The sequence below is a fragment of the Pinus tabuliformis genome, chromosome 2_1, assembly GCF_031772625.1.
Source record: "Pinus tabuliformis cultivar Carrire ecotype Pingquan chromosome 2_1, CPIR1, whole genome shotgun sequence".
NCBI classification, from domain to species: Eukaryota; Viridiplantae; Streptophyta; class Pinopsida; order Pinales; family Pinaceae; genus Pinus; species Pinus tabuliformis.
Window position 1 is genome coordinate 151,978,871 of NC_142299.1, and position 72,089 is coordinate 152,050,959.

The 72,089-nt window shown below is 37.4% G+C and overlaps 1 pseudogene; it reads left to right on the forward strand.

The window, feature by feature from the left end:
- The first annotated feature begins 20,253 nt into the window (after positions 1 to 20,253).
- On the forward strand, positions 20,254 to 54,844 carry LOC149199192 (small ribosomal subunit protein uS5-like; annotated as a pseudogene).
- Positions 54,845 to 72,089: the final 17,245 nt, after the last annotated feature.

Genomic DNA, 72,089 nt, shown 5'->3' on the forward strand with positions numbered 1-72,089 from the left:
AATAATGGACTCCATAGCCCAATGTATGAAGGCACTGTCTGCTCTCCCAAAGATCTGCAGTTCCTGGCACCTCCACGGAGAGGCAGCTGCCATCCCAATTGGAGCCAATGTTAGACTCAGTCTTGTCAGTCTTCTGTCAGAGTCTAATTCACCAAGGTTCATTTCTCGTCGTTTGCAATCATCAAATGCCATTTTGGTCAAAAAGAGTCATTTTAATTCTTGAGTCCAGGGTTTTGTCTCCATAAGTGTGAAATAACGCTTGCAGGCCAGAGGGAGGTTGAATAAGTCTCTTACTTCAAGAGTTTCATCATCAGTAATGCTCGAAAATGATCCTTCTCCAAAACTCTGTTTTGGAGAAGAAATCGACAAATTTGTTTTTGTAATAAATTTGCATTTTAAAGTCTTCCATCATGGAGTACTTCGAATACAGGCCCTGGTCATCTTGCTAGGTTCAATAGCTCCATCAGTATATGTAAACAGGATGAACATCAGTGAAATTATGATTCAGGCCCTGTAAAGTAAACATCCTACTGCGATTTGTGCCCTGTAAACTAATTTGGGATTTTGCCATGGAGCACAATGGGGCAGATCATCTTGTGGACCCATTGACTCAACATGAGGCTATCAAAAGTCAGCAGAAGTCTAAGGAGGAGTTGGCCTTCATAGAATCAGTGTTATCTCAAGAACATATTTCCTAGTCCAAAGTTGCTCAAGCTGCCATTATTGAATCCAAGAAACTATGGATTCTCTCTGCCCCTTCTATAATAGTTAGTGTTTTTAATTTTATGCCCTCTGCCATATCTCAAATGTTTTCTGATCATCTTGGACAGTTGCAGCTTGCAGGAGCATCCATAGCTAGTGTGGCCATTCAAGGATTTGCCTATGGAATTTTGCTTGGAATGGCAACAACAGTCCAGACTGTGTGTGGGCAAGCTTACGGTGCTAAACAGTACAACATGCTCGGAGTCATCTGCCAGAGGTCCATGATAATAATGACTGGAACTGCAATACTCCTGGGCATCCTCTACTATTTTGTAGATCCCGTATTGATTGCCATAGGGCAGAGTAAAGAAATCTCTGCTGCTGGAGGTTGCATTCGTGTGTCCTCAGATACAAAAATGTTGCTTAACAAAGAGTTTGACCTTCTATCAAGGGAGCTCAAAGTTGTATCCATGATTCCAGAGCATTCTTATGCTGGTTCTATTCTAAAGAATGTTGTGTTTGGAATCTTTGACGACGAAGGGAATCTTGATTCCAAAATGGATGGTTTCCAGCATACGTTGACAGTTGATTTGTATAATCTGAGTTCTGTTCAATACAAATTCAGTCAGGGAAAGTGTACGGTGCCCAAAATTATGCTTCCAGAAGACATTAGACTGTTGCAATTTAAAGCTTTCCATTCCTGGCATACCGAGCTCTTTGTGCATATTAAGGTTGATATTCTTCCAAATCCACGGCTGGAGATTGTTAGTGTTCTGGATCAAACTTTCAATGATGGAGCAATCTGTCATGCTTACGATGAGAGCACAACAAGTCAATCACAAATAAGTAATCAAACTATGGTGAATGAAGTTAGATTGTACATTGAGACTTTTATGAGTGAGATGACGAAATGGGAGAATGATTTGAAGCAAATTGGGACCAAAGTTAAAATGCGTGAGGATGAATTGAGGAAATTAGAAACCAATTTAAGTGAAGTGAATAGTTCTCTGAGTGACTTGGAAAGAGAGCTCAACAAATGTACCTTTTCTTCAAAAAGTGATGGGAAGGAAAATTCAAATCCATATTCACACAGTGTTGAAGATACTTTAGAAGAAATCAATAGACAGGGAATCACTGCAGCTTCCCTCTGGCTTCACTTAAGTAGGGTGAATGTTCAATCAAGAAAACTCCCTATCATACAAGACGTGGTTGGAGTTGTTGCCTTGTTAGGGAAAGTAGAGGATGATGCCATCAGTCGGGCACTATCTGAGTATGTGGGAAAGGAGAATATGCTCGCAATTGTCTGCAAGTCTCATGGAGGGGTTGAAGCACTTGAACTGTATGATTGCTGTGGTAGCATAAGGATAGAAAGAGGTCTTCATGGGCTAGCAAGTGCCCAAAAAGCAAAAATTAATGGAAGGTTCCGTGTGATTTGCCTTGAGGACTTAAGGTCTTATGAGGGGGGATTCAATGTTGGTGATCCACAAAAGAAACTGATTATGGAGGATCCAAAATCATCAGATGGAATCCTCCCTGAAGGATATATGGGATATGCTGTAAATATGATAAAGTTGGATCACGAGGATCTATACCCTTCAACTTCGTCAAGGATTGAATTGAGAGGAACATTATTTTTTAATCTGTTCTCATATCTGCAAGTCTACAAAACAAGAAAGCACATGAATCAATCCATATCTTATATAAGAGATGGGGCTATCTCATTGGATGGAGGCATGCTGAGGAGAAAAGGTGTTATTGGATGTGGAAATAGGGACGAAGTTACTATGAGCTTTTCGACTACTTCAGCGAAAACATCGCTCTTTACCTCAGCAAAAGAAATGCTGTCGCGCTTTTAGCTGCGAGTTGATATTGAACAAAAAATTGCAAATGAAGAATCACTAGAGTTAAGTCTCTAAGGAAGTGGTGAAGGAGAAGATAGCCAGACGCTATTTTGCGGAGCAAATTTTAAAAAGGATAAATACTGGAAGAAGCAGAGAAAGAAGCGCATGTCGTCAGTTGTTAAAATCCATGACTAAAGACTTTATTGACGTTTATAAAGGAGATATTTTAAATGAACTTCCCAGTTTAGGAACCTACATCATGATGTTAAGGCCAACACCCCTGCAAGAGGCCAAGTAAATCATGAAGCAGATCGTGGAGAAGTGAAAACAGAGTTTTAAAGGCCGAAATTATGTGAAGATCAGTCGCGCGACGCATAGAAGGCAGGCGCGGCGCATAGGAGCAGCACGACGCACTGCGAGTGCGCGCGACACACAGAACCTCCAGGCCCGCAACTCATCACCTCTCCTCAATTTTTTGAACTCGATCAACTCTTTCGCTCCAAAATTGAATCATAGCACGTTTCCTGGGTGTAATCAAATTTGAGGGTCGTTGTTTTAATTGTATGGAAGATAACCCTCAGCCTATTGTAATGTCCGAGAGTTATGGAAAGCGCGTTTTCAACTCTACATAGTTGTACAAGATCAGCATCCTCGTTAGGAAAGCCACCAAGGTGTTGTGTGAGGTCAATAAGGATTTTTCCTTGGTTAGTTTTGCAACATTGAAATCCAGTTGCGAATCTGGTTGAATACGTGTTCACTGGGGACTATAGCTGGAATTGGCGGAAACGAGTTGGTTCTTATGCCAAACTATGGGAATATTCAAAATGGTCAATATTTGTCTCCTCAATTAAACCATGCGATGAATCGGGGAAACAGGCAAGCAGGATCTCTTCCAAATGCACCATTGAATCAGGAATATTTTGTTGAAGGCAAGGTTGAAAATGAGTTTAGAATCGAGAAACCTTATGTAGGGTGTGACAGGTGAGGCCAAGGACTCTCGTATCACTATCATTTCATCTGCCTTCTGAAATGCAACTGCAACAGTTTGAAGCAATGACTGGCCGCACAAATGTCTTGCAAATAGCTCCAAACACCAAGAATCTTTATTTCCCAGTTGCCTATGCGCAGTATGCTTGGAAACAATTCACAACGGGAAACAGTTTTGGGCGTATTAATGGAACTCTATTTCACATCATTAAAGGTGTTGTTTCTGTGCGAGGTGTTGCGACATCCTGCTGACACCGAGTGAAACAAGCGGCAATTCTCAGAAAAGTGCAGAGAGGCCAAATACGGGATGAGATTTGAAACTTAAACATGATGATCACCAGCTTTGGTGCGTGACCTTGAAGCTCTGGATCATATACATGATACAGCAGGACAGGTTGATTGGGGTTATTATACCGAACTTGCACATTTTATGTGGTATTTCGCCGAATTATAGCAACTCTCTTCCGTGAGACTATAGAGGATGTTAAATTCAATGGCCATGTTATTCCCAAAAGCTGGCGTGTAGCACCATATCTACATGCAGTTCATGTTAATGAAGAATTTCACAAGGATGCTCTGAGTTTCAATCCATGGCGTTGGCTGGAGCCCGACGCAGAAAACAAAAACTGGAGAAACAGTGAAGTTTTTCTTCCATTTGGAGCATGAGGTCGATTCTGTGCGGGAGCAGAACTTGCTATACTTGAGATCTCTCTCTTTCTTTATTATTTTGTCAGTAAATACAGTTGGGATCAGCTGAAAGAAAACATGCCCCCTCACTTTCCGATGGCCAGAATGGTCAATCGATTTCCAATACACGTGAAAGAGAGGAGACAACGACAAAAGGTTCGATGCATCCTATGTCAACTATTCCCATGGAATTGATGCTTATAGTCAGCAAGAACCTTCCTTGGATGTTCTTCCCAAACTTTCATTTCAACTTTCAAATATCGCAGGGTTGGCAGATGAATTCTATCATAATGGTTCATCACCTGATAAACGAGATAGCCCGGGAGTTGAACGGTCCTTCTATGGCGAACAACTCAGATTAGTTTCATGGCAATCGATTCATTCTTAACGCGTGTAACTTCTTCTCTGTGTCCTACATTGCCAACGCCTAAGTTTAAAACGTGTAACATCAACCACAGCAGAGAAATAAGCCACGGGGCCTATTTTTGTCTTCAGTGACAATTTCAAGGGATTCACACCTACAGATGTCACTTTTTCAAATCCGAGTAAACATGTAACGCTGCTCCTTTTAGCAATGGATGGCTTTTTATCTTCAGTTAGTAATGATTAAATCATCCCATATTCTGAGTCGATTCATTTTTTGATAGAGTGAGTCTATTTATTGTATGAAAAATCATTTGTACAGGGGCTTGTGTTTTTCTGAGGAAAGCGTAGGAGGAAAAACCCAGCGCTTCATTGTATAGATTTGACAGAGAAATAATTGAATGGTACAACTCTGTTTCATGAGATGCTTGCGGTATGAATTTAGCATGTGTTTCTTCTCCTATTTCATATGTCTCTTGTTTCTGTTTCATAGTTCATTCATAATCGTTTTCAGCTGAATGCTTTTAAAGTGAGAAAGGCAGAATCCAATTCATTGCTCTACCTTGGGAAAGTGTTCATATTTAATGTTTTCTTCTGTTTGACAAGGATTCATCTTCTATGCCCTTGTCAACCTCTCAACGGTCCACCCATTCCACAATATTTCAAATTTGATGTTAAATCTCTTGCCTATCTTGCCTCAGGAGATAATCTGTGTCTTTGATTTAACTTCTCTGTTCATGCTATTCTTTCATCCCATACAGCCCAGAAAACCCAACCTAAAAATCAAATATTTCTTTCAAATTCATTTACTAGCCTAAAATCATTTCCCATTTTAAGTCATCTCGCACCCTATTTCTCATTTTATCGAGATTGACTGGAGAGAGCCCTCTCCTGTCCTCGTAGGGCTAGCTATGAGGTTGAGCTTGGTTTGATGTTGCCTCGAGTATTGACTTCTTCAGCCTGAGGCAAATTCAAGCGCTAACATAGTGGCGACCATACTGGGGACTGAAGTTTACTTGTAGATTGTCTTGCCCCAGTTCATATCTCAAGTTCCGATCTGATTGTTGATGGTGGACGACGATCAGACACTGGACGGCTGAAATCATTCACCTGGCGACTCCTTTCACTGAAGAATCCAACAACTGGTGCTTCATGGTGACTCCACTGCAGAGAGATCAGTAGCGGTAAGATTTTCAAAATGGATCGGATTGCAAGAAGATACGCTCCCATGAGCTGAGATCACATCCCAGGTTTTCCAAATAAAATGCCCAAGGTAGATTGGTCAAAGAATTTGCCTGTGTTCAGAAATGTGGAAGGTAATGACACTGCTCTTCATCTGGTGAAATTTCACATTCATGTGCATAGATTAAAGATCAATTTTCCTGAAGATTGTTTGATGAAAATGTTTATGGCTACCCTGGAAGATGAAGCCCGATCTTGGTATGAAAGTTTGCCACCTGCTTCTATTTATTGTCTAAAGGATTTTCATGCAGTATTCTTTGAAAGGTACAAAGAATCATATCCATCCTTGACTTTAGTTCAGAACTGTTGTAGCCATGTTCATAGTTTTATTGAAAGCCTTGAGAAATATTATGAAGATGATAATTTCATGGATGAAGAGATCATGGAAGCACTGTATGAAAATCCGTTTCAATAGCACATAGAAATCTTAGAGGATACTTATCAGTAGGTTGAAGAGTTCCATATGGCTGAAGGTGATGAAAGAAAAAGTGTCGGTTCAGATCTGTCAATAGAAGAAGACGGCATGCAAGTAAGTTCAGTTCTAATTTCAGAATGTGATAATGTCAGGACAACTATTTCAGTTCCAGATTCAGATTGTGATGACCAAGAAGGCCTAGTACGGAATCCTATGAAAGAGAACTTTGTTGTTGAAATCATCTGGGATGCACAAGACACAGTTATGGATCCAAATGTTCTCAGTTCATTAGAATACAACCTTCATGAGGAGGTAATTCAGTCAGTGTATGAAAAACAAGATCAGACCTTCATGCAATACATTCACACCACAGAAGATCAAAACATTCAGGATTTCCATTCAGATTCCTCCGCATATGTTTCATGTGTTGAAATGTTTTTCCAAGAAAATATCTGCTCATCTACCGGTTCAGAGTTTTTTGAAGCCCAGGAGCATACTTTTACTGAAGTACATTATGAAGGAAGATCAAAATAAAAAGAAAAGGACATGTTGTTTTCTCAGCAGGAGGTGGAAATGGCAAATCTTCATGTTTTTCAAGATCCTCTGGCAAGTTTGTTGCAGCCAGCAGTGAAGGTGATTATTGTGGTGTTTAGTGATGAAGGAGATCATGGTAAATTAGCTTTTTGGAGACCCAGTTACAAGCATCTACTGTTGACCAGAAGATCTGATAGGAAGAATCAATCAAGAAGCCATCTTCTTGATTGGTTGCATTGGAATTTTGATGTAGTTTGAGGATATGTGGTCTTGTAAGAAACAAAGGTGGCCATGTAATGTCACCAAGCTTTAATTTTTCAGTTCGGGTCTTGGTATTTTGAGTTAGTTTGCTAGAGTTAAGTTTTTCAGTCATTCCAGTTTGCATTGAGTCAGTTTGAGTCAAGTTTCAGTCAATAGATTGAGTCATGTTGGTTTGTCGGAATAATGGACTCCATAGCCCAATGTATGAAGGCACTGTCTGCTCTCCCAAAGATCTGCAGTTCCTGGCACCTCCACGGAGAGGCATCTGCCATCCCAATTGGAGCCAATGTTAGACTCAGTCTTGTCAGTCTTCTGTTAGAGTCTAATTCACCAAGGTTCATTTCTCGTCGTTTGCAATCATCAAATGCCATTTTGGTCAAAAAGAGTCATTTTAATTCTTGAGTCTAGGGTTTTGTCTCCATAAGTGTGAAATAACGCTTGCAGGCCAGAGGGAGGTTGAATAAGTCTCTTACTTCAAGAGTTTCATCATCAGTAATGATCGAAAATGATCCTTCTCCAAAACTCTGTTTTGGAGAAGAAATCGACAAATTTGTTTTTGTAATAAATTTGCATCTTAAAGTCTTCCATCATGGAGTACTTCGAATACAGGCCCTGGTCATCTTGCTAGGTTCAATAGCTCCATCAGTATATGTAAACAGGAGGAACATCAGTGAAATTATGATTCAGGCCCTGTAAAGTAAACATCCTACTGCGATTTGTGCCCTGTAAACTAATTTGGGATTTTGCCATGGAGCACAATGGGGCAGATCATCTTGTGGACCCATTGACTCAACATGAGGATATCAAAAGTCAGCAGAAGTCTGAGGAGGAGTTGGCCTTCATAGAATCAGTGTTATCTCTAGAACATATTTCCTAGTCCAGAGTTGCTCAAGCTGCCATTATTGAATCCAAGAAACTATGGATTCTCTCTGCCCCTTCTATAATAGTTAGTGTTTTTAATTTTATGCCCTCTGCCATATCTCAAATGTTTGCTGATCATCTTGGAGAGTTGCAGCTTGCAGGAGCATCCATAGCTAGTGTGGCCATTCAAGGATTGGCCTATGGAATTATGCTTGGAATGGCAACAACAGTCCAGACTGTGTGTGGGCAAGCTTACGGTGCTAAACAGTACAACATGCTCGGAGTCATCTGCCAGAGGTCCATGATAATAATGACTGGAACTGCAATACTCCTGGGCATCCTCTACTATTTTGCAGATCCAGTATTGATTGCCATAGGGCAGAGTAAAGAAATCTCTGCTGCTGGAGGTTGCATTCGTGTGTCCTCAGATACAAAAATGTTGCTTAACAAAGAGTTTGACCTTCTATCAAGGGAGCTCAAAGTTGTATCCATGATTCCAGAGCATTCTTATGCTGGTTCTATTCTAAAGAATGTTGTGTTTGGAATCTTTGACGATGAAGGGAATCTTGATTCCAAAATGGATGGTTTCCAGCATACGTTGACAGTTGATTTGTATACTCTGAGTTCTGTTCAATACAAATTCAGTCAGGGAAAGTGTACGGTGCCCAAAATTATGCTTCCAGAAGACATTAGACTGTTGCAATTTAAAGCTTTCCATTCCTGGCATACCGAGATCTTTGTGCATATTAAGGTTGATATTCTTCCAAATCCACGGCTGGAGATTGTTAGTGTTTCGGATCAAACTTTCAATGATGGAGCAATCTGTCATGCTTACGATGAGAGCACAGCAAGTCAATCACAAATAATTAATCAAACTATGGTGAATGAAGTTAGATTGTACATTGAGACTTTTATGAGCGAGATGACGAAATGGGAGAATGATTTGAAGCAAATTGGGACCAAAGTTAAAATGCGTGAGGATGAATTGAGGAAATTAGAAACCAATTTAAGTGAAGTGAATAGTTCTCTGAGTGACTTGGAAAGAGAGCTCAACAAATGTACCTTTTCTTCAAAAAGTGATGGGAAGGAAAATTCAAATCCATATTCACACAGTGTTGAAGATACTTTAGAAGAAATCAATAGACAGGGAATCACTGCAGCTTCCCTCTGGCTTCACTTAAGTAGGGTGAATGTTCAATCAAGAAAACTCCCTATCATACAGGATGTGGTTGGAGTTGTTGCCTTGTTAGGGAAAGTAGAGGATGACGCCATCAGTCAGGCACTATCTGAGTATGTGGGAAAGGAGAATATGCTCGCAATTGTCTACAAGTCTCATGGAGGGGTTGAAGCACTTGAACTGTATGATTGTTGTGGTAGCATAAGGACAGAAAGAGGTCTTCATGGGCTAGCAAGTGCCCAAAAAGCAAAAATTAATGGAAGGTTCTGTGTGATTTGCCTTGAGGACTTAAGGTCTTATGAGGGAGGATTCAATGTTGGTGATCCACAAAAGAAACTGATTATGGAGGATCCAAAATCATCAGATGGAATCCTCCCTGAAGGATATATGGGATATGTTGTAAATATGATAAAGTTGGATCACGAGGATCTATACCCTTCAACTTCGTCAGGGATTGAATTGAGAGGAACATTATTTTTTAATTTTTTCTCATATCTGCAAGTCTACAAAATAAGAAAGCACATGAATCAATCCATATCTTATATAAGAGACGGGGCTATCTCATTGGATGGAGGCATGCTGAGGAGAAAAGGTGTTATTGAATGTGGAAATAGGGACGAAGTTGCTGTGAGCTTTCCGACTACTTCAGCGAAAACATCGCTCTTTACCTCAGCAAAAGCAATGCCGTCGCGCTTTTAGCTGCGAGTTGATATTGAAGAAAAAATTGCAAATGAAGAATCACTAGAGTGAAGTCTCTGAGGAAGTGGTGAAGGAGAAGATAGCCAGACGTTATTTTGCGGAGCAAATTTTAAAAAGGATAAATACTGGAAAAAGCAGAGAAAGAAGCACATGTCGTCAGCTGTTAAAATCCATGACTGAAGACTTTATTGACGTTTATAAAGGAGATATTTTAAATGAACTTCCCTGTTTAGGAACCTACACCGTGATGTTAAGGCCAGCACCCCTGCAAGAGGCCAAGTAAATCGTGAAGCAGATCGTGGAGAAGTGAAAATAGAGTTTTAAAGGCCGAAATTATGTGAAGATCAGTCGCGCGACGCATAGAAGGCAGGTGCGGCGCATTGGGAGTGCGCGCGGTGCACAGAACCTCCAAGCCCGCAACTCATCACCTCTCCTCAATTTTTCGAACTCGATCAACTCTTTCGCTCCAAAATTGAATCATAGCACGTTTCCTGGGGGTAATCAAATTTCAGGGTCGTTGTTTTAATTGTATGGAAGATAACCCTCAGCCTATTGTAATGTCCGAGAGTTATGGAAAGCGCGTTTTCAACTCCACACAGTTGTACAAGATCAGCATCCTCATTACGAAAGCCACCAATGCGTTGTGTGAGGTCAATAAGGATTTTTCCTTGGCTAGTTTTGCAACATTGAAAATCCAGTTGCGAATCTGGTTGAATATGTGTTCACTGGGGACTATAGCTGGAATTGGCGGAAACGAGTTGGTTCTTATGCCAAACTATGGGAATATTCAAAATGGTCAATATTTGTCTCCTCAATTAAACCATGCGATGAATTGGGGAAACAGGCAAGCAGGATCTCTTCCAAATGCACGATTGCATCAGGAATCTTTTGTTGAAGGCAAGGTCGAAAATGAGTTTAGAATCGAGAAACCTTATGTGGGGCGTGACAGGTCAGGCCAAGGACTCTCGTATCACTATCATTTCATCATCCTTCTGAAATGCAACTGCAACAGTTTGAAGCAATGACTGGCCACAAAAATGTCATGCAAATAGCTCCAAATGCCAAGAATCTTTATTTCCCAGTTGACTATGCGCAGTATGCTTGGAAACAATTCACAACCAGAAACAATTTTGGGCGTATTAATGGAACTCTGTTTCACTTCATTAAAGGTGTTGTTTTTGTGCGAGGTGCTGCGACATCCTACTGACACCGAGTGAAACAAGCGGCAATACTCAGAAAAGTGCAGAGAGGCCAAATACGGGATGAGATTTGAAACTTAAACATGATGATCACCGGCTTTGGTGCGCGACCTCGAAGCTCTGGATCATATACATGATACAGCAGGACGGGTTGATTGGGGTTATTATACCGAACTCGCACATTTTATGCGGTATTTCGTCAAATTATAGCAGCTCTCTTCTGTGAGACTATAGAGGATGTTAAATTCAACGGCCATGTTATTCCCAAAAGCTAGCATGTAGCGCCATATCTACATGCAGTTCATGTTAATGAAGAATTTCACAAGGATGCTCTGAGTTTCAATCCATGGCGTTGGCTGGAGCCCGACGCAGAAAACAAAAACTGGAGAAACAGTGAAGTTTTTCTTCCATTTGGAGCATGAGGTCGATTCTGTGCGGGAGCAGAACTTACTATACTTGAGATCTATCTCTTTCTTTATTATTTTGTCAGTAAATACAGTTGGGATCAGCTGAAAGAAAACAGGCCCCCTCACTTTCCAATGGCCAGAATGGTCAATCGATTTCCAATACACGTGAAAGAGAGGAGACAGCGACAAAAGGTTCGATGCATCCTCTGTCAACTATTCCCATGGAATTGATGCTTACAGTTAGCAAGAACCTTCCTTGGATGTTCTTCCCAGACTTTCATTTCAGCTTTCAAATATCGCAGGGTTGGCAGATGAATTCTATCATAATGGTTCATCACCTGATAAATGAGATAGCCCGGGAGTTGAACAGTCCTTCTATGGCGAACAACTCAGATTAGTTTCATGGCAATCGATTCATTCTGAACGCGTGTAACTTCTTCTCTGTGTCCTACATTGCCAACGCCTAAGTTTAAAATGTGTAACATCAACCACAGCAGAGAAATAAGCCACGGGGCCTATTTTTGTCTTCAGTGACAATTTCAAGGTATTCACACCTACAGATGTCACTTTTTCAGATCCGAGTAAACATGTAATGCTGCTCCTTTTAGCGATGGATGGGTTTTTATCTTCAGTTAGTAATGATTAAATCATCCCATATTCTGAGTCGATTCATTTTTTGATAGAGTGAGTCTATTTATTGTATGAAAAATCATTTGTATAGGGGCTTGTATTTTTCTGAGGAAAGTGTGGGAGGAAAAAACCCAGCGCTTCATTGTATAGATTTGACAGAGAAATAATTGAATGGTACAACTCTGTTTCATGAGATGCTTGCGGTATGAATTTAGCATGTGTTTCTTCTCCTGTTTCATATGTCTCTTGTTTCTGTTTCATAGTTCATTCATAATCGTTTTCAGCTGAATGCTTTTAAAGTGAGAAAGGCAGAATCCAATTCATTGCTCTGCCTTGGGAAAGTGTTCATATTTAATGTTTTCTTCTGTTTGACAATGATTCATCTTCTATGCCCTTGTCAACCTCTCAACAGCCCACCCATTCCACAGTATTTCAAATTTGATGTTAAATCTCTTGCCTATCTTACCTCAGGAGATAATTTGTGTCTTTGATTTAACTTCTCTGTTCATGCTGTTCCTTGGTCCCATACAGCCCAGAAAACCTAGCCTAAAAATCAAATATTTCTTTCAAATTCATTTACTAGCCTAAAATCATTTCCCATTTTAAGTCATTTCGCACCCTATTGCTCATTTTATCGAGATTGACTGGAGATAGCCCTCTCCTGTCCTCGTAGGGCTAGCTACGAGGCTGAGCTTGGTTTGATGTTGCCTCGAGTATTTCCTTCTTCAGCCTGAGGCAGATTCGAGCGCTAACAGGAACTACGGTTATATTCTAATCTAGGGTTAATGGATTGGGTGTTATGGATGCTTCAACATGTATATATATGTATTGTAAAATTGAAAGGAATATAATGAAAATCAATCTGGTAGTCCTGGTTTTGGGATCCAGTGGAAAATCTTTGTGTATTTTTTTTTTATGTTTTATGCTCTCGCCATTGTTTATTTTTTGTTTTTAGAATTCGTATGCAGGTAATTTTTGTATGGGGTTACAACCTACAAAATATTTAGTGAAGGATTTGACTTTCCTACTTGTGTTATTTGGCACAAATTTTCCCACTTTATATGTATGTTCATAGGCAACTCTATTTTCCTTCAGAGGTAAATTTGTACACACCATGAGAGTAATATTTGGCATGCAAATTAGTATTTGAGATGAAATTATTAAAATAATAGGGGACTTTATGTTGTCAAAGGGGATCCTTGACATAAGGGTTTTGGAGCAATTCTAATCATTTAGCTTATGTAGATGAGAAAAATCCCTTGCATGTATACAAGATTAAATGTATTTTTAGTAGATCACATCATGGTCCACTCCCTATTTGTAGGGTTTGTAAACTCTGGTTGAACATGCAATAGCCAGTTCTGAAAGAATGCCATTGTATTACTAATGGGGATTTTATTGTAAACTACCTTTATAAAATGAAATCACACATCAAAAGAAAATGTTGCAGGTTGTTTGTTGAAACTAGTAATAAGTTTAGAAACTATATCCATAATGAAATTAAATAATTGAAATTGAAGATGATAGATAAGGATTGGATTGGCAATCAACTCTTTCTTTGGCATCTCTTAAATTCAGGTTTTCAACTTTGGTAGTTGTTGCATGGAAGTATATATATTTGATTCCAGTGACATTACCATTCAAGTTCCAGCACAGGGAAAAGATGGTGAAATTTATGTCAGCCTTCACCAGGAGGCTTTGTAAATATATTGCAACATACCATATGATAATGCAGATCAAAGGTGTTAATGTTGCCATTTTTTAAGAAAGAAAAGTGGCATCTTGTGTGCATAATATATCTTAGAGTAAATACCTTCTTCATAGTAATCCTCTTGACATTATATATATGCACTCTCTCTTTTCAAAGTGGTGAGAAGGCAATGACTTCTTTAGTTTGTGATAGCACCCTAGTCATTAAAATAATTGGATGCATAGAGAACCATCTCAAATTGGCTTCAAATACACATATACCCCATAACAATATCCATTGAAAGTAATTGCAGTGACCATACTCCTACATCTATTGGATGGCATCATGGAAGCATTGTTTTCTAGATGTGACATCTTGACAAGGAAAAAAATATGTTTGTAAATTGTTTTGCAAAATCTAAATTCATTAATATTCACTATGAAGGAAAGAGAATGAAGAGGCAGTCATTGTAAATGTGCAAGATTGGAATACTTTCAAATAGTGGCTCCCATCAGAAGGTATAGCATATATAATAAAATATATTTTGGGAATACATATTGTTTATGTTGTACCGAACTTCCAGGCTTGCTGGTGCATCATTTCAATGAATGAAATAACAATGGTGTTGAATGCATCCTCATTGGATACAAAATTTCATTACAGAATTATATAATAGTTGGAAAATATTTCACAACAATGCTTACATCCTATGTTAAATTGAGGAAAAACTCTGATGATGTTGATGTATAGCAAGAAACGAAGAATTCATTTTAAATCTATGTAAGTACTTTGTCAGGCTGCATCTAGGAAAAAATGTTTTTCTTGTCAAGGATAATTTTGCACATGTTAAAATTTGTTACTACAGAAAGGTATTGCATAGCCTTGAGATAGTGATTTGAAAGACTGCTACTTATTCTACATAATTGTATCGAAACTTTTCTTGCAAAGAAAGGGAACTACATAGGCGTGGCATACTGAAGGTGGACATAATACTGACAAATATGTTAAAGAATACTTCAACAAAGACACGAGAGAAAATATTTCCACATCGATAGAAACTATGAGAGGTGAATGGATTATGCAGTATTTACATGAAAAAGTTTTGTTCATACAAAATTGGGTTTGGGAGTGCAAGTTCTAAATGTGATGTGAAAGCATCCTCTGACACTTTGGCATCACTTAAAGAGAATATGTGCTTTGTGGGTTCATTTTCTTGTGTTTGTCTTTGTGATTCCTTTTTGAATGAAAGCTTGGTGCATCTTGAATGTCATTTTGGTTGGTGCATGTTAAATGTTAGTTTGGTGCATCTTTGTTCAGGGTTTTATAATGAGTTGACTATCAATTTGTGATGAAGGCTTGTGTTTTTTATTTAGATTCAATAATGTTTTTGTTTTTTTTTTAATATGGAAAATACATATGTACTTATTACTCCATTATTATCAGGAGAGAGGTCTCGTAATAACTTATTTTCAAATGAAACGTATTAGCTAGCCTTAGAGCCCAAGTGTTGATTGGAATATCTTGAATTTATTTTTTATTTCTTTGTTGGAATGGAGCTATGTTTGTTTGTGTAAATTATAATTTACATCTTTCTTTTTATGAGTTAAGTATATATTGCTGATTTGTATCACTCTAGATGGGTTTTAATGAACTTGCATAATGGAAGAAGGTTGATTTCTTTGGCTTTCTAGCCTACTCTTTCAAAAAGCTTAAATCATGGTGAATTTCCTAGTATCTTAACATCATCTGACACGTGGAAGAGCACTAACAATGTTAATTATCTGGAGAAAATTGGTGTTAAATATCAAACCATAGCCTTGTTTCCAAGAGTCATCACTATATGACCAATATATTTAAATACCCAAGTGTAAAAAACCAAGAGACATTACATATTGATTTGTATTATAACATTTTAAGCACAAAGCCTTATGAAAGTTATGAAATTGATTTCAGTACTAGTTTTCCTTAAATGTGGATGGAATGGCCACTCTAAAGCTTACCCAATTGGAAGAACATGTGCTACCACAATGTGATAGATGTAACTCTGACCACATGAAGAAAGAATGAAGCTCTGTGATGCATTAAAGTTGGCTGTGAGATATACGTTTCTTAGTTAATGCAATATATTTAACTTTGAGGACATTCACAAAGTTTATTTTCCATCAAGCAAGAGAGTTCATAATTCTCTTTGTGATGCTTGAAAATTTACAAAATCACATTGAAAGTTAATATTTATTTCACAAATCAATTGCTTGTTTTCAAAAAACTGTAACTACATCCAATTGTATTTTGATGCCTTGAAGTTTAATGGTGTTCATTGTTCCCTTTTTTAAATGCTTGTAAGAAACTTATATGATAGCACTAGCTAACCTTAAGATATTATATATGTTGTTGATGTCACTAGAAGGTGTTGTATGCTTCAATTAATTTTAAATATTGTTAGAAAATGATAAAAAATTTGACACTTTGATTGGTGGCTAGACATTGACTAATGCAGTTGCATGTTATCTTCCTTCTAGCATTTCCAAAAAACTATGAATATGTCTCTCCTCTTCGTACCCTACAAGAGATATATATCACTAATAATGACTCAGATATATCTCACTAGTTATGACCTTGATTTGTTGCCGGAAGTCCTAAAAACCATTTTTTTCCTAATAAACATCAATGTAGTTGTTTGTTTGTTCCATCCACATGATGAGTAAAGAATAAAACATTTTTTCACTACTTTGAGATTAAAATTATTTTTGGTTGCTAGGTTTTGTAATGTCAGAAAAATGGAGATCACTTGAGGTAATTTCTGGTTTCTCTGGTTAATTTTCGAAAATATCAATGTAAAAGCGTCCATTAGAAAGGTCTTTAAAACCACTAATGGTTTTGTTGTTGGACCTGTTAGCTTTGCTGTGCAAAAACATCAAAAAATGGATTCAAACACTCTTAAAGGCTGCAATCACACTTATAATCATGCCAAAGGATCCATTGATGCTGTCCAAATCCTCAAATCATGGCTAAAAGTCTTCCTCCGATTGAAAAATTGCAAGAGGAAAGCCCTTTGGAGGGCAGAAATACACTATCGGGAGGCGAAAATACCCCAAAACCCATGTAGAAGATCAAAATCTCAGGCCTAAGGATCCGCTTTAATCTCAGCCGTTGGATCTGGCCGATCAGCGGTCCAGATCACGTCGGCATATCGCAAGTCGGGGGAGGCAGTGGCAGCGATAAGGGAGACCTTGCCGATGAGCGGTCGCCGATATCGTATCGGCGTATCATATCGACACTTTCAAAAAGAGGCAGTGGAGATGGTGATCAGCGATTTTGTGAGGGCCGTCGATCGCGTATCCGGATCAACGGCCGAGATCTCGTCGGCATTTCGCTATCGGCAATTACAAAGGGACAGGGCCTTTTGCATATATATGAGTGATCGCCCATGGGCCGGACCCGATGGCGCTATAAGTTGTTTGTGATAAAATATCGGGTCCGCAGCGATCGCCGATATCGCATCGGCGCTTTCAAAGAGGGCAGGGCCTTTCGCGCATACATATACCTCCGACCCGATGGGACGGACCAGACGGCCACACAGCACTCCATTGCATAATATTTCAAATCCGTGCCCGCCGCTTTTTCATGTATTTTATTTATATAAAGAAAATACAAAGGAGGCCTTTTCAATGGTTATGTTTACGATGCGATAAGCCCGAACCCGATGGAACTATAAGTTATCTTTGATGAATTACCGGGTCCGGAGTGATTTCGCTATCGGCATTTTCTAATGGTCGGGGCCTTTACATATGACATGCCTCCGATCCGATAATCCGGACCCGATGGGACTATAAATGATTTTTATTAAAATTTCAGGTCCGCGATGGGCCATTTTCATTGGTTTTAGGCGCATTTTCTTTGTTAAAGGAAATATAAGGAAATACTAAAGGATGCCTGGCAAGCATCGATTGCGATGGGTTTTCGGATCCGAAAGGGTTCTAAAGAAAATATATATATATATATATATTTCAAATCTGCCAAAGCCATTTTTCGTGGTTTTGTGGTAGTTTTCCATATATTTGGCAACTATTAAAAAAAAAAAAGCAAAGGAGGAGCCCATTTTAATGTGAATTGCGAACCAAAGGCAGACCCGATAGTGAATAAACCATGCCTGAGCCTTTTAAAAGTCAACATGGAAGCAGTGATGGGCGGGAATGAATAGTTTGGGCAGTGTTTCACTGTTTTAAAAGTCAAAACGGTCATGATAGAGCCGTTTAATAATTCAGCAATAGCATTTAATCAGCACTATGGCCGAGGAGGGAATAGGACAACACAATCCAGACAGAGCATTCAATGGTTATGGGTTTCACCCATATTTCATTCCACTTGCCCAAGGAGGACCGCAGAGAGCCAGAGAGGGTCAAATCTATTTAAAACTCAAACAGATTTGTATCAGCGGCCCATTCCTAAATGTAAATGTGGTTGGTGACCATTTATGGGCTCCTCCATGCATAGCTGGCAGAGATATTTTGTAATGTAACACCATATATATCCAGAACAGAGATGTAATCAGATTGATAAGTGTTTTGATGAATGAAAGCTTTGTTGTTGCCTTTAACTTCTGGAGACTGTAAATACTATGAGACCTTCAGCTTCTGGTCTTGATTTTCAACTAATACAAGCTTCTTTTGTTGTCACTTGCTCACTTTCCACTTATTTTTCTTGTTCTAGGATGTGCCTGCTTGCATTTATTTGATGTGCTGTGAATGTTGATATCAGAGGGGTTGTCATCCCACCTCTGTGTTATAATTTAGTGGCTCATTGAAATTGTTTGCAGATTGTTGTTGTTTAATATCAGGGAGCTGTCATCCTGTCTGTATATTAAACGATAGTTCTATAGATCTTCTAACTGGTTTCAACTGGCCATCACAGGGTCCTGTGCATCTGCTGGTGCAATTAGTCTTCTCCATCATCACTTTTACCTTAAACTGTGAGTAGTTGGTGGTTGAAAGCCTTGTAGTTTGGGGGTCTTCACCCATGTCTGGGCTAAATCATAGTAGGAGTGGTTATCTGGCTTAAAGGTGCTGCACATCTTCCATTTATCCATCATTTTATCCAACCATAATAGTTGAATTTTTAATTTTCCCGAGCATCACTGATATACAACCTAGGTGAGTTTCTTGGGGTGATAACAGGACCCATGTGTCCTTCCACTTGAAGCACTATGATTTTCATTATTGGGCCCCACATATCATTCCACCACTATTTCAAATGTTATTGTATATATATTTAAAAGGTTAAAACCACCAAAACCTTATCGGCATGCTCTTTGCACCTTTTGGTACAAATGCTAGTTTGTGTTTTCAATGAACGGATTAGGCGATCAGTTGGTGGAATTGTTAGGTCCCTATACTACTAGTGTAGCCCCTTATTGTTATTAGTGAAACACCCTTATTTTATTGGTGTGTCCATGTAGTCCCCATGTTGTTATTATTGTGCACCATTGAAGCCCACTATTGTCATTGTTGTGCCCATACAATATTATTGTTATGTAGGCTCTAATTATATTGGGACCTCTTAGACTCCTATATATAGAAAGGAGTTGTTGTCAATTTTATCATCTAAGAATTATTCATTTTTGTAATTTAAAGGAGGATTCCCCCTCGAAGAGGCTAATTTTGAAGTCATTGATCTATCTTTTCTTCTATTTTGTGAGCTAGTTACATAACATTTGGTTTCAGAGCTTTGGATTATAGGGTTTCGCTGCTTCAACAGGTCATCATTTCATTTTCTCTATAAAAACAAATTCTACGAATTTTAGAAGCTGAAATTAAAACCAATTTGAGCCGCAATCATTGTAAACCTCTTGTTCAAATTCCAGATCTTGCATCGCTACCTTTTCAGAGATATAATCTAAGGAAGTTAGCATCTTTTCAGACTCCTGAATTCCATCGCAAACAGGTGATCATGGGAAACACGTTATAACATTCTCTCTGAGCATCGGATTCCAATTTCGTAAAAAATTTCAGAAAGAGGAGGAAATGTACTTTGTTGGGTATTGTTTTCAGGGCCTAAGGTCGAAACAGTGACACGTGGAACTTCGTACAAGTTCGCTCTACTGAACCAGTATATAATCAGGGCATCGTGGGAGATTGGGCATAAATATTTCTTGTGGAATCCAATATCAATGGGACTTGTGGGGTTGGAAAGAGGACTCATAGGGATACAACATGAAGAAATTTCAGACCTTGGATATCTGAAATTACAGATATAGGACAGATTCAATATTGTCCTCCTATAAGGCAAGAAAAAGGTGTGTATTTTTTAAAATTTGCTTAAGTTTTGTTTGAAAAAATAGTTTGAAGTGATTCAAAGGGAATAGGGAAGCATAAATATCATTAATTTATGACCCGAAGAAAGAAAATGGAAACACCTAGTAATAAACCCAAAATATCTACTATGACGCATGAAGAAGAGGAAGAAATGCAACATGATATATCAAAATTATGCGGCCAAGTGCAAAAAATTTCGCTGTCACAAAAAGTAACAGAAGCTAAGATGGATGGTTTGAAGAATGGAATGGAAGCTAAGATAGAAGGTATAAAAAGGGATGTGGCAGTTTTGAATGATGGTTTAAAAGCAGACATGGAAGCAATGATGAATGTGAAGATAGGGGAGTTGAAGGAAGGATTGGAAAAGTTGCTAGAAGAAAGGCGTCCTAGTGGTGGCAAGGAAATCCATGAAAATCATGATGAAGACAAAAAGAATATCAATTTTGATTTTAAAGAATCCAATGTGAGGTTTAAGAACCAACACATTCCAAAGTTGGATATGAGGAATTTTGATGGAAAATATCAGGCAACTTGGATACTACATATGTTGAAATATTTTGATCTACATGATGTGAAACCCTCACAAAAGGTATGCATTGCATCTTTATATTTAGAACCCAATCAATTTGTATGGTATAGATGAATTTGTTCTCATAAACCACTTGCCACTTGGTCAATCTTTATGGAGGAAATGATATCACATTATGAAGATACGAAGAGCAACACCTTCTTTAGCCAATTGATCAATCTCAAACAAAACAGTTGAATGGCGGATCACATTGAAGACTTCCAGAATTTGAATATTAGGGTAATCGATATTCCAGAGGGGCATAGGATTGATGTATTCATAGGAAATTTAAATTATAGCATCCAACATGAGGTTTGCCTTTGGGAACCTGATTCATTGGAGAAGGCATTTAGGTGGAAAGAAAAGTTGAAAGAAAAATTATGGCAATAAGGAAGTCTACCACTCACAACTATAAAGATGGAAGTGTTGTTGCTCCTAGTCTTCCACAACCTACAAGGTTGACACCATAAAAATTGTTGGAAAAAAGAGCAAAAGGGCTTTGTTATAGTTATGATAGAGAATACACTAAAGGTCATAAGTGTGCTGAGAAGAAATTATTCTACACTGATTATGAGGAGGAGGAAGAAAAGGAACAAGAGACATCAAAAAAGGAGGATATACACCACTAAACCATCCTAGAGAAAGAAGAAATGAATCCGACCATATATTGTAATGCATTGGCAAGAATTACCACTCCTCAAACTCTCAAGATAGAAGATATATCAAGAAGAAAAAGCTAATAGTGATGATTGGTTCTGGTAGTACCCATAATTTTATTCATTGTAAGATAGCCAAGGAATTGAATTTCTTCCTATATCCAACACTAGAGTGTCAAGTGATGGATGTAAATGGAGGAACTATAAATTTCTTCGGAAAGTGCCATAATATCAAGCTAACCATGGGGGAATATGTCTTGAATAGTCCAATTCTTTCCATTCCCATGGGTGGTGTTGTTATCATACTAGGAGTCCAATGGTTACAGTCTTTGGGGGCGATAGCTTTCAATTTTCAAGAACTTTTATTAAAATTGTTTTGGGAAGCAAAGTAAGTTGAATTAAGGGGTATCACAGGGAAACTAGGAAAGATAATTAGCTCTAATGACATGAAAATATTATGAAGAAAGAAAAATGGATCATAATTGCACAATTATGCTCACTAGGGGTTCAAACATCAAAATCATTTATCTCTCCATATCTCCAAAAAGTCTTGGACACTCATTCCAAGGTGTTTTAGACTCCAAGAGGCAAATACCATGTGATTCACTTGATTCCAGGAAGTGTTCCTCCAAACATCGGGCCTTACAGATATATGTATGCCCAAAAGAGTGAAATTGAACATATGGTTTCAAAAATGCTAGAGGCTGGTATAATTCAACCTAGTCAAAGTTCTTTCTCTGCTTCAGTAATATTGGTGCACAAGAAAGATGGATCATGGCGCATGTGTCCAAATTATGGGGAGCTCAACAAGATTAAAGATAAATTTCCTATTCCTGTTATTGATGAATTGTTGGATGAATTATTTAGATCAATTTACTTCACCAAGTTGGATCTTCGTTCATGATATCATCAAATTAGAATGAATAATGAATACATTCTAAAAAAAACATTCAGAACTCATGAGGGTCATTACAAATTTTTGGTCATGCGTTTTGGCCTTCCTATTGCAACTTCAACATTTCAAGGCTTGATAAATTCCATTTTCAAACCCAGCCTTAGAAAATTTGTGTTAGTGTTTTTTGATGATATACTAATCTACAATATGTCTTGGAAGGATCATGTTCAACATGTTGATAGGGTGCTCAAACTGTTGGAGGAAAAACAATTATATGCAAAAACATCCAAATGTTTCTTTGGAGTACAAGAGGTGAAATATTTGGGTCATATTGTATCTCATGAGGGTGTTAAGGTAGACCCTAACAAAATTAAAGCCATTAAGGAATGGAAAATACCCACAATGATAAAACATCTTTGAGGATTTCTCGGGTTGACAAGGTATTATCGCAAGTTTATCAAGAATTATGGGAGAATAGCGACACCTCTAACATCATTAATGAATAAAGATGAATTTTCTTGGAATCTAGAGGAAACTAAGGCTTTTGAACATATTAAATAGGAAATGTGCCAAGTTTCGGTCTTAGCTATGCCAGACTTCACAAAAACCTTTATTGTGGAATGTGATGCCCCAGAAAATGGAATTGGTGTTTTTTAATGCAAGAAGGAAGAACCATTGCTTTTGAAAGTTGTCCAATCAAAGGAAAGTATTTAGACAAACCTATTTATGAGAAGGAAATGTTGGCAATACTACATGCACTAAAGCAATGGAGACCTTACCTAATGGGAAGACAATTCAAGGTAAAAACAAATCATGATAGTCTTAAATACTTTTTGGAACAAAGATTATCTTCGTAAGAGCAGCAAAATGGGTCACAAAGATGTTGGGTTATGATTTTGAAACCATCTACAAAAAAAAGGGAAGCAAAATGTTGTTGCAGATGCAGTCTCAAGAAAGGATGAGGATGTGGAAGGATTTATTTGGGCCATTTATGTTATCCAACCAGATTGGATAACCGAAGCAGTGGATGAATGGAAGAATGAGGAATAAGTGTGGACACTCATTCAAAAGTTGCAGCAAGATCCCAATATATCTGATACATTTAGCTGGAAAAATGATTCATTATGGTACAAAGATTGCTTATATCTTTGTAAGAATTCCCAAATCAAACAAAAGATTCTTTTGGAATTCCACTCCTCTCCCTTAGGAGGGCACTCAGGAATTTTAAAAATTTACCATAGGGTCAAGAAGGAATTTTTTTGGAAGGCCTTAAATCTGATGTTCAAAATTTTGTGGTAGAATGTTTGGTTTTCCAACAAAATAAAGTGGAGACAATTAAGACCCCTGGTCTATTACAACCTTTATCCATTCCATGTCAACGTTGGGAGGAGGTTTCAATGGATTTTATCACAGGTTTACCTAAGTCCGAAGGAAAGAGTGTCATCATGCTGGTAGTTGATAGACTTACTAAGTATGAAAATTTTTGTGCATTATATCATCCATTTAAAGTCAGTGCAGTTGCTACTACTTTTATGGAAATAATTCAAAAGCTACATGGAAACCCAAAGATTATTGTAAGCGACATAGATCCCATTATCACTGGAAATTTTTGGATGAAATTATTTTCTTGTATGGGTACTCAATTAGCTCATAGCTCATATTATCATCTTCAATCAGATGGAAAAACAAAGATGGTGAAAAAATGTTTGGAAGGATATCTTTGTTGCTTTGTATCTGATAAACAAACACAATGGGTCAAGTGGTTACCTCTGGCTGAATGGTGGTATAACACTTCCTTCCATACGACAGCAAAAATGACCCCATTTATGGCACTTTATGGATACCATCCACCATCCATCACATCATCTTTAAGAGAAAATTATAAGGTTCAATTAGTGGAAGATCACATCGAACATCAACAACAACTTCTCCATCTTTGAAAGGATAACCTCACTTTGGCACATAATCGAATGAAACAACAAGAAAATCAACATCGCAGCGAAAGAAGTTTTGATGTAGGCGACTGAGTATTTTTACGACTACAAGCATACAAAGAAATGTCCCTCAAACACGCTAAGAAGGATAATAAATTATCACCAAAGTACTAGGGTCCTTACAAGTTGTTGCAAAAATTGGTACTATGGCATACAAATTGGAGCTCCCTGCCTTTCGGAGTGCACCTAGTTTTCCATGTTTCATGCTTAAAGAAGGTTATAGGTGACAAGCCCCCAACTCAAACAATATTGCCAAAACTTAACAAGGAAGGAAAAATCATAGTGGAACTTGAAGAAATCATGGAAACAAGAACCCGACAACTATGAAATCGATCAATTTTAGAATAACTCATCAAGTGGAAGAACTTACCAGCTGAAGATTCCACATGGGAGGATGAGAATTTTATACAGAAGCATCCAGAGCTGCTCAAGCATTGAGGACAACACTTTTTTGAAGGAGAGGGGCATGTTAGGTCCCTATACTACTAGTGTAGCCCCTTATTGTTATTAGTGAAACCCCCTTATTGTATTTTTGTGCCCATATAGTTCCCATGTTGTTATTATTGTGCACAATTGAAGCCCACTATTGTTATTGGTGTGCCCATACAATATTATTGTTATGTAGGCTCTAATTATATTGGGACCCCTTAGACTCCTATTAATGGAAAGGAGGTCTTGTCATTTTTATCATCCAAAAATTATTCATTTGTGTAATGTAAAGGAGGTTGCCCCCTCGAAGAGGCTTATTTTGAAGTTGTTGATCTATATTTTCGTCTATTTTGTGAGCTAGTTGCATAATAGGAATGAAATAAAAACTCTCATTTCCATTTTCAGCCAAGATGCTTATCGATAAATCTTTACTGAAATCAATTTGGTGGTAGATATTTTGAAGAGGAGAAGAATAAATACAAATGTCACATTGATAGAAGGAAATATGGAAAGTGGAATGTAAATAGAACCATAACATTTAATTAGCCTTCTTAATTAAAATATTTAATCCAAAATGTATAATTTGAGTGGTTGATTGTGAGTATGAGAAAAAATATATTTTAAAGTAAAAAATGTTAAACACACATGGAATGTGGACAATAGATAAGATAAATCATTAGTTTCATTTCTATTCACAAAGATATACATTTTACATGACTGTTGGATTCCATATTCCAAGATCTCTTGGACTCCCTTTGACTGTTCAACTTCCACACCATTAACCCTTAGTGGATTAGTGTCCAAAAAAAATTCATATAAATTGGGAAAAATAAAGAATAATACAAATGTTGTTTTCCCTCTTTTTCTTGGGAGGCTTCATAATACATATATATTTTTAATCATTCTTAAGCATATATTTTAGATAAGAAGAAGATTTATATATGAATATGTTAGTTTGTGTTTATTAATTCTATTTTCTTTAAAGAAAAATATATTAGGGAAAAATATTTTTATAATATGATATTTATCATTTGAAAAGGAAGGCAAAAGATCTATATCTAATTCTTACATTATTTAAATTGTGAAACCTTTTTAAAGATGACATAGATGCAAGTGGATATTCTAAAAGAGAGTTCTTGATATATCGAGGTAAGTTGATATGTTATCATTCTAAAATGCTTGATGGGAAAATGACCAGAACTAACCTCCATATGGTAAGCAAGTCTATGTCCTAGCTATCATTGTTAACAACTGGAACCACTATGAAATGGGCAAGGAAACCATTACTTAAATTGATCACTAACCATTGCAATGTTTACGGGAAAGGAAACCATTATTAAAGTTGATCATGAACCATTCCAATGTTTGCAGGCCCAAAGTAAGCCTCGACATACCAAAGACTAAAACAGTTTCATCTAGTGATCCAATATAAGAAGGACAACACGAATAAGTTAACAAACATTTTATCTAGGCACCCACATCCAATATTATAGCTTCAAGAAATCTTATTCACATAGAGCCTTTTTTCTGTGATGCATATACAAAGATGATGACTTTAAAGAGGTCTTTTAGAAACTATATGGCCAAATTCATGTAGAATAAAGTGATTTGAGGTTGACTATCATCTCTATAATAGGTTCCTCTAGCCTCCACAAGTTAGACAAGCTATATGCGCTTAGATTTGAATGTTTGCAACTTCTAAAGAGGCCCACACCTCCAAGGTTACATGAGATTTTGGTGTTTTGAAACCACTTTCCAACTTAGAAAAATATGTGTTGACCTAGAATGCAAGGAGATATAACTTGGTATATTAGAGGATGCATAATTGGTTGTACTAACAACCCTAGCAATAAAAAGCATGGTTTATACCATCTCTTCCCTATACCTTCTCGAGCTTCGAATAACATCTCCATGGATTTTGTGGATCGGTTTCTAACAAGTAGGAAGGGAAATGCCTATTTATTTGTGATAAGTGATAGGTTCAATAAGATGTGCATTCCTATGCCTTCTGAAAAGACCACCAAAGAAAAAAAGATGATAAATATATTCTTTGAAAACTTTTAGGTGCATTTAGAGATACCAATGAGCATGATCTTAGATAGGGATACTAGATTTCTTAGAGCCTTTTAGACTACACTTTGAAAAACGATAGTGTTATGACGTTAAGGTGGGCCTATATTGGATTAAATGTATATATTATGACCAAAGGGGAGGCATATATGGGGTTAAATATACCTATAATATGTAAATTTATATCTAATAGGGTCATTATAATAATGAAGGGACCACATGTGCAATGTGTGGATAGGTGTGTATAGAGATAATGCATTCATTATGGAGGACATGGATGTGGTTTGAATGTATGAATGTGTTTGGGTATTTGGAGGTGTTTCTCCTATTATTATTTGTATTATAGTTGTGATTAATTCTCACATTGTTGTACATGGTGAGTACTCTTGATTTTTATGTATTTAAAATAAAATTTGGTATCAGAGTATATGAACCTAGGATTTTGCTACTTCGAATAGGTCACATTATCAATTTTTGCTAAAAAAAATTATGGGACATTTCAAATGCTTTAATTTGGAGCATTTGAGGAAAGATCTCTGGGAACATGTGCTTAAAATTTTAGAGTTTGGTTCACTATAATTTTTGTGATAGACTGTGTAGAAATTAGGTTTTGTGAAGGGTCCTGAAATCAATTTCAAACAAGTTCCAAAATCAATTTCAAACAAGTGAGTTGATAATTTTCTTAATAACAATTTTTTAATGGGATGTTGCAAATGGTGAAATTTGGACCAGATTGAGGAGCTAGGGGAACATTTGGTTAAAAAATTAGAGTTTGGTTCACTAAAATTTTTGATATGTACTTTGTGGAAGTTAAGGTTTGTGAAGAATACTGAAATTAGTTTCAAAGAAGAGAGCTTGGAATTTTAAAAGTAACTTTTTCCCTAGGATGCTTCGGGTAATAAAATATTCAGCAACTTGCAAAGATATTATGGGAAAATGTGGTCAAAATTTTATGTTTTGGTTTTCTATACTTTTTGAGATATATGCTATGGAAGTCAGGGTTTATGAAGGGTCCTAAATTTTGTTTCAAACAAGTTATTTTGGCATTTTCACTATAACTTTTTATTTGTGATATCTCAGACTGTGAAATTTTCAGAGATTTGAGGAGACATAATGAAGTGTCTTAGGTAAAAGTTTCATAATTATATTTGAATAATTGGATATTTGGCAAGCCATAGAATTTTTCTCTTGGGATGAAGCTAAATGTAGTGCCCACTCTAGTCTCCTGACCCTGATACGACATTATCTTAGACGCTCTATTCTTCGAGGACCTCAGATTGAGGATCTGGACCCATGACACTATTATTAGCGATTGAGATATTCATGGTTGTGATGTTTATGAATGCTTTCCATTGATATTATGGTAGCATGAATGGTTATGTATCTTATCTATCAGTATTCTAATGATTGCAATATTAAGTAATTAAGTTGGTCTCTATTTGAAATTATGATGAGGGTAGTAAAGAATATGTATGCGCTCTACTAAAAGCATAATGAGGATAAATTTTATGGATAGGTATATTTCTACGATGTTACGATGTTGATAGCTTAATGAATATGTATGTTTCCATTGATGATTATTGATGATAGCCATGAGGGATGTGCCCCCTATGTTACCTACTTCCTTTAGTTCAGACTTACAATGGACAATGATGTGAATGACCAGGAATTGTTAATGATGCTAGTATGATAATTGACTAACATTGAGAAACCTTATTACTTGATGATTGAGTATGGCAGGACGCCATCAGAGGCACTCGAATATGACATGTCGATGACACCTGGTTTGATGAAAATTTATATTACTTTATCTTTGAAAGTCTAAGTCGATCTTGGAATCTGCCATATATGTTTAACTATATTCTGATGATATATTAATGGTTGCAGGCACAGATTAGTTGCTTGACCGAATGACTCACATATGGGTGATGGGGTTGTACAAGTGGATGGAACTACATGGGATGGGTGGGACAGAGTCCCTGATCCCACCCACTAGCACTCCCGCCGTGACTTGGGCTGGAAGGGTTGAAGCACCTTCGCCTTGAAGATCACGATGCCATGAGGGCAGGTTCCAAAGTTGGGCCGCTCATGAGGACTTTACCGGGGGGCGCGCATCAAGGCGGGTTCCTTGATCCCTGACACCATTAGTCTCACTATAGCAGGCAACATAAGAGATGATAGTGGTCTATGACGTTGCACTATATTTTCCCCTCGTAATCACTAGATGCTTGAAGGGCAAGTGGTGTGGCACCCTTGGAACTTCAGGGGAATTTCTTGAAGGGCACGACCAACTTGGCACCCTTGGCATCACAAATAAACTATTAGGTGTGACACCCTTGGAACTTCTAGGGAAGTTCTTGAAGGGCACAACCAAACTGGCCCCCTTGACATCACAAATAAGCTATTAGGTGTGGCACCCTTGGAACTTCTAGGGAAGTTCTTAAAGGGCACAACCAAACTGGCCCCCTTGACATCACAAATAAGCTATTAGGTGTGGCACCCTTGGAACTTCTAGGGAAGTTCTTGAAAGGCACAACCAAACTTGGCATCCTTGGAATCATTAAAAATAAATAATAATAAATAAATATAAGCAAGGAATGAAAACTAGGAAAATTTACATCAAGGGTAAATGATGATTAGAAACCAATGTAATTAAATCAAAAATAAAACTTGGAATAAGGAGGATCATAGGAAGAATTAAAATAGAGTACCTTAAAAACTCTACCCTTCCCATTTTGGAAAATACTAGGAAGATTATGTGGTTTAATTAGGAAAAAGGGGAAAGACAAACATAATGGAAGGATAAAGATTAATCCTAAACTAATTTAAACCTAATTAAGAAAAGGGGAAGGTGAATTAAAATGAGAATAATAAATTAAATTTAGAGAAATGTAGAGAAGCTCCATGTGTCAACAACCAACATAATAATATCCATCTAGGAGATAACTTGAGTTAAATTAGGGAGTAGATTGGGGATAAAATCTTGACTCATTAATTGACTTCAAGTAATGAACACAAATTAAGGAATAAAAGGGGGGAATAAAGAGACAACTAGGAGAAGAAATAGGAATCTTGTTGAGGTGAGGAAAATATTAGTTTTAAATAAAAATTTAAGTAAATAATTTTGGGAGACCCTTGATGTGAGAATGACACATGGGTGGGTGAATAATCAAGCTACTGAATTATAAAAATAATAATTAATTATGCATAACATGACAAGTGTCACCTATGAGGACTCCTATAAAAGAAGGGACAAGCCATGGAAGAAAGAACTTTTGGGAACCCTATTGTTGGATGGATGAGATGTTGGGAGAGCAGTGATTACGAAGCTATAGTGAGTTTGGTGAGGTAGAGGATTTAGAGAGGGGACTCTTGAGCCAAGGTGTGCTCTCCTCTACCAGCTAGTGCTTGTCTCCATTGTACAACCGCATTGCAGCTCGAGGGTTCGCGGGGAAGAAGAGTACCCAAGGAGTAGGCTGGGAGGTTAACCGGTGGGTCTTCGCATTCGGTTCAAGTGCGTCATCATTCACTCGCGGATTTGACCAGCTACAAGAGAATACCAGCAACAACAGAGCAAGTGGAGTCTCGCCTTCTGGTGAACGGTACATATGTATTTCATTACTATTGATCTTAGTTAAACGTATGAAATGTTATGATATGTTTCCTGAAATGTGTGGCTGGTATGTGTGTCCTAAATAAATTTGAATTTCAATGCGTTCTTTTCTGGTTGTATTTGTTGTTTTAAAAAAAAAAAAAAAAAAATGTATATAGTCTGGATGTGATCCTCACACTAAAAATGAGTAAGTTTTGGGGAAAGTTACCATAAACTTCACCTAGCACATAAAATTTTTGTCAAACTATTGTCCTCTAAGATAATTATAGGTTAGATAATTGATTATGCCAGAGCATCTAAAAATATTTTGGTTGTTTCCCGGATGCGGGTGTTTTAGAGCGCTGGTACTGTGCAGCGAATCTGGACTGGCAAGTGGCACAGCCACCTGGCCACCCACGCTTCCACCCAGAATATCACTGCCAACATTAGTGGCATTTTAATGCACTACGCGGGCCGAGGAAACCTCAATCTGGTCCTTAAGATGGCATATTCGGACCGCCTTCCCCCTGATCTGCCTCCTTTGAACTGCAATTGTCTCCCTGCTGTTGCAGAGCCGAGCTCGCGCACGACAATGGGGAGATGATGCCAAATTTTGTGCTGCATTGAGATGGTAGATGGTGCCCATTTCTCACAGATTCTTCTTTGCTGCCTTCAAGCTGATGCTTCCGCCTTGAATCTTGGTTCTGAACCGCGGATTACAGGTCCTCCTGCTGTTATAGACATATTTGGGCACTACAACCCCAATCTTATATGTCGATAAACCAAGGGCTCTTTAACCCCTAAAAGTGTTGTTTCATACCCTAAAGGATCATGGTCAACTGATTACATCATTCCCCAAAAGTTCCACCTAAAAAACCACTCAGAACTGGCCAAAACTGGACCATACTGACTACCCCACTGTTAAGGTGCAATGCATACTGACTCCTACACTAGCTAGGTGTGATGCATACTAAAGAGGCCTTCTGTAGGGTGCGATGAGCGAGGATGGACAAATGTCTGAGACAGTTTGCTAAGTGGATGCTCATGGAATCTTCCAGAAACTTCTCCTGTGACACTTGCCTCTTTGAATTCACCCAAGGATGAGTAAGAGATCCAAGAAATCTCCAAGTGGAACCAAGAACTACAAGTGGAATGACACTAATCAAAAACCTAGAGATGACTCACACCCTTGCAGACATCTATAAATGGATCCCTCATTTGAGAGATCTAGAGGCTGGAATTTTGTAATTTGTAAGGAAGTGCTGATAGTTTATCTTTGAGAAAAGACATTGTATTGTTGGGTGATCTTGCTTTTCATGAGGTGAAGAGGGCTTTGATGCTGGGAGGATGATGCTGGATCAGACAACTGGGTTGTAATTCTCCCTTCTACTATTAATAAAGTTCTTTGAGTTTTCATCCATACAATCGTGTATTTGTGAATGTTGTTATTTGTTAATGCAATTGTATGATCAACGTATTTATGATTCTGCAATGTTTATGATACAATAGATCAAGATGCGTTGATGGTGTTTTGTTACTGTGTCTACAGGTATTCATTGAGAGGGATAAGTAAGAGAAGAGGTGCAAGCTCTATCAAGGGAGAGAGAAATCAAGCAAGGAATCAAGCGGAAGATCCAGGTTGGTCCCTTTGCTTCTCTCTTATCTATCATACATAAATGAAATCACAATTTGCTTTTGTTGTTTGTTTCTAGGATAACTACCAATCCTAGTGGGACTAGCAAATCGAAAAGACACTAGTTTTCTTGGAAAAAAAATGGCGACTATGATGGGGAAAGAATAGTTTGTTTATTTGTTGTTGATTGTTTGTTTTATAAACTATAGACGAAGCTTGAAGTTAGCCAGATAGCCTTCGAACCGCTTTTTCTCTGCAATTGCGAAGTAGATGAATGCTGCTTCAGTTAATCTCTCGTTTAGTTTATGATTTGAAAATCTGACTTATAAACATTCTAGATGCCCTTTTGGTAGCTCAATAACATTCCAAGATCATACCCCTATACTTTGTTCTTTACTGTCCATAATAGCTTAGCTTAACTCACTGAATTTAGCTGAAAATTTGAGCATAAACCAACCTCAATTGTGCTCCCTGACCCATCACACTGTCTGTCACTCAAAGCTAGTATTCATAACAATTCCTGAGTGTAGCAAGTGAGATGCATCCCTATTTCTGTGAAGCACAGGTGCGATGACTGAGTAGTCCTATTTCTCTCCTTGAAATTTGGGTTTTTTGTCCTTGTTTTCAGCTCTATTCAATTGTTTTGCTGCTTGTGAACAGTATCTCATTGTTGAAGCCTCTTTGCTTTACATAGTTTAGCCTCCATTGATTAGGATTAGCAAGTGTTTTTATGTATTTTTCCATCATTTGCAATCCGTTGTCGAAAAGTTGATAAAATCGAACTGTCATTTTGATGCAAAAGAGTGTCGTAACTGTCGTTTTGTATCAAAAAGTGAAGTGTCGTTGAGTCTTCCTTCCTTGGATAGTCGATTGAACTTTTTGTCATGTATTTTGATTTGATTTGTTGATATTTTGAAGTGTCAAAAGCATTTTCTATTCGAAATCGAAAAGTGTCGTTTAGTCTTCCTTTCGTTTTGAAGAGAAATTGTCGAAATGTCACTTTGAAGAAAATATTTTAGATCTATACATAGTTTCTTTTTTAGCATTCTTCACATTAAATGGAACGAAAAACAAATACATGCATTTGCATTTGCATTTAGACTGTGTACGAAAAATGATTTAGGAAAAGTGCATTTAGTGTGTGCTCTTTGCTCTCTGTTTGAAAGAATCATAACCTTCTTTCCTTAGTAGCTAGGATTTTCATTGCTAAAAGTAAACAATGATTGTTTATCATTTTAGATTGCATATTTAGTAATTTTACATCTACATCGCGCAGTGAACCTTGAAAGACAAACTTCTAAGCAAGATCAACTCTAAAATAAATTTCAATGAACTTAACAATGCTTTGGAACCTAATGCAACACATCTAGAGGTCTAGGCTAGAGACGTGTTCCAGCGTCGTAAAATCTAGTAACTATCATTTTCATCAAAGGTTGGGTGATTCCTCCTCTTTGATACAACAAGTGCTAGTACGGACTTGTGCTCCCCGTACCGTCGAGTATATATTGGGAGACCACAATAGGCTGATATCCTTTATCCATAGGAAGCTATGTCTATTGCCCTATCAATCGCAATGCACTGAACATAGCATTCAGGAAGATTGACTGCCATACATAAGTCCTTGGTAATTTCTCTTTAATTTATCACCAAGGTGTATTTTGTAGTTTTGCGATTGGTTTGGTAATCCCTCTGTCTAGATCTCCAAAGTAGTCACTTTCATTCCTTTTCGACTCCTTAAAAGAAAAGGTCCATCTGAGTACTTGTCACTTCAGGCTCATTAAAAATTGAAGGGGACTAGAGTCATCTTTAGCTTTTTCTCGACTCTTAAAAATTGAAAAAGCAAAGTTGTGTCAAAGCGTCATTAAAATTTATTAATTTCAGAATAACATCCCTATTCCTTCGTTGGTCTTAGGTTGAGATAATGGAGTCCACCAATCAAGGAATCCCTTTGGAGGGGATTCCTAGTCCTTTTACATCTTGGGGAAATATTGGTGCACCTCATATGGCCACTTTGTCCCTTCCGGGACTTACTATTGGCCTGCCAGTATGGCTATTCTCAACCTCTGTGGTTCAAAATAACGTGATTCCTCAGCAATCGAATCAGCAACTAGTTGATACTGAAGTTGATCCTTCACCTTCTACTTCATTTGTGTCTCCCTCCCCTTCTTCCTCTTCTCTTGGTGAAAATAGCGATGCTAGTAACCAAGTTCCTAAGAAGAAGAATAAAGGGAAGGAGAAGAAGAAGAAGTCGGTTAAGCAAGGGGGCAACCATGCAGCATCTGGTGAAAATCCGCACACTAAACTTTTCAAACCTAAATATCCATGCATAATTTGTAGAGGAGACCATTTACATCAAGAATTTCCGTGCATTCCTCGGATCTTGAGAGAATGGTCCCCCCCGTTTGCACCAAGCGGTGTCGTCAACCTCTGGTGATAAAGTTGATAGCACACCATCAACTAGTAATAATGGGCAGAGAAGAAAGGTCCAAATTCCATGTAAGTTATGTGAAGGGAACCATACTCTTCCCCGTTGTCCTTTTTTGGATGAAGCCAAAGGAGTCTTGCATAACCATCCTGCTTCACCGCAGATACTTCCACTTGGATATAGGAAACTCTCCCCTAATCCTTTACTAGTTGAAAATCCGACTGACATAACTCAATTGTTGGTCGAAACACCTATCATTGAAAGTGAATCTTCTGAGTCCATATCGGACCAAAGTCAACAAGTCGAAATGGCAGTCGACCCAATTTTGCCTTCAGAAGGTCCACCTTCAGATGATACCACTCCCAAAGAGAGTGAGAACGATACCGTTCAAATTCTCTTTGTTACTTCAGAGTCTGATGAACTTGGGGGCAATCTGCCCGTTCCTTCACAACAGGAAGAGAATCCCCCAGTTCCTGCTACTCAAGGGGTTATTTCACCCGTTTATTTGGTACCCCCTCCAAGCAGTCTAATCGCTTCCTTTGATTGGAATCGACTAGCAAGATCTCGCCTTCCTTATAATGTACCATTCTGGATCATAGTACAAGTTTACAAAATGATTGTGTCTGGCACCATCATAGATGAAGGGGCTTCAGTGAGTATCCTTTCCTCAACTGCTTGGAAAGCGCTTGGTTCACCATCGCTTATGCCTGGTAAACAAAATTTGTCAGGCTTTAACAAAGGAACCAGTCAACTGTTAGGGATCCTTCCTAAGTTGCCGATAACTTTGAGAAGGAAAACTGTTCACTTGAACGTGATGGTAGTCCAAGGACCGTTAGATTACAATCTACTCCTTGGACGCGACTATGTTTATAGCATGGAAGCTATTGTTTCCACACTCTTTCGAGTGATGTGTTTCCCGCATGAAGGCAAAATTGTCCAGCTTATTGACCAACTTTCATTTCCCGGTTCAAACACAGCTCCAAGTCAACCATCATCCCTAAATGGTCTTTTTGCATCAGGAGTATCTCTTCAACCTTCATTCCATCCACCTAATTACCGCGAGTAATCTGGTGAATGTAACGAAGCTTAGGGGGCATGCACCCTGGTCTGCTTAGGCAGACGAACCCAGCTGAAAAGATAGGTTCCCCTGTAGGTTATGTGATTGGAAGTGTCGTCCCACACCATTCACCTTTGTCTATTTGATGGACAAAGCCAAGGAATTGTTTCGTCGGCACCGCTGACAAAAAAAATACTGCTTAACCACAGTGATTTCCATATGGTTACTTGGAGACTCTCCTTTTCTCGATGCCTGGTGGCATGCAAACCTTTTTATGCGAACAAAAAGCAACCAATTTCATTTTTCAACTTTTTAGCTTTTTAGCTTTTTAGTTTTTCAACTTCTTAGGTTAGGTGATTGGTCTGATCCACCATTCACCTTTGTCTGCGCTACGGAAAAAGAAAAGGAAGGGTTTTGTCTAAACTGTTGATGAAACCATCCTACCTAACCTCAGTAGTTCCTTAGCTTTTAGTGGTTTTTAACTTTGTAGTTTGGTCGTTTCTAGCCTACATAAAATGGCAATGAGCAATGTTTCTGCAAGGTTCAAGCTCGCTAAAAAATGAACCCGCCTTCACCGAGCATAGTTTCCGCAAGGTTCAAGCTTGCTAAAAAATAAACCCGCCTTCAATGAACATAGTTTCTGCAAGGTTCAAGCTCGTTAAAAAATAAACCCACTCACAAAATGAGCAATGTTTCCGTAAGGTTGAAGCTCGTTAAAAAATAAACCTGCCAAATGATCAATGTTATCGCATGGTTCAAGCTCGTTAAAAAATAAACCTACCACAGAGCATGTGTTCCCTCAGAGTTCAAGCTCTTTAAAAAATGAACCTACCTTTGGTAAATAACCTTTGTGATTGCCATTACATCAGCTTTTGAACCTTGGTTGGGCTCCTGCCATCACCTCCATCCGTTTGGCCGATCATACGCTTCCACTTGATTGTTTACGATTTTGAGGAACAACTGTGATGAGTGATCTTGTTAGCCACCCTCTTCATATCGCCATGTTTTGAGAAGTTCCAAGATTACCCGGAACCAGTTGCTACCCCGGATACCACTCGTTCCTCAAAAAATGAGTCCACTTTAAACCCTTTTCAGACTTGCTAAATATGAAAATATTGTTGAGCAATTGGCCTCTCCAGCTCACTAAAGTGATTGGAAGTGCCATCCCTCCTATATATTTTAAACTTTTCAGACCTAAGGGATTATCTCATGAAAAATTTCGAGCGCTTGTCTTTTCGGCTCGCTAAAGTGATTGGAAAAGTCATCCCTTTTGTATTATTTTAATCTTTTTTGGACCTAAGGGATTATGCTATGAAAAAGAACTACTGGAGTTTTCTTTTCGTCCCTTTTCAAACTCTCTAAACATGAAAAGGACCGAGTTATCTTTTTCGTTAAACTTGATAAAACAATAGCGACAAACTTGTCCACCCAGACAAGAACGAGTTTCATTGTCGCTAGACTCGCTAAAACATAGCGACAGGTTTGCCCGAAGGGAAAATTATAGAACAAGCATATGTTATCCTCCTCAAGCTTGACAAAAATAAAGAGGTACTAGTCAGCAATGACTGGGAAAAAGGGAAGAAAACTTGAAGAATTTTATGGTAGCAGGTCGCTCTTGAACATGACACTTTCACTCCATCGCCATGATTGAGTCAGGTTGGGTTATTCCATTCACTGCTCATATCACCATTGGTCCTCCATACCATCCATCTTTTGGGATTAATGCTACCAATCCATCTGATTGTCGCCGATATGTTCAAGAGAAGTCATTCAGATAATTCACCATCCAATCAATGCCTCATCCACTGCAATACCTTCAACCTCCATTTTTCATGACTGTCATTCCTGAACCTTGTGTCGTCGATCGTTTTCACCTCCGCAAAATCATTTGCTTCGTTTTGTGTCGTAGATGTGGGATACATTAAGGCCCTCCTACAACGGGTCACTTCTTGTCAACATTAGCTCATTATCTAAGAAGTTGACTTAGAAACAACCCTTTCAGTACTTTGAAGCTTGCATGCCTCAATGGCAAGTTTCTCACTTCCGGCGACAGATTTACATTAATGACCTTCGACCGAGAGATTTTGCGTGGTGTTTGACATCGAATCATATATTCACACCACGTGAATTGTACTGTAGTACCTTGAGGGTCATTATCATTATCGATGATTCCTCTCTCGCCTGTTAACCACTTACATCATTGGCTGGTAATCAGGCGATGTCTTTCCATGTTCGACATCATGACATCTTTTCACATGGATCGACTTGTACATCGAGCGAAGATTGAACGAATTTTGAAGACCCTGGATCTAGTTTCATCCATTAGGTTTGCGATATATTCAGGGGTATAAAGACATCAAATGTATAGCTGCACAAATAGTCATCTAATCTAGGGAAGATGACTCTTCATAAGAAGAACCAGGCTGCAATCCGCAGACAATTATCTGTCCTATGTACATGAAAATGAATTTATAAAGCTGAGCATGGGAATGCCCACCTCAGCTAGATCATGAAAATAATATGATGATGATGTATTGTATTGTATCTTATACAGGTCACCTTCCAGTTCGAATACCTCGGATCCTCATGATAAACCATTTCACCCGACATCAAAAGATTTACGACTTCATGCTTTAGGGGGCAATTGTTATAGACATATTTGGGCACTACAACCCAAATCTTATATGTCAATAAACCAAGGGCTCTTTAACCCCTAAAAGTGTTGTTTCATACCCTAAAGGATCATGGTCAACTGATTACATCATTCCCCAAAAGTTCCACCTGAAAAACCACTTAGAACTGGCCAAAACTGGACCATACTGACTGCCCCACTATCAAGGTGCAATGCATACTGAAGAGGCCTTCTGTAGGGTGCGATGAGAGAGGATGGACAAATGTCTGAGACAGTTCGCTAAGTGGATGCTCATGGAATCTTCCAGAAACTTCTCTTGTGACACTTGCCTCTCTGAATTTGCCCAGGGATGAGTAAAAGATCCAAGAAATCTCCAAGTGGAACCAAGAACTACAAGTGGAATGACACTAATAAAAAACCTAGAGATGACTCACACCCTTGCAGACATCTATAAATGGATCCCTCATCTAAGAGATCTAGAGGCTGGAATTTTGTAATTTGTAAGGAAGTGCTGATAGTTTATCTTTGAGAAAAGACATTGTATTGTTGGGTGATCTTGCTTTTCATGAGGTGAAGAGAGCTTTGATGCTGGGAGGATGATGCTATATCAGACATCTGGGTTGTAATTCTCCCTTCTACTATTAATAAATTTCTTTGAGTTTTCCTCCATACAATCGTGTATTTGTGAATGCCATTGTATGATCAATGTAATCCTGATTCTGCATTGTTTATGATATAATAGATCGAGATGCTTTGATGGTGTTTTGTTACTTTGTCTCTACAGGTATTCATTGAGAGGGATAAGTAAGAGAAGAGGTGCAAGCTCTATCAAGGGAGAGAGAAATCAAGCAAGGAATCAAGCGAAAGATCCAAGTTGGTCCCTCTGCTTCTCCCTTATCTATCATACATAAAGGAAATCGCAATTTGCTTTTGTTGTTTGTTTCTAGGATAGCTACCAATCCTAGTGGGACTAGCAGATTGAAAAGACACTAGTTTTCCCAGAAACACCTGCTCCCACTGGCCATTCAATCCCTGGCACTGCTCCTCCTCGTCCTCGTCTACCTAATTTTGACCAAGTGAACATGCCTCGTTCGCGTCATAGGATGCGCTGCAGGAGAGGCAGTAGCAGAGGAGGAGCAATTCGCTCACCCTCCCTATCCCTCTCTGACTCGACCCCAACTGACTCTTCCTCCCCCTCGACGGCTCATTACACAGGATGTTATCCAGCCAACCGCAGAGGTCAGCGACGAGCTCAGACTGCAAGTTCACAGAGTGTTGAATATGCTCCACAGCCTCCTACTGCCTCGGTCTCGTCTCTGCAACCCAGTCATTCTGTCCAATTCCAGTTTTACTGCACGCTAGAACACCCATGCATAGTTGTGACCATTTCGGTAGCTTTTAGAGAGGAGCCTCAAAGCTCTGAAGTCCCATCTCGCAATATTCAAGAGCGGACCAACACCAGCAAAAGAAAATCCCTTGGCAGTAGCTCAGGGATGCACAAAAGCCATGAAGAATCTCAAGACTGCACAGGTGCAGCTCAGGGATGAAATAATCTTGGTTGCTTCAAGACCATGGAAGCAACACCAAGAGATCAACAAGACGTGGAAGATGACATGGAGGCGTACAGGTGTCTGATAGTGGAAGAACCTCCTCCTACTAATGACGCCTAGCTTGTCAAAAAAAATTTCAGGTTTTGGGTTCCCGACTCCCAACCTTAGGGGTCTATTCTGTCGTTTTTTTTATGTGAATGTTGTTAATTTTGATGTTTGCTCGAAAAACTATTCCACTCTGGCTTTACAGGTTGTTACCCTTGCATGGGCAGCAAACACTTCTAGTTTTGGACTGGTTTCCCCGGTGCAGGCAGTCTCTTTCAGTTATTGGTTGTTAAACATGGCATAATTTGAGGCTTGCTCTGCAGAGGTCGGTGCCTCCTTGTACCATTTTTTGTTACATTAATAGAATTAGTCATATATATATATATATATATATATATATATATATATATATATATATATATATAGATATATATATATATATTTGGTTGTTTTTTAATTTGTGGAAGACCAATGTTTGAGCTTATGTAAATAGGTATTGTGTCCTAATTTCTCTTCAACAAAATGAAAGGGTTGTTTCTTCACTTCTAAATAGTAATTTAGCTTTAAAATATTTGGAATGAAGAATTGAGAGAAAATATGAGTTTTAAGTATTTAGATAGAATATTTAAATTAATCATAAGACAGATGCTAGTAAACTATGTTCACTAACCAACAAAAATGCATCTAAATTCATGAAGAATTGACAATTAATTAATGTAGAGGAGTTTATTTAGACAAATAGTCTAATAAACTAATCTTTGTAATTGATTATAACTTCATAGAAGATTTAAGATAGAATGATATTCAGTTTATATCTTACTCAGATTTCTTCATAAAACTAAATACATGTTGAAATAACATAATGAAATGAATAACATGGAGAAAACTTAGAGAGATAACAAGTTGTTTGAAACAAATTCAGAATCCTTTTATTGGCATGAAACAACTTCAGATACATGTAATTCTACTTCAAATAAACTTAGTCCAAGAGTGCAACCCCTTTAAATTCAAATTGGGAATTATTTATACAAAGTTTCCCCAAATGATCTAAAGTAAATATGTAGATACATTGGAAAAATATCTAGATCTGTTTCTACAAAAATAGTACATAAATATAGTGAAATGAAAATTGTTGAAGTTGTTGGCACTGCTTTTAAGGATTTCTAGTGATGACTTGATCTGAAAAATAGTTTCCTTATTACTTACATTCTTTTGGATGTTTGCCAAATTTTACTCAAGTAATTCACATAATTTTTCCCATTCACTTTCATCTAGAAGTGTAAATCTGATCAACTTTTGATAGAATTCATCTACTTCTGTGTATTTTTCAAAAGTAGGCTTAACAAGAAACAAATGACTTATTTCATGCTTGATCAGTAGATCATAATTGAGGCCTTCCATGAATGCCTTTCCTGTAATAGTACCTTTGATATTTGCAAATTTGGACCTGTCTGTAACAATGGTAAATAATACTTGTTGATAGTCTTCAAGCTTGACTAATGCGTCTCTCATTCCTTGTAGTCTAGGGAGACCCTTCTAATACAAAACATTGAACTTCTTATGAAATCTTTGTACCATTGTTTGCAAACTATCAGACTTGTTTTCTAATTGCAGCATTAGATTTTTCTTGGTGAGAATTTTTTTTACTTCCAAGATGGTATCTGTTTTGTCTTCTATATCCAACTCTTCTAATTCTTCTCTGGTTTTTGAATTCAGGAATTTGATTATAGCAATTGCATCACTAGGTTTGTTTTCAAGTTCTCTCTTGACATCAACTATCAGAGATTTTGATCTTAGTACTAATTTATCTTGGTCGAAGATAATCTCTATGGATGGCCAGATTTTTGTAATTTCTTCATTTATTTCTACCCAAATGTTCTCTTTAGCTTATGCAATGGTATCTACCATAATATTTTGGCTCTCTAAATATTCTATTCTTTGTGCAAGCTTATGTGATTTTTGTAGTTCTACCAAATAAGTACTATCTACTTTGATCTTTTGTTCTTGTAAATTGTTTAACTTCTTTGTTACTTTCTCAATCTCTTGATCCTTGATAGAAAAATCATTCATTTCTTTAGTCAAATCTGCTGGTGTAGTGTTGGATTGAGTCTCTGCTATTGAAGTTGCTACTAAAGTCGACGTTTTACCTACTACTGTACCTATTGCCGCAATGACAATAAATGGAATTTATTGCACTATAGCAGTATGCTCTTCTTTTTCTTTTAGAAATTTTTCGATTTCCTTTTCCATTTTAGAAATCTGATCATTTTGTTCAATAATAAGCTTGAATTTTTTTTCCTTTTCCTTCTCCAATTCTCTAAATTCTTTGGCTTGTGGATCTTTAGTTGAAGGAAGCTTTAGTTGCTTTCTCAATGTTTCTATATCTGTATTTTTATTTTTGATTATCTCTTCTGCTGCTTTTATATTATTAGGATCATATCCCAATTTGATCACTAGTTCCTCTAAAGATTTAATTTTTGTATCTTTAGCTAGAGAAGAGAGTTTCTCTAATTTTAACTGTGCCTGGATATTATCTACAGTGGTTTGAACCTTGGCAACTTTCATAGAAGAATTATTTAAAGTATTAAAAATCATCTCACCATACTGTTTGTGCAAATCCATCTGGTCTATGGGATGGATTGTTCTTGTATCAAAAGAGAAAACTAAGTGCTTGTAATCATTTTCTAACTGAGGTTGAGGAACCTTGGGCTGCAAGAAAGCAATCTACATTTTTCCTTTTTCTGAATAAAAGGCTGAGAGGAGCCTGTGTTGGGAAGTAGTTGTCTTCTTCCAAAACTATGAGAATTTAGTGGCCTTAAGTGCAAGATTCTTTCTTTTTATTTCTTGATAAGTGGCAAATATACTTGGTTCTTTCTGACTCTGTCCTGTCTCTCCTATTGGTGATGAAATTGATGTATCTGTTGTCTTTGGAGTCATTGGGGATGAAGGAATGATGTCCTTTGTCCCTGACACTGAGGGGGTGCATGTTCATGTAAGAACAATTGGTTGTATTTGTTCTATGTTTTCTTGTTGTGTCTCCATTACATCTATGGTCTTCTATCTTTTATTATATACTTTGAACTCCTTTGTTGAAATCTCAGTTACCAAAGGGGAAATTTTTTCCCTTGGTCTCTTTCCTTTCTCTTGCTAAATTGGAGTGTAGCTTGTTGACAACACCTGTTCTTTTGCTTCCTGCAATGTATTCTCATGCCAACTTTCTTGATTCGTGAATTGTTCTATTTTTGGCCTAGGAGTATGTGTATAAGGACCATATTGTTGTTCCATCCTTAATCTTGAAATTACACCTAGAGGATCATAGGACCATGTAAAGTTTTGCTTGAAAATGTCATTTGCTTCCTGTCTTGCTGCTCTTGTGTTGCAGATGAATGGACCAACCTATGCCTTTATCTTGAACTGTTCTTTCTTCTTTGCTACTAGAAAATGTATTTGATCCATATTGATCATATGTCTAATATATTCTAGATAAAATATTCTAATTGATACAAACTTGGGGAGTTTCTAAGGTGGTAGTTCACATCCATATATTCTAATTCTGAGTAAGATTGATATAGATAGTGATCTCCTCTCTTAGTCTGGTCACTCAACTATAGGATTCCTTTGATTTATGGATGTCTCCTCGGCTTTGCATCACTATTTAACAAACTGGCATTCACATGTAGGAACTGATCTACAAAATCACTGAAAGTAAATTCAGTGTTGTTCTTTTTTACAGAGGTCTAGTGAATTACTGACTGAGGGTTTCCTTGACTGTCTAGCTTCTGTAACCAGAAAGGAAACATGTCTGATTGATAATAAAGAAATAAATATACCAAGATAGGTTCATACTTAAAAACTCCTTCAGTTGAGAATTTCATGAACTGGTCATGAATGGATTCTGCCAAAAACTCACTATAACATAACAGAACATGAGGATTTTCATTTGAGGAAAACATAGAAAGGAAGGCTAAGATGGTTTCATCAACCCACTGGTATGAATGGTATCCTAACAGGCATGAAACAATTGAGATTATTTGTTTTGTCATCTCTGGGAACATGGAAGATGGATAAGGAGGGTTGGATCTAGGTAACTGAGCATTCTCTGGCAGAAAAGTCTCAAATATTTTAGTTCTTTTTGAGAAGTTGAGCTTGTTTTATATATCCATGAGTATGTTAGGGTGAAAATCTTGCATTGAGTTAGAATTCTGGACCTGGATAATTTCTGAGATGGAACTGGCATTGATGGCAAAAATAACTTCACCATTTTGGGGTACAATAGTTCTCTGACTGGGAAGATATCAAAATTGACACCAGGTGACAAATTCAGGAAAGTTATAGGTCTGAGGGAAAATAAATTGGGGTAAGGTAGAATCCCACAGTCCTAAATCATCACTAAGGTCAAAATATTTCTACTTGAGTCAATTGTGAAGTTTGTAAAGATCGAATTCACAATTGGTTGCAGAAATTTGGTATAATTTGTCAACTAATGGTTTGTGATCCAAATCTATAGGTGGAGGAAGCATTGGATTTTCTGCAAAAGTATTTTTCTTTCTGGAAGACATAATTTAATGGATATTGGGGAAAATGCCTAGTAAAGGATATTTGATCGATTGAGCGACTGGATAATGAATGCTTTCTTGGAAGGATCTTGCGATGTAGGTACTCTGAGTCTTTTACCAGTGAATATCTGTGCAAACGGGATTGTAAGGTTCAGGGACTGGATTTATAAAAATATGATCTCATCTATTATAATAATATCGTTTATTAGGAGCGGGAGAAGTTAATGCTAACAGATTTATTATAACAGATGGGCAACCAGATGGGTAAATGGATAGATTAAAGGCGGGAAATATATTTATTTAATAATAGGGAGAGGGAGAGGTGGCATGTTGCGTGGTGGAGTAATCATAGCGCATGAAAGGTCAATCAATGGTAAATCGGGAGTGAATGGCGATTTTTTGAGGGGCCCGGGGGGGGGTTAGGTGGTAATTTGTTTTGGAAGGGGGGGTTGCAGGTTAGATAGGATAGTGCCGCGTATGTCTAGACGGTATATTTGAAACTGTCACCCCAGACCCCCCCCTGTCGGATAAAGTTCAGATGGGGATGGGGGGTGCGGGGTAGCCTGATCGCCATTGATCTGGATGGGCTAGATCAAAACCATTGAAAACCAATCAATTTTTATTACATAATGAGAAACTGTCACTTCAACGACAAAAGGTTTTGTCGGATATGCTTACTTTACTAAGCATACTTTATTACATGCTAATGACAACTTTAAAAAAGATTAAAAGTAATATAATGCGGCATTTAAATGTGCGCACTAATACAATGGAAAACATATATTTTCTTTTATTTTCTTTTGTTTTCCCTTCCTTATTTTTTCATCTCACATTTTTCCTTATTTTTCTTTGTTTCTTTTTCTATTTTTTTCTTTTTCATCTAACATTTTTTATTTTTATTTTTCTTCTAACTACAAAAGGAATATCTAACTTATCAAAACTATTTATGTTACAACACAAACCACTATAATTATAGAGAAGAAATAGTGGAGAACTATAGGCCAAAATTTCAAAATCAAAAGAGTTGAAATTGCAAAGTTACACCAAAAGAAAGATCGAGAAGTAGAACAATCTCCAAATCAAGGTTTTAAAAGATATGTTAACTTTAAATTATCATATATTTTGATTGGGTTGTCTGATTGAGGTGATTCAAAAGCTATTGGAAAGTGAAAACATTGAATATTTTCAATAGCTATTGTAAAATCACAATAATTGTTGACACCTAATCATGGGGATTGGGTGAACACTTGTAAATAATGTAAATAATAAATAATGGAAAAGGAAGAGTCATCGAGAGGTGAAACCCAAGAGTCACTCCCTCATGTATATAACCATGAAAAATCTTAATGAATAAAAACAGTTCATGTCAGGAGTTACCTCCTGGCCTGACATGGTATCAGATCCAGCTCCATTTTTAGTTTTTTTACCCTTGTAACTCCCTTCTTCCATTTCTGTAGTGTACCATATTATTTGTCCTTGCGAATGTCTTGAATGTTGTGTTTAACGCTTCTCACCACTAGTTTTCGTGTTAATGTATTACTCTTAATTAATGTGGTTGATCTCCCATTGTTCCACCAGTTTCCTCTAGGCATAATGCCCCATTAACCCCGGTATACTATGGTATACACTTCCCTTCCATACGTTACACTTACACCAATGCATTAACTCCTGACTGTTATGGTCCGGTCTACAACCGCATTGATTCCGGTTTGATTCAATTCCTTTCCCCACAACTTACCGTGTTCCACTTCCTCCACTGTGTTACCACCACACCATACCTTATGTTTGAATGTTGCCTGTGAGGTCGAGCCTCGGCCCCACATCATAAATGCTTACAATTATGTGCTAGTCCTCCAATACCACCGCTCATCCTAACATTGCTTGATTGTGCATTGATTGACTATGTTAAACTCAAGGTATGGGAATAACGTTACAAACTCCGATCTTTTTTTAATTGTTGTATGCTGCTAAGGCTTTTCCATACCATTTTTTTCATCATCTTTTATACCATGATGTGTTTGCAATACATCGTTTACAATTCATCGCTTCTCCTCTCTCCCACAATCATTACCTATTTTCAATACCACCGCTCGGTTCGTTGAGCTTCCAGTCATTACCTATTTTCAATACCACCGCTCGATCCCTTCACCATTGAGCTTCCAGTCTTTTAACGATGTGTGTTGTGTATTACACCGCTTCATCTTCCCCCATATGTTGCTTCCCCACAAAATCCTTCTCCCCTTCCCCAAATACTCCCTCCGCCACATAATATTTCTCCCATATAACCACTACCCCATATAATACCTCTGTCATCAAATATCAAATTGCATTTTTTACATCAGAAATGCATTTTTAGTCACCAGAACTGCATTTTTTTTGCCACCATAAGTACATTTTTTTAAAAGTACACAGATTTTAAAATGCACTCATTGATATCCATTGTGGGAGTGGTTCTCAATGGGAAGGAGAACTATCCTGAGTGGTCTTGAAATATCAAACACACTCTCATTTTTAATGAGCTGTGGAAAGGAGTTTTTGTTGGAGAAGGAGACAATGAACCAGCAAAGCCTACCTCAGACAAGGAATTCACCATTTAGGAAAACAAGAACAAAAAGGCCTATGCCTTGATTGCAACATCTGTAAATGAAGAGGTGAGTCACCATATTTCACCATTTTTGAATGCTTTTGAAGCCTTACAAAAATTGAAGGAACTCTATGACTCACACTCTGCACTTGAAGTTGTCCAACTGATGATTAAATTGTTCAGCCTTGAATTACAAAATGATGATCCTCTTGCTCTTGCATTAGAAGTGAAATCTATTATGCATGATATCAAAGTCACTAATGTTGAACTAGATATTCCTCTGATAGCTTTTTTCAAGGCACTTTATCCCACTTATTCAAATTATCTTGAGTCATTGCAAGAAAATGGAAACCTCAAAGAAATTACCTTTGACTCCCTTGTGAATAAATTTGCTGAGAGAGAGGAAGCTTTTGGGAAGAAGACAACTCCTCGATATTCTGAAGAGGTTGTGTGTCTCTCACATGGAGAGAAGAATCTTGCTCAAGATTATTCCAGAGGAAGAGGAAAAAGGAATTTCAGAGGTAGGGGGGGCAGACACACTCAAGGAGAAAAGTTTGATTTGCATTGCATACGTTGCAATAGAGATGGATCACATGATGCATCCACATGCAAGTTGCCTTGGGACAGAATTGAGCAGGAAAGAAATCAACCCAAAGGTAAAACCAATGAAAAATAGCAAGGTAAAGCACATGAATCTGCTCACTATGTTGTGGCACATTGTAATATTGGAGTAAATGAAGACTTGTTTAATGCTTCACTTGCTTCTTGGAAAAATGATTGGTTTCTTGATTCAAGGGAAACTTTCCACATGACTTTTAGAATAGATATTTTTGAAGAATTTAAGGACAAAGTTGATGTAGCAATATACTTTGCAGACAAACCAAAACTCAATCCATTAGGGCTTGGCACAATCAGGCTCAAATTTCCTGGTATTCCAGACTTTATTCTACATGATGTTTTATATCTCCCACAGCTAAGGAGAACCTTGTTGTCCTTGGTCCACATCCGCTAGAAAGGACACTCCATTCATATGTTTGATGGAAAGGTTGAGGTGAGAAAGGCATCATATCACTCACTTGTCATGACGGGGATAAAAGAAGAAAGGCTTCTCAACCTGCACGGTACCTTTGTGTGTGCACAAAATTTCTCATACAATTCCCATTATGATGAAGGTACATTCCCATCAAGTATATTATGGAATGATATATTTGGAAACTTGAGCTATGACAACCTTCACTTGTTGAAGAAAAATGGTGTTACTAGTTTTCCCACAATTCCTAGGAAACTTAAGCAATGTGATGCTTGCATTCTAGGAAAGCATAGAAAACAGTCTTTTCATGATTCACATTCCAGAGCACATAGAAAACTTGAACTCATTCATTCATATTTATGTGGTCCAATTGATGTTCCTTCTACAAATGGAAATAAATATATGATGACATTTATTGATGACTATACTAGAAGGTGTTGGGTTTATTTATTGAAGAAAAAATCTGATGTTTTTCAAACATTCAAGAACTTTCATACATGGATTGAAAATGATGCACAATCTCATATTGGCTCTATTCACACTGATAATGGAAAATAATACACTTCAAATGAATTTTAAAACTATCTTCGCCAGCATGGCATCAAACATCAAACAACAGTGCCTTATAATTCCCAACAGAACGAAGTAGCTAAAAGAATGAATAGGACAATCTTAAATATGGTATGTTCCATGATGTTTAAAAAAAATGTAAAATTGATGTTTTTTGCTGATGTAGTTATATGTGTTGTATATGTAAAGAATAGATGTCCATCTAATGCTATTAGAAACATGACTCCTTATGAAATGTGGTATGGCTACATTCCTTCAGTAAAGAATCTCGGGATCTTTGGTTGCACCTGTTATGCATTGATACCAAAAGTACATAGAAAGAAAATTGGTCCATGGAGTCGTAAGTGTATCTTCGTGGGGTATTCAAATACCTCCAAAGCATATCGTCTCTATGATGAAGTTAATAAAAAGTTTGTTGTATTTAGAGATGTAATCTTTCTTGAATCTTCCAAAGCTGACAATGTTGTTGAGCGAAAACTTGATCGCTTGGATAGATTTAGACATGAAAAATCATTTCAAGAATTTGATAATCAGATTCCACATCTTGAAGGGGGGATTCCTATACTGGATCAATCTATGGAATCTTCTTCTGAAGCACTCTCTGCCCCACATGAAACTCCAAATAGTGATGATACTTTGAGTGATGTGATTGAAAAAATTTGGAGACTCAATATTGATTCAGTCCCAACTCAATCAACTGAGTAGCCTGGACCATCTCAAAAAGGTCCCCCAAAGTGGCTGACAAAGACACTTGAAAGTGTTCATCCTGATGAGGTTGGAAAGACATGAAAAAGAAATTCAACTAAGCAAAATGGAGGTGATGTAGATGAATTTGATTCACCTATTGATAGGTATGTTTCTTATGATTGTGAACTGAATTTGTCTATAGATTTTGAACCGACTTCCTTCAAAGAAGTCACTTCTCATGATGAATGGAAAGAAGCGATGCAAAAGGAGTATGATGCATTGATAGAGAATGGCACTTGGAAGTTGTTTTATCCTCCATTGGGAACCAAACCAATTGGCTGCAAGTGGGTCTATAAGAACAAGTATAAAGCTAATGGCTCACTTGACAAGCACAAATCTAGGCTTGTGGAAAAAGGTTTTTCACAAAAGGAAGGGGTCGATTATGAGGAAAATTTTTCCCCATAGAAAAATGGGCTACCATCTAGACACTCTTTGCCCTAGTAGCTCAGAACGGTTGGAAAGTCCATCAAATGGATGTAAAAACTGCTATCTTGAATGGAGATCTAAAAGAGAATGTTTTTATGTCCCAACCTGATGATTTGTTGTGAAAGGACATGAACATAAAGTATGCAAACTTGTGAAATCCTTGTATGGACTCAAGAAAGCACCGCGAGCCTGGTATGAAAAGTTAATTGAGCATATTTTGAAACTCAACTTCAAACATCATGATCTTGATGATGCAACTTTGTTTGTCAAGAAAGTTGGAAAAATAGTTGTATATCTTGTGGTATATGTAGATGATCTTTTGATGACAGGGAACAATGAGAGCTACGTTGCATCCATAAAGAAGGAATTGAGGAAAGGTTTTGAAATGACTTATTTGGGCTATTCTCATTACTATCTTGGTATGGAAGTAACTCAACATCCAAAGTCTATATTCCTTTCTCAAAAGAAGTACATTGGACATCTATTGAACAGGTTTGGCATGGTTGAGTGCAATCCTCTAACTACTCCAATGGAACAAAACTTAAATCTCACATCCACTAAAGGAAAATAATTTGAGGATGCAACAAAGTATAGACAGCTTGTAGGAAGTCTCAACTACCTGGCTACTACTAGACCAACCATTTCATTTGTTGTTGGAATCCTCTCCAGGTTTATGAAAAAGCCTTGTTAGGGACATTGATATGTTGCAAAAATAGTTCTAAAGTACTTGAAGGGAACTCAAGACATTGGACTCAAGTATACACAAGTTGGAAACTTCATCCTGATTGGATACTCTGATTCAGACTTCGATGGAGACAAAGAAACTGGGCTATCTACTTCCGGTTATGCTATGAGTCTTGGATAAGGAGGTATATCCTGGAGATCACACAAACAATTAGTTCCAGCAGATTCCACAACATAGGCAGAATATGTGGCAACAACTGAGGCAACAAAAGAAATTTTGTGGCTCAGGAAAATTCTGGAAGATTTGCAGGTAAAACATGTACATTCAGCTCCACTCATGATTGAAAACACCTCTGCGATAAAGTTTGCCAAGAACCCAAAGTTCCATGACTGAACAAAGCACATCAATACAATGTACCATCTGATTCGACATCATGTTGAGGCTAAGACAATCCATCTATGTAATTTTTCCACTAATGAGCACATTGCATACATCTTCACCAAATCACTTGGAAGATAAAAGCTTGAAAGATTCAGAACGATGCTTGGACTCACCAACATCCCTTCAGATTAAGGGGGGGAATGTTGACACCTAATCATGGGGATTGGGTGAACACTTGTAAATAATATAAATAATAAATAATGGAAAAGGAAGAGTCATCTGGAGGTGAAACCCAAGAGTCACTCCCTCATGTATATAACCATGAACAATCTTAATGAATAAAAACAGTTCATTTGAGGAGTTACCTCCTGGCCTGACAATAATCATACAAGGTCATTATAAATAACATATTGAGGTTAGAATTTAAGGGTGTGGTGTAGACCTAAACTAAGAGTCAATGGTAATAAAAAGGTTTAAAGAAATGAAGATAAAGATGAACTCAATACTATGGAATGATTGAGGATAACAAATGAACATGATTCATAACTTTTTTTGTAAGTTTTTATTTCAATGGTGAAGCTTCCAAGTGGTGGAATGACTTTTATGAAGTTATTTGATCAAACATTATATAGAGTAAATTCGAAGAATTGTTCTTAATAAATGGTTTAAGGAATCACAAATATAAGTAATGAATAAAATTCATGATGAAATAAAAGAAACAAAAGAAGAGATCAAGAATAGAGTTGATTAGCTCTCTAAGATACAAAACCTTAATGAAGCACTCATTAAGGAGATTCAACAAATAACACAGGGAAATAGTAAAGGGAATTGGAAAAAGGATGATTCAATGGAAGAATTGAAAAAGAAAGAGGATGAAATATGTATGTTATGAAACCATACTAAGAAGCTATTGGATGATATCAAAAGATTGAAAGAAGAAAAGAAGCATTTTGCAAAAATGTAGAAAAAATCAAGGATATTAGATGAAGAAAGTATCAATAGCCTTGAAGAGAAAATTGTCAAGAAGATTGAAGAATACCTAGAGATGAATAAGGTGAAATCAGAAATGCGTTCTAGAATTGAAGAAGGATGTCAAAATTTGATAAATGTGATCACAATGCAAGTTCAAAAGGAGAAATAAGAGAAGATTCAAGAGGGCCACTAGAATATACTTGAAGAAGTTTAGCTCCATCTAAAGGATGAACATGAAAAATATGATGGTATTATCTTCGGGGATAAAGAAGTCAAAGACCAAAAAAAGAGGATATACGATACCATTATCTTTATAAAGAAGACAAATACAAATTTTGTTATGCAAAGTGAAGGAAAGACATGAAATATGAGACCATATCGACATCTTCATTACTAAGAAATATTTAAAAGAAGACAAGAAGATCAATATCAACATTATTAATGAAGAAAATAAGATCCACATCAACATTACTAGGGAAGAAGATCGAGTACTCATTAATATTCATGGAACAAGGCATCACCAAATCATTATTCAATAGGATGTTATCAAAGACGAATAATTATTACAAATTAGAGATGTCACAACAAGAAGACATGGAATCAAAAGAAGGAAAACTATGTAACAACTGGCCACCAAGGATTAAGACCATAAAGAATTAAGTTTGGATTGATGGATCATCATCAATAGTAAGAAGAATGTAGGAATCTAAGGAAATCCTATGATTTGGTTCATCACATGTAACTCCCTTAACAACATAGCTTTAAGGACAAAGCTTTTAGAAGGACGATACTATGTTATGACCCCAAGGTGAGACTATATTGAGTTAAAAGTGTATGGTATGAACCAAGGGAGGGCATATATGGGGTTAAATGTACATGTAGTATGTAAATGTATATTTAATAATGTCATCCTAATAATGAAGAGAACACACGTGCAATGTGTGGCAAGGTATATGTGGAGATCATGTATTTATTATGGAGGACATGGATATGATTTGCAAGTGTGAATGTATTTGGGAATTTAGAGGAGTGTCTCCTACTATTATTGTATTGGAGTTTTGCTCCTTGCTCATATTGTTGTGCATGGTGTGTACTTATGATTTCTATGTATTTGGATCATAATAGATGGACATCAAGTTGAAGATATCTACAACATTCCATTTGTACAAGTAGATAGGTAGATAGAAGTAGTCAACAAACCATTGGTTCAACTTTTGATTGAATGTAGTTAGAAACAACCATTTACATAATTTAACAAAAAAAATATAGTTTATATTTGACACTCTTATAATAAATTAGTTCACACTTCTATTAGTAGGAGTGAGAAATGACATCATAGGAGAAGCATTGAATGTGGACAAATTTGTCGAAATGATTCGACAAATTTATTCAAAAATACATGAGACAAATTAGAGCTCCCCAAATTAATATACCTTGTTAACCACCATGGTACCAGGTAGACACATTAATTTCCATTACTCACATATGTGGGGCTAGTGATCTTTGGACTTTCAAGAATATTCTAGAGGGTCCAAAATCGTAACACTAATCGAGAGATAAAGCATGCAACAACTATACACTAGACTGTTATTAGGATATGTTAAAAACTCAACCATTAGGAAAAGAGGGAATAATATTCTTTTAGCATTGTACTTGTTTCATAGTTAAGCAAAACATGCAAGAGTGAGATTTGAGAGCATAACACAACATAATGGGTAGAGACTATGTAGTAATGATTTAGGCCATAAAGCAGAGACAATTTCATAGTGAGTTGCCTTTTCTTAATGATTTCATTTTATAATTGAAAAACAAAAAGTAGAAGAAAAGTTAGTGAATTTTTCATCCATTTGAGTAGATAGTGCATTCATTTATATATTTTTACATTTTGAAAATTCAGTTATTTCTATAAATTTCATTATTAAACTAACACCAACAAAATCTAAAAAATCTAAAAATTCTTAAAAAAAAAATTTTGTAAAAACAAATTTGAAAAAGTCACAATCTTTGTAATATATATTATTATTGTTATTGGTGTAAAATACACAACCATTTACAAAATCTACATTTATCTCCAAAGCTATTAAACATGAAATAGGAGTGAAAACACTTTCGTAAAAATCGTCACACGGAGTACTTTTCCAGAATTCTGTTCGGAAAACCTTTTTAGGCAATGAAGTCCATACCCGATTACTCATTCGCATGGTGCATGTTAGCTTAGAGACCTTCGTTACCGTGAATTACCCTCACAAAACATCACCGATAAATACGTGATTTATCCCGTTCTTCCACGGGGTTTCAAATTTAAAATTATATATATATATATATATTTCAAAATTTTGAAAAAATAAAAAATTAAAGGTAGTTTAAATGTTTCAATTTACTTTGTATATTATGTTTGGAATAGGTTTTAAAATTGTTTTAATTTGGTTAAAAATTTATTTTCAATTTAAGGAAATAGATTAATGGTCTAAGACCCAAAGACCTTTAAGGACTATTAGCTAGTGAACTAGGTGTCATGATTTTCTTTAAATAATGGTGATGCATCAACCTATATTCGCGGACAAAAGTTAATAAGGTTGAGAATTTCTGGGGTTTTACAAATTTGGCTGAGGCCAAGGTGTCAAAGGTAGCAGGTACCATTGCGGCGGCCAACGAGGAGCCCGATGAGACGAAGAAGAAAAATGGTGCTCGTGACGAAGCTTGGCCGTCTAGCAAATGTAGGGAAAATCTGCTCCCTCGAGAAAATCTATCATTTCTCATTGGTTGTGAAGGAGCATCAGATCGTGGAGGCCATGCTGGATCCTTAGCTGTTGGATTGGGTCATGAAGATGATGCCCGTGCAAAAGCTTATGAGAGTCGAGCAACATACTCGTTTCAAAGCTTTCATTGTTGTGGGTGATGACATTGACCACGTAGTATTTGGGGTCAAGTATAGCAAGGAGGTGGCCATGACCATTCGTGAAGCTACTATTTTGGTCAAGCTTTCGGTTATTCTAGCGAGGAGAGGTTACTAGGGTAACAAGATTGGGAAGATGCATATTGTACCTATTATGGACACAAGGAAGTGTGGTTTTGTTACCCTCAAGATGGTGTCTGCACCTAGAAGTGCCAAGATAGTGGTTGCACATGTGCCCAAGAAAGTTCTGTAGTTTGGTGGCATTGATGATGTGTTCACCTGCTCTCGAGGGTCCACCAAGACGTTGGGATATTTCATGAAGGTGAAAGGGGGTATTAGACAAGGATCTTTGTTTGGAGTTTCGCCCACTTTTGGAGCTTCCCAGTCAGGTGGATTTCTACCAAGAAGCCTTTATCCATTGTCATCCTATCAAAATCAGCGCTAGCAACGAGGAAAATCACCAACACCAAGGGTTCTCGGTGGAGGGGTATTACATGGTGTGCTATCATTATACTTTGTTAGCTCTCGTAAGCAATGTAGTAGTCTGGAGCATCTCCAAGCACATCTTGCCAGTCAGAGTATCTTGCCCGCAGTTTCTACCTTTGTCTTGATGCTAGTTTCGGGTAAATTCAGTCAATTGCCCTTGCAATTACGAATTCTTGAATGATCCAATCCCACAATAACACTAAATTTCTATAGAGATTAAAAAAAATAAGAAAACTATATCCATAAAGATATTATCCATTTATTTAGATTTAGAATCAAAAAAATCACAAACATTTTAATAAATTCAAAATGATAAAAATAATTTTGAGAAAAATAAAATAATTAAATTTGAAAAATAAAATATTTAAATTTAAACTTTTAAACCCAATTTGCTATATGTTTATATATGTATATATAACATACCCAGCCATTTATCGAGATAGCTATGCGAAGTTTATTGTTGGACACATAAAAGCTATATATCTGAAAGAAAATTAAAATGCGCCCTAAAAACATCAACCAACATTATGATTTATTATCTTAAAGGAATTTGGAATTGTTGATAACAATGTAAGGTCTAAAAATTAAACCAACATTATCATTTATTAATGAGTAATGTCATCTCATGAATCCTAAAAGTTTTCTAAATTATAGAGTACCCTGCGTTGTTCTTTCTATATTAATCCGCGAATCGAAAATCTGCACTGTTCTTTCTATACGTTATACCAAATTTAGAATTGACATATTAATGTATGAATAAAATTGAATCATCAATTTTACCAAATTTAATAACTATGGTTTAAATATAGAATCTAACATACTAGTTCACACATGAGATCTTCGAATTTGACAAATGAAAATCCGCTGAGGTAGAGCATAACGCAGATATATCCGCTGAACATGACACTAATGCATTGCAATTTTTAAAACACCTAGAATTATATTTCTGGATCTATATTTCCTTTGATATAAATGTTGTTATATTTACAAATCTAGCATGGTTGGAAGTGTGTCTTACAATGGAACTTGGTAATTTAATGCAATAAAGCTTATAAATGGAAGTTTGATTAGGGAAACCTCATAGTTTAATTAGAAGAAACGCGATTAAGAATGAAATTTTCAAAATATATCTTGCATCCTATTTGTTCTTTCTCGAGAGCAAATTTGACTATGCATTATTATTAAATATGGGAAAGTTTAAAGGGAGTAGTGCATGCCCCAAGGAATATGGAAATGAACATACAAGTGAATTCCTTTTTGGAATATAGTGGTCATTGGTGCTCATTTAACCACCATAAGGCATATGTAGACCATATAAAGGGACTAAAAATATATAGAGATTTCTATTATAAATATTTATGAGACTATTGTCCATTTTGAGGAGAAAGAACATGCCACACAATTTAATGCGTCGGCACACATTCAGAAGCACAAGACATAGTGGGTCTGTTTGTTGGCCACATGCCCACACTTACATAACATTGTCCATGCATGTTGGCCATGTCACTCAAACTAATGTTACACTTGAGAAACAACATCCTCCATGCATGTTTGCTAAGTCGCTTGAACTGTTGTTACTCCTAAGAAATTATCAGAACGAGAGGAACGACCAAAATGCGGGGAGGTGTGGTGATGCATAAACTTGAGAACATTGTAGAGATTTGTGAGTATCCCGAAGTACACCAAATTTTCCAAAATGCAAGATGGATGGTGTATTTTCATGGTGTATTTTGAAATACCGAGGGGATTTGATGTTGCTACAACAGAGGAGCTTGCTCAGAATTTATAGGAATCTTACCCATAAGTTGCAGGAGTCTGTGTCAATAGTTCATGGAGTGTAGGAGTCCGCCTCTTTGATTATCTATTTGACACCTCGATCCAGGTGGATATTGGTGGCCACCCGCCTATTCCACCTAGACCTTCAGTTGGTTTCATTTGTTTCCTTGTTATTTCAGCATTTACTATTTTTAGTTGTTTTTCGAGTCCTGAACTTCCAGAGCAGTTTTGACCCCCTAAACGATGTTTTTTTAGGTCCGCTGCAAGCCCATAGTCGTAGGTAGGGATTTTTTTGTAAATCTTGTAGTACTTAGAGAGACCTTTCCAACAAGGCATCGTATGCGCCAAATGGAGATAATATGACCAAGTTACAACCCCGAGAAGTTGGTTGCCCAACTAACCCCAACGAAGCCTACAAACTCTTGGCGTTACATCTCCTGGGGTTAGGGTTTTGGTTGTTTAGGGTTTTCACTTATTATTCAATAATAAGTAGGCCCTTGAGCCTCATTGTAACACAGTTAGGAGGCACGTAGCCACCACATCTCTTCTCAGAGATAAGCTACCATCGCCCAAGCTAGTTTATTTCCTTTATGTTTGTAAGCATATTTTTGTATTTTGTTTTAATGAAATGAAGTGTTATTTCTGCTACATCTCTCTATTTATCGTTATATTTGTAATTTGTTGCATTCCTGTCTAAGTTCGAATCAGTGGTATCAAAGTGGTCTGTTCGTTCTCTGTTTTTCTTTGCATGTCCCCAATAAGGTCAGGGTATAAGGAGTTAGGCTCGATCTAGTTGAACCTTTGCAAGACCATCCTGGAAAACCCTGACGACCTCCCATGGAAGAAGAAAAGAAAGACAAGGGGGCAGGAGATCCTTTCAAAATATTGCTTGACGAAGCCCTTGAGCGACAGAGGAATGTGATGATGGATAACTTTGCCCAGATCCTTCGACAGCTACCCACAAGCGACTCATCTTCATCCAACAACGACTCTGGAGGCGCCACTCCTTTTAAGGTACATGTTAGCTTTGATATTCCCATATTTGAGAGCCAGATAGATGCAGATGTCGTAGATAAATGGTTGAATCTGTTGGAAGGATATTTTTCAGTTCATGATTTTTCCAATTGGGAAAATATTACTTTTTCACTTCTCAAAGTCATCCCACACGTCAAGGACTGGTGGGAAACCTACTGTTAACAAAAGGAGGAGAGTGAATCCTCATTGTTTTTAGCCACACCCACTTGGAATTCTTTCCGAGACGCCATCAAGGAACAATATTACCCTATTGGGAGCTATGAAGATAAATACATAAAGTGGACCACGCTATGGCAAAGAAGGGACCAATATGTGCTGAAGTTCACAAATGTTTTCCATACCCTCCGCACGAAGTTGGGTATCAAGGATTCTGAGCGGAATTTGGTACTCAAGTACCGCGACTATCTACACAAGTACATCTAGGACGAGATGGAGTTTGTGGACTTTTCCTCGCTCGAAATGACATACTAATACACTTCAAGATCGAGCAGAAGTTTAAAGAGAAGAAGCGAGACTTTGGATCTTCAAATATGAAGCAAGGAAAATGTGCTCCCAAACCACAGAGCAAAGCCCAAAGCCAAGGCGGGGTGACCCAGGACAACCCACCAAAGCTACAAGAAAATAACAAATCCACAAAACCAAAGAAGGAAATGGGAAAATGGTGTGAGTTCCATAAGAGCTCCACTCACAACGCAAGTGAGTGTCAGGCCAAGCAGTCACTAGTGGTGGAGCTGAAGGCTTCCAAATCAGATGCAGGTTCTGACTCAGAGTCAGAACCTGACAAGGGGAATGATAAAGGGAAGCAGATCATTGATGCGGAGCCCAATGCCACCGTGGCCACCGCCAAGATCTAGAAGAATGAGCCTGAAGATCCAGAGGAGGGTGAACGCCTCTTCCACTCATAGATGTGGGTGAAGGGTTCTCTGCTACAATTCATTGTCGACAGCGGGAGCCAAAAGAACCTCATTTCAGAAGAAGTCGTGAAGTGGTTGGGCCTACCGACGATATCACATCTATTGTCATACACCATTGGATGGCTTCAACAAGGATGAGATCTCTGCGTCAGCCAACAGTGTCACCTTCCCTACAACATCAAGCCCTTCATGTATGAGTTACTATGTGATGTTGCTCCTCTTGAAGTTTGTGATGTATTATTAGGACAACCATATTATATATGAGTCTAGACCTCGCTCTATGATTATTACTTTGGGAAATAAGTTGTACAAGATACTAGAGGTAGCCCCTCCTACTGCTATCTCTTTGATCACTACAAAGCGATGTAGTAAGATTATTTCCTAGAACAAGATTTTTTTTTCCTTATGATACGCCCTCAGGGAAAGAAGAAGGTTGTGGCCACGACTTCCAGACAGGGCTCCACTGCACAACAACAACAGATGGACAAGGTCATGGAGGAGTACAGGGACATTTTTTCCTCACCTGCAGGGGTACCTCTGCACTATCAAGTCAAACACTCCATTGATCTAACCCCGAGCGCATCGCTACCCAATGGAATGATCTATTGGCGCTCTGTTATGGAAAATGATGATATCAAGGGGCAGATTTAGGAGCCATTGTAGAAAGGGCACATCAAGCCAAGCTCATCACCTTGTGTTAGGTCCCTATAATACTAGTGATTCCCCCATTACTATTTTCATTATATCCCTTATTATTATTATTGTGCCCCTATTGTCCCCATATTGTTATTAGTGTGCCCCATAGAAACCCACTATTGTTATTGTTGTGCCCTTATGTTATTACTGTCATGTCGGCTTGATTATATTGTGACCCCTTAGACTTATATATATAGAAGGGAGGTTTAGTCATTTGTATCATCAAAGAATTGTTCATCTGTGTAATGTAAAGGAGGTTGCCCCCTCGAAGATGTTGAATTATAAGGTGTTAATATATCTTTTCTATCTTTTTGTGAGCTGGTTTCCTAACATTTGGTATCAGAGCTTTGGATTCTAGGGTTTTGTTGCTCCAAACAAGTCATTGTGGCATGTTTGCTATAACTTTTTTTTGCGACGTTTCAAAAGCTAAAAAAAAAAACCATTTGAACCGAAACCGTTCTGAACTTCGGTTCCAAATTTCGGAGCTTGTCTCGCTATAGTTTCGGAGATATGATCTGAGGACATTAGGGTTTTTGCAGACTCCGGAATTACATTCCAAATAGGTCACTTGGGGAAAATAGTCATAACTTTTTTTCTAAGCATCAGATTGAAATTTCGTCAGACATTTCAGAAAGAGGACAACCTTTAGTTTTTTATATATTGGTTTCAGGTAATAAAGTCGAAACAGTGCATGTGGTACTTCACACAATTTCTCTCTACTGAACTATTCTATAATCAGGTCACCGTGGGATATTTGGCATGTCTCTTTCTTGGAGAATCCAATCTTGATCAAACTTGCAGGGTTAGAAAGAGAACTCAAAGGGCTACTATAGGATGCAATTTCAGATATTCAAGATTTGCATTTACAGAGATACAACAAATTCAATATCATGCTCTTACAAAGTGAAAAAAATGTGTGTAGTTTTTTTCTAAATTTTGCATAAGATTGGTTTGAAGGAATTCAAAGGGAATAGTGAAGAATTATTAACATTAACTGATGCCCCAAAGAAAGAAAATGGAAACACCTAGTAAGCAAGATGAAAGCTCTAGCATGACTCGTGAAGAAGAAGAAGAAATGCAACATGATATATCAAAATTACAAGACCAAGTACAATAAATTTCATTCTCACAAAAGGTAACTGAAGCCAATATGAATGGCGTGGAAGCTAATATGAATGACATGAAAGTTACGATGGATGGCATGGATGCTAAGATGAATGGCATGGACGCTAAGATGGAAGAATTGAAGATAAATTTGAATAAGTTGGTAGAAGAAATGGTTACTAATGGTGAAAGGGCAGTAAAGTAAACTCATGATGAGAACAAAAGAAATGTTAATCATGATTTCATAGACTCTAATGTTGGATTGAAGACCCACCATGTTTCAAAAACCGATATGAGTAAGTTTGATGGCAAGGATCCTGAAACATGGATACTACAGATGGATCAATTTTTCGATCTCCATAATGTGAAAAACATACAAAAGGTACATATTGCAACTTTATATTTGGAAGCAAATCAGTTTGTATGGTATCGATGGCTTTTCTCTCGTAAACAAATTGTCACTTAGGAAATTTTCACGGAAGAAATGATATCACATTATGAGGATACAAAAAGCAACACCTTTTTTAGCCAATTGATAGATCCCAAACAAAAGGGTTCAATGATGGAGCACATTGAGGACTTCCAAAAATTGAACATAAGGGTAAAATTTATTCCAGAGGAGCATAGGATTGATATGTTCATAGGGTCTTTAAAGGATAATATCCAACATGAGGTTTGCCTTTGGGAACCTGATTCACTGGAGAAGGCATTCAGGTTAGCAAGAAAAATGGAAAGAAAAATTATGGCAACCAGGAAGCCTACCAGTCACAACTATAAAGATGGAAGTGTTGTTTCCACTAGCCTTCCACAACCTACAAGGTTGACACCACAAAAATTGGAAGAAAAAAGAGAAAAAGGGCTTTGTTACAGTTGTGATAGAAAATACACTAAAGGTCATAAGTGTTTTGAGAAGAATTTATTCTACATAGATTGTGAAGAGGAGGAAGAAAAGGAACAAGAAATGTAAAAAGAAGAGGATATACTCCAGGAACAAACCCTATATAAAGAAGAAATGAATCTGACCATATCTTGTAATGCATTGGTTGGAATTACCACTCCTCAAACTATCAAGATAGAAGGACATATCAAGAAGAAAAAGGTAATAGTGTTGATTTATTCTCGAAGTACTCATAATTTTATTCATTGTGAGATAGCCAAGGAATTGAATTTCTTCCTATATCCAGCACCAGAGTGTCAAGTGATGGTTGCAAGTGGAGGAACCATAAATTGCTCTGGAAAGTTCCATAATATCAAGCTATCCATGGGAGAATATGTATTGAATAGCCCAATGCTTTCCATTCCAATGGGTGGTGCTGATGTTGCACTAGGATTCCAATGGCTACAATCCTTGGGTATAATAGCTTTTAATTTTCAAGAACTTTTCATGAAATTTTGTGCGGAAGGAAAGGAATTTGAATTAAGGGGTATTGTAGGGAAACCGGGAAAGACAATCAGCTCAAACGGTATGACAAAGCTTCTAAAGAAGGAACAATAAGGCGTAATTGCACAATTATGTTCGCTAGAGGTTCCCACATCGAAATCAGCTATTTCTCCAGATCTCCAAAAATTATTGGACAATCATTCCAAGGTATTTGAGACTCCCAAAGGCCTCCCACCTATTCGTGATCATTATCATGCTATTCATTCGATTCCAGGAAGTGTTCGTCCAAACATCAGGTCGTACAAATATCCCTATGCCCAAAAGTGTGAAATTGAATGTATGGTTGCAGATATGCTAGAGGCTGGTATAATTCAACCTAGTCAATGTTATTTCTCTACTCCAGTAGTATTGGTGCACAAGAAGGATGGATCATGGCGCATGTGTTCGGATTATAGGGAGATCAACAAGCTCACTATTAAAGATAAATTTCCCATTCCTGTCACTGATGAATTATTGGATGAATTGCATGGATCAATTTACTTCACCAAGTTGGATCGTCGTTCAGGATATCATCAAATTAGAATGAAGAGTGAAGACATTCCGAAAACAACATTTAGAACTCATGAGGGTCATTATGAATTTTTGGTCATGCCTTTTGGCCTTACCAATGCTCCTTCTACATTTCAAGGTTTGATGAATTCCATTTTCAACCCTTCCTTAGAAAATTTGTGTTAGTATTTTTTGATGATATGCTAATCTACAGCAAGTCTTGGAAGGATCATGTTGAACATGTTGACAGGGTGCTCAAACTATTGGAGGAGAAACAATTATATGCAAAAAGCGCCAAATGTTTCTTTGGAGTACAAGAGGTGGAATATCTGGGTCATATTGTACCTTATGAAGGTGTTAAGGTAGACCCTAACAAAATTAAATCCATTAAGGAATGGAAAATCCCCACATCCATAAAGCATCTGCGAGGATTTCTCGGGTTGACAGGGTATTATCGCAAGTTTGTTAATAATTATGGGATAATAGAAGCACCTCTAAAAACATTATTGAAGAAAGATGCATTTTCATGGACTCCAGAAGCAACAAAGGCCTTCGAACATCTTAAAGAGGCAATGTTCCAAGCACTGGTCTTAGCTACGCCGAACTTCACAAAACCCTTTATTGTGGAATGTGATGCTTCAGGAAATGGAATTGGTGTTGTTTTAATGCAAGATGAAAGACCCATTTCTTTCGAAAGTTGTCCAATCAAAGGAAAGTATTTACACGAAGCTATTTATGAGAAGGAAATGTTGGCAATACTATATGCACTTAAGAAATGGCGACCCTACCTAATGGGAAGACACTTTAAGGTAAAAACGGATCATGATAGTCTTAAATACTTTTTAGAAAAAATATTATCCTATGAAGAGCAACAAAAATGGGTCACAAACATGTTGGGTTATGACTTTGAAATCATCTACAAAAAAGGGAAGAAAAATGTTGTGGAAGATGCACTCTTAAGAAAGGATGAGGATGTGGAAGCATTGATGTGCACCATTTCTATTATCCAACCAGATTGGATAAATGAAGCAAGGGATGAATGGAAGAATGAAGAAGAAGTGTGGGCACTCATTCAAAAGATACAACAAGATCCCAGTACATCTGATACATTTAGCTAGAAAAATGATTTGTTATGGTACAAAGATCGCTTATACCTATGTAAGAATGCCCAACTCAAACAAAAGATTCTTATGGAATTTTTAAAAACTTACCAACAAAAGATTCGTTATGGTACAAAGATCGCTTATACCTATGTAAGAATTCCCAACTCAAACAAAAGATTCTCCCTTAGGAGGGCAGTTAGGATTTTTAAAAACTTACCACAACGTTAAGAAGGAATTTCTTTGGGATGGCCTTAAATCGGATATTCAAAAGTTTTTGGCGGAATGTTTGGTTTTCCAACAAAATAAAGTTGAAGCAATTAAAACCCCAGGTCTATTACAACCTTTATCCATTTCAAGCCAACGTTGGGAGGAGGTTTCAATGGATTTTATCACAGGTTTACCCATGTCCAAAGGAAAGAGCGTCATCATGGTGGTAGTTGACAGAGTTACCAAGTATGAACACTTTTGTGCATTATCGCATCCATTTAAAGCCAATACATTTTCTAATGCATTTATGGAAACAATTTCGAAGCTACATGGAAACCCAAAGATTATTGTAAGCAACAAAGATCCCATTTTCACTGGAAATATTTGGACGTAATTATTTTCTTGTCTTGGTACTCAGTTAGCTCATAACTCATCTTATCATCCTCAATCTGATGGGCAAACTGAGATAGTAAAAAATGTTTGGAATGATATATTCATTGCTTTGTATTTGATAAACAAACACAATGGGTCAAATGGTTGTCTCTGGATGAATGGTGTTATAACACTTCCTTCCATACTGTAGCAAAAATGACCCCATTTATGGCACTTTATGGATATCATCCTCCATCCATCACATCATATTTAAGAGAAAATTCTAAGGTTCAAGCAGTGGAACATCACACTGAGCATCAACAACAAGTTCTCCAACTCTTAAAGGATAACCTCACGATGGCGCAAAATAGAATGAAACAACAAGAAAATCAACATCGCAGCAAAATAAGTTTTGATGTAGGTGACTGGGTATTCCTATGGCTACAACCATATAAACAAATGTCCCTCAAGCAAGCTAAGAAGGATAATAAATTATCACCAAATTATTATGGTCCATACAAGGTGTTGCAAAAGATTGGTAATATGGCATACAAATTGGAGCTTCCTGCAGCTTCCCGAGTGCACCCAGTTTTCCTTGTTTCATGTTTAAAGAAGGTTATAGGTGACAAGATCCCAGTTCAAACAATATTGCTAGAACTTGACGAGGAAGGAAAAATCATATTGGAACCGGAAGCAGTCACAGAAACAAGAACTCGACAACTACGAAATCGATCAATTTCAGAGTATCTCATCAAGTGGAAGAACTTATATACTGAAGATTCCACATGGGAGGATGATAATTTTATACATAAGCATCCCGAACTACTCAAGCGTTGAGGACAATGATTTTCGGAAGGAGAGGGGCATGTTAGGTCCCTATAATACTAGTGATTCCCCCATTACTATTTTCATTGTATCCTTTATTGTTATTGTTGTGCCCCTATTGTCCCCATATTGTTATTAGTGTGCCCCATAGAAACCCACTATTGTTATTGTTGTGCCCTTATGTTATTACTATTATGTCGACTTGATTATATTGTGACCCCTTAGACTCCTATATATAGAAGGGAGGTTTAGTCATTTGTACCATAAAAAGAATTGTTCATTTGTGTAATGTAAAGGAGGTTGCCCCCTCAAAGAGGCTGAATTCTAAGGCGTTGATCCATCTTTTCTATCTTTTTGTGAGATAGTTTCCTAACACCTTGTGGGAGCTCGATTGTATTGGTAGAGAAGAAGGATAGGACCTGGAGACTCTATATTGACTATCGGTCATTGAACAAGATCACTGTTTAGAATAGGTACCCAATCCCACTGATTGATGACCTTCTGGACAAGCTCAAGGGGACCAAATATTTCAGCAAGATTGACTTTAAGTTTGACTATCACTAGGTTCCTATCGAACCCTCTGATGTGTGGAAAACTACCTTCAAATCCAAGGAGGGCCTCTTTGAATGGTTAGTAATGCCTTTCGGCTTGATGAATTCCCTCGCAACCTTCATGAGATTGATGGAAGACATTTTGTGCCCCTTCACCAATGCTTTTGTGGTGGTGTATTTAGATGAAATCTTGAATCTTGATATTCAGCAAGAGTTGGGAAGAGCACCTCCACCATATTCGATAGGTCCTTCAAACCCCACGACAATACAAGTTGTGTGCACATTTGGAGAAATTCATTTCGACATGACCCAGGTTCAATATCTGGGGTACATTTTTTATGAGAAGGGTGTGCATGTGGACCCAACCAAGATACAAGTCATTTGGGGTTGGCCAACCCCAACCACTCTAATAGATCTCTGCATCTTTCTGGGTCTTGCAAATTTCTACCACAGGTTCATGTTGGGGTTCTCCCATATCACTTGGCCTTTAATTAAAGTCACCAAAGGTGGGGAAAAAGCAAATTTTTTTTGGTCTAAAACCCAACAAAAGGTGTCTTCTAAGTTGAAGCATCACCTCTACTCTACACTAGTGCTCACATTACCAGATTTACAACAACTATTTGAGATTGAGACAAACACCTCTGACTATGCTATTGGTGCAGTTCTTACTCAGCAGGGGCATCCAATGACTTACCATAGTGAGACACTCACAAACACAGTCCGAAAGTATCCCACTTGCAACAAAGAAATGTATTACATTCTGCAGGTATGTCGTCAATGGAAGCATTAAATTCCAAGGAAGGAAATGGTCATCCACACAAGTCACTGACCCCTGCAGTTCATACAAACAAAAGGGAATTTGTAGAATGATCACCATCAGAAATGGTCCACCTATCTGCAACAGTTTCATTTGAACATTAAGTACAAGAAGGGTAGCATCATTAATGTTACACCCTACCTCAGCCAACCACCTGTCATGGCGTTGATCACTGTGCTCGACTCTTGTGGGCATGAGATTTCAAGGTGGCCCATCTTTACCAGAGTGATCCAGAATTCAACAGCACATACCAGACACTCTTGGAAGGGCAGCAAGTTCCAAATTTTCACCTTTAGGATGAACTGTTATGCCACCTAGGACACATTTGTGTTCCTTCAAGCAAATGTGCCAAGATGATTTGGGAGGCGCACTACTGTCAGGTCGTTGGACATTTCGGAGTAGAGAAAACAATGACGGTATTGCAGAAGTATTTTTATTGGCTGAAACTTTGTCAGGATGTTGGGAAGTACATTAGATCCTACACCACCTATGCCATTGCCAAACCAACCATCAAGAAGAAAGGCCTATATACTCCTCTACCTACTCCTAGTTGACCTTGGGAATCTATCTACATGGATTACACATTAGGCCTTCCTTCTACTAAGCACGACAACGATTGCATTTTTGTGGTCGTCAATAGATTCTCTAGGAAGGTCATCATGGTGGCCTGCAAGAAGATTATCATAGCAGAGGCCACTGCTAAGCTCTTCTTTGAGCGAGTGTGGGTACACTTTGGGATCCCATAGTCCATTGTCTCATATTGGGACAAAAGATTCCTAAGTTCATTTTGGTCAAGTCTCTGGTCGATGCTAGATACAAAACTTACTAAGTCCATGGCTTTCCATCCCCAAACTAATGGTCAAACAGAGCTTGTCAACATGATGATCGTACATATTATGTGCATGTACAACCCGAAGCATCCAGGCACATGGAATGAAAGTCTCCCCTATGTTCGACACGGCTACAATAGAGCTCTCCACATCTTAATATGCCACAACCTTTTTAAGGTAGGGTTGGGAGTTCAACCATTATGTCCCATTGATATGGCCATACCATTTGCAACCACTCAGGCAGACTCAACTCACGTCCAGTCCGAAGTCGACATGGCTAAAAATTTCATTGAACGCATTCAACACATCTGCTAGAAGGTCCATGATATATTGGATAGATCCAATGCTAAGTACAAGAATATCCATGATCAACATTGAGTGCCACATAAGTTCCAGGTGGGCGACAAAGTTTGGCTACATTTACAAAAGTAGCACCTTGCTGGACCCCACTGCAAGCTTCACCCGCTCCAATATGGGCCATACACCATAACCAAGGCTATCGGTGATAATTCCTTTGAGCTCAGCATCCCACCGTTCCTTGGTCTGCACCCAGTGTTCAATGTAGACCGCCTTCAGCCATACTTTCCACCATTGTTGGACACATCTGACATTGCAGAACAACTCACACCAACAGATCTCAACCTGGACTACATGGAACAGGCCACAACTGATGAGATCATGGACACAGATAAAGAACACTCACCAATAGAGGATCCATCTATATCAAGTTGTTAAATCATGCCAAATCCTTCACCAGGGCAAGTGGTTCATGGGGGACAAGGTTCAACAGAAATATCCTCACCTCATGGAGGCTCTACACACAATGGTGACCATTTCTTCCTAAGGGGGGAGGAATGATCCAGGTGGATATTGGTGGCCACCCACATATTCCACCTATACCATCAGTCGGTTTCATATGTTTCCTTGTTATTTCAACATTTACTATTTTTAGCAGTTTTTCTGGTCGTGAACTTTTGGAGCAGTTTTGACCCCCTAAATGACATTTTTTTGAGGTCAGTTGTGGGCCAAGAGACGTAGGTAAGGGCTTGCCACAAATCATGTAGTACACAAAGATACCTTACCATCAAGGTATCGTATGCACTAAACAAAGATAATATGACCAAGTTACAACCCCGAGAAGTTGGATGCCCAAATAACCCCGACGGGGCCCACAAACTCTTAGTGTTAGGGTTTTGGTTGTTTAAGGTTTTCTCTTGTTTTTAAATAATAAATAGGCCCTTGAGCCTCATTGTAACATAATTTAGAGGCATGTAGCTACCACATCTCTTCTCAGAGATAAGCTACCATCGCCCAAGCTAGTTTATTTCCTTTATGTTTGTAAGCATATTTCAGTATTCTGTTATTAATGAAATGAAGTGTTATTTCTGCCACATCTCTGTATTTATAGTTATATCTATAATTTGTTGTGTTCTTGTTTAAGTTTGGATGAATCCTCCAGAATGGGAATGTCATGCATGGATACTAGCAGTCTTTGTTGGGTGGTCTCACGGTAGCGATGCCATCCAGTGACCATTGTATACATTTGACATAAGTTCCTTGATATGTTCGACTATGCCCCAGAGTCAAGCGTACCATCACAATCACTAGAAAAATCATCCTCAATCACTCGAAAAATCGTAAGAGAAGAAACAAACTTTCTCGTTATATTTCTTTATATCTATAACATAGTTATCAATTTGAACTAGTGATTACCATGACTATTTTGTACTCCAAACTACATCCAACTGTCTTAAACTATTAGGATACGATTGAAAAGTGGAGTGGTATGTTGAAGAAAAGTTCGATTCGTTGTGTATTTCAGGAGCTTGGAGGTGTTGGTATCCACTATTAGTGGGAGAATTTGTAGAATAATTCCCATATCTATGTATGCATAAACCATTAGGCTAACATTGAAAAGTGGAGTGGTATGTTGAAGTAAAGTTTGGTTCATTGCATAATTCAGGATGTTGGAGGTTTTGGTATCCACTAGCAGTGGGAATATTTGCAAAATAATTCCCATATCTATCATATAATAAATTTTTTCACAGTAGGGAGAAAATAACATTGTATCCCCTTAAGTCATTAACCCTCACCTACCGCTGATTAAGACTTCTTATTTCAAAGATACATCCAGGAAACAAAAAGAAGAGGAAGTTGGAACTAGGTTGAAAATACCCTCATCTCCTACTACTTCTGAATACCTCCTTTACACCTCCTTTACATGCACATTCCATTGATATATCCCCAAATTCTCTCTATTTTTGTGGTGTTTTAGATCATCAAGCCTCGTGACTTAGCTTAGCTTCCATGCGCTCCAATCTGGATACAACCCACAAATATTCCTTTTCCATTCCATCACATTTATACCTATATTAGGGTAAGTACAAAGCATAATAGATAGCCATAACTATTGTATAGAGGTTAAGCAAGTTGTTTCATAACTAGTAGTAAACCATATAAGCTAGTTGATGTCTATAATGGGTTACTCGTAGTAATATGATTGCAACCTTTTAAAACAAGGATATATCACTAAGGAAGTCTTGTAACATTGAATCATTACTATGGTATTATACCTAGAAGTGTGCTTTTGTGCATCCCAATTTCTCCCAATTACTTGCAAACCTAGTAGGCAGAAAGAGAAGAATTAACTTCAATATTGCAAGGAAAAATATAGGAAGAAAAAGAAAAAATAGAAGGGGCAAAAAAATAGCATGAGTGCTTCAAAAATCATCTATGGCCAAGATGTCCAAAACCTAATCTTACTATGTACTCTGCTCATCATCAATTTCTTTTCTACCACAGTTGAGGGTTATTGTCACTGACTTTTGTCTATTTTTGTTGTAGCTATGTTCAAAGTTGTGAGTTGCAGTGGGTTGTGGAGTTGGTGTGGGTTGTCGATTTTGTTGCAACTATGTTCAGAGTTGTTATGGGCCATGGAGCCCGTGTGGGTTGTCGTTGTTGTTTGAGTGGGCCGTGGAGTGAGCATGACTACCTCCTAGCCAAGAAGCCAAGCTAATGCCTCCTACAACAAAAGGAAAAGAGAAGGTTGTAATTGTTTTTCTAGTGGGCCATGGAGTCACTATGGTTACCTCCGCGCCAAGAAGCCAAGACAATGTTTAATGTGGAAAAAGGAAAAGAGAAGGAAGTTGTTGTTGTTCCAATGGGTCATGGAGTTGGTATTTTTGCCTCCTCGCCAAGAATCCAAGCCAATGCCTCCTGTAGAAAAAGGAAAAGAGAAGGCAATCAAACAAATATAGGGGAGATAAGTCTCTTTATAAAGCATATTTCCATGGTGGTGAAGGTGGAATTGTAGGTGGAACCAAAATTTGCATGGTTGTGTAGGTGGTAGTTACAAGGCGGTGGAAATTTTGAAATTGAAGTACAAGGATTCTAGTAAAAACATTTAATGTTAGTAAACTAATGCTAACATTAGTTTCAACTCATTTTCCATAAAAAAAATGTTGATCAGATGTATATTACAACATAAGATATATGGGAGGTATAATTGGATATTTAATTCGGGAAGAGGTCAAATAAGATGGTAAACTTAAACCTATGGTAAAATGTGAAATATGTGAAATTCAATATATGATTTCCCCAAAACTTTTATTTAAAACAATGATATGTCATCGGTTTTTGTGCCTCATTAATTCACCAACAAAAATTGATTACTATAGTCCCTATAGCCTCAAGGGAAGGGAGTAATAGAGAGAATTACCATCAATGAGGATGAGAGTTTATATTGACATGAGAGCTACCATAATATTCATAATTACAAAAATTGATTTTTTTTTTCTATTTATGAGATTTCATTCTCGAGAAGACACTCTAAATTACTTGTTTCAATTCAAAAGAGTAGTGACCATAGGTTCACAAAATTATATTTAGTAGATTTATTATCTACTAATTTTACCTACTACATGAGATTGATTAATTGAAGAAACAAATGTTATAAGTGATTGGATGCTTCCACAATTATTCATATTGTTGGAGATTTCCGGGAGCGAACTGTGTAATGGTTTTCGTCTGTCCAATGTTTTGGATAGTTACTCCATCCATCATCATAGACCAAAGAGCTAATGTTGTATCAAACCACATTAAACATGATATCTAGCTTAATATGCAAAGCGTACCATTATTTGGTTACCTTACTTCTTAGGATGTCATTGTCCACATTTTATAAAAGGAAACTATTAGTCATCTCCTAGAGTTAGATCATATTGGGATAGAATGCATATTGTTCAATTTAGGTCCTTTTTCAAGCAGCATAATTTGCTTCCATTTTACACATTGTTTCATTGAATCTTGATCGTTAATATTCTTACTTTTGTGTGGCCTCTTAAGTAGCAATTGTTTGTGGTTTTTAAAGTCCTTTATAGATATAACTTTTTATTAACAAAAGAAAGAACCCTTGATTCCTGGTTTGGTCTCAAATCAAGCTAGAAATTTAATGGGATGGAAACATTCAAATAGATATCTACATACATGTATTATGTGTATACTCAATTAAACATTTTGTATTTTGTATTTTTTTTCATTATAAAAACATTGTTAGAAAATCATATCTTTCCAAAGTTTTTTTTAACAAGTTTCAAGTTTTATATGGTGTGTTTCAAGTTTTATGTGGTGTAGTATTTATTTATTTTTAATTATTATTTGTTAAGATGAAAATAATTTTGCAATTTTCTAATACTGCTAGAAGTAAAGAACATGGTGTGTTTCAAGTTTTATATGGTGTAGTATTTATTTATTTTTAATTATTATTTGTTAAGATGAAAGTAATTTTGCAATTTTCTAATACTTCTATAAATAAAGAACACAATGTTTTCCAAATATGTGGTTTTAAAACATGAAAATCGAGCTTATTGTTCTCACTTGTCCTCATGTTGATTCTTATAGTCCAACCCTCAATTTTCCACGTATTTAAGTGTCAAAAATAGTCTTTGACTCCTCAACTTTCACTTTTAGATACAATCATTTCAAATCATTTATATTAAAATTATATATACTTCTTTCCTCCACGAGGAATAATGCCTTACGATAC